At 44.9% G+C, this 72089-nt stretch overlaps 2 protein-coding genes and 2 long non-coding RNA genes across 4 annotated transcripts; 3 read left to right on the top strand and 1 right to left on the bottom strand.

Moving 5' to 3' along the window:
• Positions 1-26490: 26490 nt before the first annotated feature.
• LOC135375828 (uncharacterized) lies at positions 26491-37156 on the top strand. Its single transcript, XR_010417407.1, has 4 exons — positions 26491-26641; positions 35955-36027; positions 36785-36832; positions 36902-37156. It is a non-coding gene; the product is annotated as an uncharacterized LOC135375828 (long non-coding RNA).
• A 4398-nt stretch (positions 37157-41554) lies between these two features.
• On the top strand, positions 41555-47941 carry LOC135375853 (uncharacterized). Its single transcript, XM_064608497.1, has 8 exons — positions 41555-41691; positions 42890-43027; positions 43145-43238; positions 44029-44130; positions 45220-45357; positions 45785-45886; positions 47099-47236; positions 47697-47941. The coding sequence occupies exons 4-8, from the start codon at positions 44034-44036 to the stop codon at positions 47834-47836; spliced, it is 615 nt and encodes a 204-aa protein (XP_064464567.1). The 5' UTR covers positions 41555-41691; positions 42890-43027; positions 43145-43238; positions 44029-44033; the 3' UTR covers positions 47837-47941.
• Positions 47942-48572: 631 nt separating this feature from the next.
• On the top strand, positions 48573-59880 carry LOC135375835 (uncharacterized). The gene is made up of 5 exons (XM_064608479.1): positions 48573-48774; positions 50103-50204; positions 51258-51395; positions 53786-58540; positions 59873-59880. The coding sequence occupies exons 1-5, from the start codon at positions 48573-48575 to the stop codon at positions 59878-59880; spliced, it is 5205 nt and encodes a 1734-aa protein (XP_064464549.1).
• Positions 59881-68599: 8719 nt separating this feature from the next.
• LOC135375855 (uncharacterized) lies at positions 68600-69712 on the bottom strand. The gene is made up of 3 exons (XR_010417410.1): positions 69684-69712; positions 69117-69208; positions 68600-68687 (listed from the first exon to the last, which is right to left on the bottom strand). It is a non-coding gene; the product is annotated as an uncharacterized LOC135375855 (long non-coding RNA).
• Between the last annotated feature and the right edge of the window lie 2377 nt (positions 69713-72089).

Here is a 72089-nt window from a genome sequence, read left to right as displayed (position 1 = left end):
TACCGTTGATGAGCATGACCTTATGAATGTCTTTTGTTGCCGGAATACTTAGCGCAGTTGTTATTATCTTTCATACATTTTTTATTTGAATTCTGTGTGAGCGCCACGAAGCGACTGTGGCTATGACCGGCGTAAAGACGTGGAGAGAGGACAGCAGGAAGGAGTTGGGGACAGGAGGGTTAATGTGCGACCTGGGCCGACTTCTGGGGGAACTGTGGGGGCAATTCGTCTGGAAAGTCTTAGGAAAACCGAGGGAGAACCTCAGACAGCACAGCCGATGACAAGATTCGAACCCGTGTCACGCCCCAGTCTCGACGTAGCAAAGTGATAATCCTAACCACTATGCCACGGGAGGTGGCTTTGGTATTATTCCACTCTAACAGTAGACATCGGCTCTCCATAATCATCGTTTCGAACATGCTTCGTACTATACATGCACTTTGGAACGTCAAGTGAAGTATGCAATTACAAAGCATGGACATGGCCTTATATGCAATTTGAGACAAGACGCTTTCCGCCATACTTGTGACGTCACGTCTCATCTCTAACGATGGCAGATCATGAGGGTACCTTGTAAGTCACGTGGCACGTTGCAGGAGGGATATTGGTCTGACTTTGGAAAACAGTAATAAAGGGACGGTTAGAAATTACAGGGGGCCCACTCAGCAACCTGGACCCCTGACCCCTGCCCTGAGCCCCGTGCGTATTTTTCCCCGCGCGACACGTCCCTGCGCGTATTTTTCCCCGCACGGCGCGTGTGCGGAGGGTTGTCCGCGCGCTTATCGGCGGGGGAGGGCTGCGGGTGCGCTCGTCGTAGCGTATTTTTCAGCCTGGGCAGACTTCGTTGGCCGACTTCACATATTTTTCCGATACAACAGGTGAGCGGTTTACATGCAGAGACGTGCAAAGAAGGGTCATACACAAACAGTACAAGTCAAAATATATTTATTAATGCCAATTGTAATGCCAATCAAGTTGCCAATAGTGCTGGGAATTGTGATGCCAATCAGGTGAAGGAGAAAAACCCAGCCGAAAAACCTTCACCACCTGTAACAGGGGCGGTGCTCGGGTGGAGGGCTGCTGTGGTGGGCGGAGCGTGACAGGAGGGCTGCGTGCGCGCTTACCTTTCCACCTGGGCCGACTTCACAATTTTTTTTTTCGGTACAATAGGTGGGCGGTGCTCGAGTGGAGGGCTGCTGTTGTGGGCGGCGCGTGGCCGGACGGCTGCGTGCGCGTTTACCCTTCAGCCTGGGCCGCCGACTTTCCTCATTTTTCAGCCTGAGCCGTCTTGAATCGTATTTTTTTTTTCAGCTACAACATGTGTGCAGTAGGCTGTTTACATGCAAAGGATAGCCGTACACAAAAGTACAAATAAAAATGTATTTATCGAAATTATTAGTGTCAGGAATTATGTTATGACTCTGCGTGAATGGGAAAAACTTAACCAAAAATCTGATACAATAGCATTGAATAGGTATCACAAATGGAAGCTAAGTTTAATATTCCAATATGACACAAATTTAATTAATCAATTTTTATTGAAGTGAATAGCGCAGACATAAGGCAATAATTCGATTCAACACATAGCATTAATACAGAACAAATCATCCAACATGTAGGGAAATAATGGCTACACCATATCAAAACGATCACCACATTTAAGCAATCTTAATCAGTATGATTATAAACGAAAGTTCTGATAGTTGTATGTAATTACAGTCGACCCCCGTTTATCCGGACGGTGCCGTTCCCGGCGAAATCGTCCGGATACCGGGGCATCCGGATAAGTGAAACGAACGAATGGAAACGTCCTACAGAGCAAGGTTTAATTAAAACACAGAAATCTCGTCAATGACAGCTGTTACATAGTAGTGTAGGCAGTCGATTCCTGCAAACTTTTGCTAATTGCATAGAGTTCAGCCACGCTGTTGCGCTGCTCGAAGAATCTCAGTGCGGACGCAAGGTGTCAATGTCGGAGCCTTGTTTCTCACTGGCGTCATCGGCACCGGCTTGCTGCACATCATCGGAGGCAACAGCAGCAATCGCACCGTCATCAGTCATAGCTGCACACGCGTCATCATCCTTATCAACGTCAATGTAGTCAGAAACCGCAGCATCATGTACGGCAGTCGCAGTGAGCCTCTGCATCATGGATCGCAGCTCAGCTAGGGGAATGTCTTCATCGGCCAACGGGCCGTAAGCAGCAGGCCCTCGGGTTGGAATTTTCCCCTCTAGAACCGGACAGTTGCTTGAGATATTTCTAAATGACTCGACTGGTCAACGTGACCCAACGCCCACAAATAGAAAAGGGGGTCATCGTGCACAGTTGTCTCCCCTACGGAGGAATGTAGGTCCCTGACGTGTGACCGGCATAACCCCAACACAGCGAAAAGGGTGACGAAGCGGGGTCAGCGTCTCCTCTTACTCACTGTAGTCCGGATAACTGAAGCTGGATTACAAGAATTTTCCACTTCCGTTCCCTGGAATTCTTGTCCGAGTCCGGAAGCTGAAGTCCGGATAAACGAGAACAAAATACATGGAGGAAAATCCGTTCCCGTGCCTTTTGTCCGGATACCGCGGGATCCGGATAAATGAAGTCCGGATAAACGGGGGTCGACTGTAATTCTGAACAGCAGAGACCCTGGAAGACTATGGGACACGAATATAAGAGGAAATAAAATCTATACCATTACATTGATTAATCAAAACAACACAGTAATCTATCATTCAGAAAATCAGAAGAAGAAAAAGTCAAACTCATCAGAAAATAGACATATTAAAAAGGAACTTCACCACATAGCACGCTCCTAGCCAACAACCAGATCTGATGATATCTACCCTGATTTGTTGAAGACAGCTGCCAATAGATGTATGGAAGACCACGGAACACGAACGACAAGAACGACACGAACACAAGAGGAAATAAACTCTATACCACAACAAAGAAGATATTCCTAATGAAACAACAGAGTAACCTATCATTCAGAAAATCAGAAGAAAAAATCAAACTCATCAGAAAATAGACATGTTAAAAATGAACTTCACCACATAGCACGCTCCTAGCCAACAAACAGAACAAAGAACGACACGAACACAAGAGGAAATAAAATCTATACCACTACAAAGAAGATATTCCTAATCAAAACAACAGAGTAATCTATCATTTAGAAAATCAGAAGAAAAAATCAAACTCATCAGGAAATAGACATGTTAAAAATGAACTTCACCACATAGCACGCTTCTAGCCAACAAACAGAACAAAGAACGACATGAACACAAGAGGAAATAAAATCTATACCACTACAAAGAAGATATTCCTAATCAAAAGAACAGAGTAATCTATCATTCAGACAATCAGAAGAAAAAATCAAACTCATCAGAAAATAGACATGTTAAAAATGAACTTCACCACATAGCACGCTAATAGCCAACAAACAGAACACGAACGACAAGAACACAAGAGGAAATAAAATCTATACCACTACAAAGAAGATATTCTTAATCAATACGATTACAATCAAATTACAAATTATATTATAAAAAGTCTGAGACGTGAGAACCATCATTGCAATAGCGTGAATATCTGTCATAACATTTCGAGCGCAATAGGGAACCTCAGCTTCATATTCCAACATTACTCAACTTTTAATTTCTTATTAAGTAAACAACATAGACGTGAGGAAATAATGAGAAACAACACAATCAACAGCTACAATTAATAGAGAGCCAACCCTGCGCACCATCCAACACATAGAAAAATAATAGCTAATCAGTCTATCAAAAGGCGAAATAGCACAGACTTAACGCTGAAGAACAGAGGAACACGCGGCGACACGTAAACATCAACAAAGGAAAATAATCTATCATTGAACCATCATAAAATCGATCAATATACAATTTTCATTCTAACAAACACTACGAACCTTGATGGAGGTATCCAAGACATAGGAAATATGCACGGTTTTCACTATTTTCCTCAAAGCCGGGAGACTTTATGTCTCTATCTATGTGACCATAGAACCGCGCATGCTTTATCACTCAAAGGGTTATGGGCTATATTACTTCGTCCAGCAAACAGTGCGCTCTAGAGGTCAGATAAGAGAGTTCAAAGGCGATATATTTTGTTGTGCAGCGCAAATAGATGTCGATATCACTCGCGGGGGTCACTATCTTTTCGCATCCTTTCCCTGAAACGGAAATCTTTCGTCAAAGTGGTTGACAAGTCGGCTAAGTTTGTAGAGATGCGATATTGTTATTGAAGATGTAGAGAAAGTCCAAATTATTAATTGGTAGCAACGATACTCAATCAAAAACGAGAAACAAATTTAATTACATTAACTTTTTTGTAATATCTTGCAACAGAAATTTCTAATGAACCACACAGAAATATCAAATGTGAAATGCAACTCAGAGATATGAGGCATTCCCATCTTAGTGATACTTACTTATGTAAATCGAGTGAACAATTGAAACAAACGCAAGGCAATAATTATTTCAGGCAGTAAGTTCACAACTCATAGAATATCAGACGAGTGAATACTTGAAACAAAATCAAAACAATGATTCTCACGACAGGTGGAGATTATGGCATTCTAAACCAGATAATACAATTTTAATCAATAAAATAAACATAGATATGCTTTTAATGAAGTGTAGACGTGCACTTGAAAAACAGAAGAGACAATTGTTCTACATTGAAAGGTTGGACAGATTTTGTACTCGATACCAAAAGTCATGGGAAGATGTGATAAAAAACTGCTTCGAAAAGGAGGAGCCGCGAAACGATTTCATTATCGCTGCATTTCAATACGTCCTAGACATGGTCGTATTCGGAGATATGGTACAAACTACAGAACTGAAGGTGCAAGAATTTATATGTCGAATCTCCAATACTTATAAAAATATCTCCACATCAACGTCGGAAGGGCCACTGGGATTGATGGCGGAGTTTTTGAGATTTGCTAACGAAGAATTGAAATACACTAGACCAGCTGTAATTGTAATCATTGCAATGGGCATTGCGTACATCAAGAAAGCAGTCAGAGCAAATTATCATGTACAAGCGGTCTATATCGTACGGTTCATTACAGATTTGTTGAAATTACACATATCTGAGATGGAAAGTACATAAAATCTTATCACATGATATGTTCCACTACCATGGCAACGCAATTATTTTATTCTACCAGTCTCTGCAAAGATGTCGAATGAACAGAAGTTCAATATTGTCGTGCAAGGTCTGATGTATCATCATTTATTGAAACTCAACAAACATAGGGGGCGACCCTTTCTTCGAGTTTTAAGTCAATTTCGTTGGGAAAATATTCCTAACTTTTAATATCCACGACATAAAGAATTCGCATTATGTTAAATCCCCGGGCTAAATTCCCCGGGCTAAATTCGCGAACCGGTGCACCAATCGAATAACTTTCTTTTTTACAAGTATCTGTCCAATACTGCCTACAAGATGGGCACCGCGTGAATGAGCGGGAGGCGCTCATTATTTAAATAAAAATGAAAATTTGAAATATAAAATATGGAACGAAAATGATGAAAAAAAATTAAATCATTATTAAAAAAAATTCTAATGAGTTTCGTGAAAAAAGCTAACTTCTGCAGGGCGCCGTCGGCATTAAAATGGGTACTACCCCTTCTGGGACCTTCAGTGGACACCTTTTAGAGAAAAATCTGTAACCGAAGTGGGTCATTTGTTGCAGTAATTAATTGGTTTTGGTTTACATATTTTTGTCGCGGCTGGTCGCGGTGAAGCGCAAAAGGACGTAATTCATTGGTGTAATTCATTGGTGTAAGGACGTAATTCATTGGTGGACATGGAAGTGAAAGAGCGTCCTTTTGCGCTTCACCGCGACCAGCCGCGACAAAAATATGTAAACCGAAATCAATTAATTACTTCAACAAATGACCCGCTTCGGTGGCAGATTTTTCTCTAAAAGGTATCTACTGAAGGTCCCAGAAGGTACCCATTTTAATGCCGACGGCACCCTGCTTTAGAAGTTAACTTTTTTCACGAAAGTCATTTGAATTTTCATTTAAATAATGAGCACCTCCCGCTCATTCACGCGGTGCGCATCTTGTAGGCAGTATTGGACAGATACTTGTAAAAAAGAAAGTTATTCGATTGGTGCACCGGTTCGCGAATTATTTAGCCCGGGGATTTAACTGAGACACCCGTATACCTGTTGCGTATTCTCAAAGACCTGTTAAAAGTAACGGCACTATTCTTTCTCACCTCAGAACATTGTCCGATGTTCAAAAATTAAACTCTAATGTCAAGGGAAGTGGACGTCGATAAACTGTTCCAACAGAGAATGATCTTCTGTTCAAAATATACTGAGGTGCTTTCTTCAACATTCCCTTACCGTTTCGTTGGATTTTCTACGCTTAGAATCTCGTCATTGGTTGTTGATGCATTTTATTTCTAATTTCTAATCCATTGTCCCGCCGTCTGCAGGACATAAAGGTAACGAGGTTATTTCTCAAGAAGGCTGTGCGTTCGCCTCAACACAAGGCTCACAACGCATGGTTAACTCGTGTCAATTATTTCTTCATTAATAATAACGCGTAAATATTGTTACTTTCTCTCGAACGCATTCAATTGAAGTATTTCGATCACGTTTAGCGATCCTTCATTACATTTATTTTCGATTGAAGATTTGTTCGTTTTATGAGCCTGTAGTGCAACGCGCGGACTAGGCAAACGCATCCGGGAAGTCCTCGCCAACGGTGAATGTTATTGAAAGATTAACGACATCGATTTCCTTTCGAAGGGCTTCGGAAACAATTTGTGCCGCTGCATCCGTTTCCTACGAGACTCATTATTAGAGCCCTGATTCCTAGGCAAATGCCTTTGTGGTTCTAATAGTGCCTTCTCAATACTGGAGCACCAATTGGGTGCTGGGGAACCTCCTATACCGTTTTCATATAGTGCCTTTAAATGCCAGCGTTAGTGCCTATTTTCGCGTAGGTATGAGCAGAATAAGAGTAACAGATGTGGCATACGCAGCTTCCGTGTGTTCGTACTTATCAAGCACAATCTTCGCAGAAACTCAGCAGAAACAGTACAAAACAGGACAGCCCGATTCATATTCGGTAATTACAACCGCACGGCCAGCGTCACCGCTATATGAGTAGAGCCCGGATTACTGGGCAAATGCCTATTGTTTTCGTATGGTTCTAATTAAACATCCGAATAAACATCGAAAAATACCTATAACGTCAGTGGCGTTACACCGACGTGCAGGAGAAATTGACGTCGGTCGGCTCGCACGTCATTTTGAAGCCATCGATGACACTTCAAAGAAGCGCGTATCTCAAATGTATACTGGAACCTAAGCTGGGAACTGCACTGTGAGAGAGAAAAATGTATAGATAAGTTATAATAGTGAGCTCTTATACCTCTTTTATACCTTCTGTTTCAGATGTATACAGGGTGTTCAAAATTAAGCTTTCACGATTTAAAAAAAAATAAAACACGAGTGGTAGAAGGAAGCACCTTGTCTTGGAAAGTGTGCTGGCGAGGAACTGCGTAATTTTTTGTCCACAATTAATGCGGCACACTGTATGGGGTCTGACACACGTTCACAAGGTCTCCCGCGACAGCCTGAAAACTCCTAACGCCATAAAATCACATGATGACGGGCAGCTGTAGCACACACTCTTAGAAATGAACTTCACTGCATAGCACGCTCCTAACCGACTATCATCTCGAATGATATCGTTATCTGCCCTCATTTGTTGAAAATGGGGGGCGGACGCCTTTTTGTGACAATTATGAACAGCATAAGTGTCACAAAAAAGGCGTACGCCTCCCGTTTTCAACAAATCGTGGCAGATAACAATATCATTCGAGATGGTGGTTGGCTATTAGCGTGCTATGCGGTGAAGTTCATTTCTAAGAGTGCAGTTATAAGGCCACCGTGGCACAAAACGCAGTCGATGAAAGCAGCGAACGATAACCTGTCTTCCGCCATGACACCAGCCAAACTCGAGTTGAGGAGCGTTCTCAAGGTAGCACCGATGCTACCTCGAGACTTTCGAGGAATGCGCTGGGGAATTCCCCATTGTAGGAGCGTTTCGTGTCGAGGGTTAGATTTATGAAACGCAGAACCGGCCTCGAGGAGCAGCTCGAGTCGAGGCTCGTTCATGAATCCAGCTGTCAGTACATTGTGCTGCTTGGGACAGTGCTGTGTTCCTCTGTAATTCGTCCTTTTTCTTGTACCCTCGTGCTGGGGGGTTTTCATCGCTTTTAATATGAATCACCAACCCGCCAGGATTTTAACTTTATTTCGCGCATACAAACAACGCTCAAGGGACGACTTGCTTGGAGTATTAGTTCACCATCAACATATGGTGTCCCTGACCAGACGGTATCGCTGCTATTTTCCTTAAAGTTTATCGTGACATCCTTTCGCGTGTGCTTGTATTCATATTCAACCTTTCTCTTAAACGAAATACTTTTTCACGACCGCGGAAATCTTCCCGGATGATTCCTGTCCATAAATCGGGCAGCCACAACATTGTTACGTAATAATTATAGACCTGTAAGTATTTTATGCGCCTGCTCCAAAGTCTTTCAACACATTATTTCTATTAATCTATCCTCGTTCTTTAAGCGCAAAATTGCAGACAATCAGCATGGCTTTATGCCTGGGAGATCAACAGTCACCATTCTTGTATCATTCATGTCAGTCTCTTCCCCATTTTTATTAATGATCTTGTATCCTGTGTTAAACATTCCACCATGCTACAGTATGCTGATGACTTCAATATAATGAGAAGCATAACCTCGCCTTCTGATTGCTTACTGCTTCAGGAGGATGTTTACAGTGTTATTTCTTGGTGTACTTCTAATTTCCTCAAGATCAACACGTCAAAAACAATCAAAAGTTATCTCATCTCAAGAAGGCTGCGTGCTTGCCTCAACACAAGGTTCAGAATGCATGGTTAACTCGTCTCAATAAGAAACACTCCTGTCAATGATTTCTTCATTAATAATAACGCGTAAATATTGTTACTTTCTCTCGAACGCATTCAATTGAAGTATTTCGATCACGTTTAGCGATCCTTCATTACATTTATTTTCCACAGAAGATTTGTTCGCTTTATGAGCATGTAGTACAACGCGCGGACTAGGCAAGCGCATCCGGGAAGTCTTCGCTCACACGGTGAATGTTATTGAAAGATTAACGACATCGATTTCCTTTCGAAGGGTTTCGGAAACAATTTGTACAAAGTATCGTTTCCATCCGTTTCTTACATATCTCATTATTACTGTAGAAGGTTCAGGCTCATTACGACTGTACAAATCCGGAGATAGAAGTTCACCCTTGAGTTACAGGCCTATATCGTTGACCAGTGCGCCATGTAAAATTCTCGAACATGTAATATTTTCACACTTAATCAATCACATGGATTTTCACTCATTTTTTGGCCTCACCAGCATGGATTTCGTAAATTTTTTTTTCATGTGCTACGCAACTAGTTTCACTGACTCATGACCTTGCCCTTACCTTTGACGACAGCTCCCAGGTAGATTGTGTCTTTTTAGATTTCGCTAAAGCATTTGATAAGGTTTCTTTCTCATTCTCTGCTCCTGTACAAACTAAGCAAACTTAGCATCGATAAGAAAATCTTGGATTGGATTGGATTGGAAAAGAAGGAAAAATATGGAGAGGTTAGTCCCGACCCAGTCAGAACTGGCTACTCCAAAACGCGTTTGTTGGTAAACAAAAAGAAAGAAAAAGGTCAGCTACGAAAAATAGGACAAACAAACAAACAACCAAGCAGGATAAAGCATAAAGGAAGACGGGGGAAAGGAAAGGGGAGACGTTCGACGCCGAGAATCACTCACTGCACAATGTCAGATATAGTGCGAACACAATGTCACCGAAGTTTTCACAGAGTGTCCAGCAAGTCCGAAGCGATAAGAAAGTCCACAAGAGCGCGCAATGCCGGCACCTGGTGTTGGGCGGGCCAGCAGCCTAGAACCTTCACAACGGAGAAAGGGCGATTGTCGAGGCGGGCTAGTGCCGCCTCAAGGGAAAGACGAGGCTCTCTGTATCGAGGGCAGGCTTCTATAACATGCTGTGTGTCCTCCAATACCCCGCACTCGGAACAATTCGGTGTGGAAACCTTCCCAAGTTTAAAGAGGAGGCGGCCGGTATATGGCACATTGAGACGTAGCCGGTGAATGATGGAGGTAACGGCCCGGGGGAGCGCTGGGGGCATTAAAAACTGCAGGTCTGGATCCACTTTGTGCAGCAGTGAGTTAACTGGGACGCATCGACGCCAGTGTTCCCCGCTCAGACGTTTCACTACTGCGTTTATCGTGCTCTTTGCATCCCCTCTTGTGAAGTAGACGGGGTGCGTGCGAACGCCACGCGCTAGATGGGCACGCCTGGCAGCCGCATCCGCAGCCTCATTTCCGGGGACACCGCAATGGCCAGGGACCCACTGCAACTTAGTATGGATTGAACAGTTTCTTTCCTGCCGCGTTTAATTTGTATCTATCAATGATCATGATTCATCTTGCCTTCCGGTTACCTCTGGCGTGCCGCAGGGTTCTGTACTTGGTCCTTTATTGTTATTCCTAAACTATATTAAGGATCTACCTGGCGTTGTCAAATCGTCCCTCAGATTGTAAGCCGACGACTGTGTTGTGTATCGCGAAATCAAAACAACCGATGACACTGAACAGCTTCAGGTCGACTTAACAGCGATCTCACTATGGTGTCAGAAATGGCCAATGGAATTAAATATCGCAAAATGTAAACACACGAGAATAACCCGTAAACTGTCGCCAGCAGAGTCATACTGCATTGATAACGTGCCACTTGAGCAGGTATCTTCTTATAAGTATTTAGGTGTAATCCTGTCTACAAACCTCTTATGGAAACCACATGTTAGCTACATTATAAATAAGGCCAATCGTACGTTCGGATACCTTAAACGTAACTTCTCTCGTGTCCCTAGTAACCTTAAACTAAACTTGTACAAATCGCTGATTAGACCCCATCTTGAGTACGCATCAGCTGTATGGAGCCCTAGTAATCGTACCCTGATTAACGCATTAGAGCAAGTGCAGAACCGAGCCGCGCGATTCATTCTCTGCAACTATCATCGAACATCCAGCGTGACACTAATGAAGATCACGCGTGAAGATCATCAAGAGGAGAGACACGAATGAAGACCATCAAGAAGCGTGACACTAATGGAATCATTTATCATTACAGTCATTACAGTCCCGACGCGATTTTTTCTAGCGTTTCTCTGTTTCATAAAAGTAGTAATAGGGGGTGTCCTGTTAACTTGGGGTCCACTCAGCAACCTGGACCCCTGACCCCTGCCCTGAGCCCTGCGCGTATTTTTCCCCGCGCGGCGCGTGTGCGGAGGGTTGTCCGAGCGATTATAACATGCAGAGACATGATTTTTGCGCCTTGGCCGACGTTTTTCGCGTATTTTTTCCCACGACCGGTGGGCGGCGCTCGGGTGGAGGCTCTTACCGGTGGGCGGCGCGTGGCCGGAGGGCTGCGTGCGCGTTTACCCTCTCACATTTTTTAACCTGGGCCGCCGACTTTCGTCATTTTTTACATGCAAAGGATAGCCATACACAAAAGTACAAGTGAAAATATATTTATTAAAGTAATTAGTGTCAGAAATTATGTTATGACTCTGCGTGAATGGGAAAAACTTAGCCAAAAATCTGAAGTAGAAGGAACACAATACACGTATCAATACTTATCATCATACTGTCATACTATCATACTTAGGTATGATACAATAGCATTTAATATGTATCAGAGATCAAACACAATATTTTTTATTAACTGTAATCATACACACAAGTTTTCTATGAATCAGAATGCAGTAGCACAATATTCTTAATCAATATGATTACAATCAAAATTACAAGTTTTATTATAAAAAGTCTGAGACGTGAGAACGTGATAGATGTAAGCAATTTCCAGCACAATATGGAAGCTAAGTTTAATATTCCAATATGACACAAATTTAATTAATCAATTTCTATTGAAGTGAATAGCGCAGACATATGCAATAATTCGAATCAACACATATCATTAATATAGAACCAATCATCCAACATGTAGGGAAATAATAGCTACACCTTATCAAAACGAGAAACAGTCACAACATTTAATCAAAGAAGATATTCTTAATCAATATGATTGTAAACAAAATTACAAGTTGTATTATAAAAAGTCAAATATTCCTATACGTGAGAACCATCAGTGCAATAGCGGGAAGTTCTGATAGTTGTATGCAATTAAATGTGAACAGCACAGACCCTGGAAGACTATGGGACACGAACACAAGAGGAAATAAAATCTATAGCACTACAAAGAAGATATTCCTAATCAAAACAACAGAATAATCTATCATTCAGAAAATCAGAAGAAAAAATCAAACTCATCAGAAAGTAGACGTGTTAAAAATGAACTTCACCTCATAGCACGCTCCTAGCCAACAACCAGATCTAATGATATCTGCCCTGATTTGTTGAAGACAGGTGCCGATAGATGTATGGAAGACCGCGGAACACGAACGACAATAAAAAATAAAATATATACCACTACAAAGAAGATATTCTTAAAGGGACCGAAAAGTGAATATAAACCTATCGAAACCTTATGTTCAGCGAAAAGATTGAACCTTAAAAACTCCAAATATCAAAGAACTCCGCTGAAATCGCTGTAGTTTTTCTGTAATCGAATTTTCCATAATTGCATGTCCAGGTACCTAGTAGGAAACCGAGCACTCTGTCAACAATTGCATGAGCCCGCGCCATCTGTCGAGGACGCATGTAATACGCGCACTTCCGGGCGCTAATCCGGCGAAAACGAAAATGGCAGTGGGCATTTGTGACCGCTTTCTACGTCGAGAATGTCGAGCCTCTTGAACATGAGTGCGCTGGAATTCCGCATTCGAGAACTGTCGCTCACACAGAACTGTTGTTCGTGCGTTAGCGTGCTGGAAAGTGTGTTCTTCGCAGCAGAAGATTCCTCGTCCAGAGATTAATCGGAGTCACGTTCGTCCTCAGCAGTAGCTCACCGTGCCGTGAACATGGACTGCTTTGTGAAATTTCCATGTATCAGGGAGAAGCACTTGTGTAAGCCGAAACAAGCGCTGTTTTTTCGTCGTGCAGGTGTTCATGTGTGAAATGCAAACCGACGGATACTACGGATGGATACTACGGTTTTTGCTGCCGAGAGGTAGAGAATGCGTGTGAAAAGCAGACAGACGATTGCATCAGAACTAACGAATATTTCGAAATACTGTGCCTTGACACCGAAGTACTGCAAGTGTCTTTTACATACATCCGAGAAACCGAAGAGCATGGCAACGTACACGGCAGCGCCGTGTGGTCTTTACGCGCTACTTGAACGGCAAACTGGACGGAAAACCCTTATTTCTGCAGGAAATTCCGTTATACCACCTGTCGGCCATTCACAAGGATATGGGGTGCTCCGAGAAAATACAATAGAAAATACTCCACTGGATCTCGATCTGCGATGAAAGATGAAAGTCACTGCGTCATGCATGCTATTAGGGATGCTTTCCCATCAGTGCGCTGACCTGTAGAAATGTTGTCAGCATATTTTCATTTCTTGTTTGCTGCAAGTTTTTCTCATTGCTTTTTCTTTGCTGTCACAGCATATTATAATTACTAGTTTGTTTCTGGAGGGTTAAGTAACCTGTGGGCATAGATGTATTTGTAGGTTATACTCATGTCTCACTTGTATATGTGAGGAGTAAGTAAGACAATTTTCATCAGTGTCATTCAGCTGAACTGTGTTCATAGTTTTTTAGTATACTTTTAGTATACTTAGTGACCACGTTTCCAAATGTCAACTAATAATTGAACCAAGATTGGGATTTAACACTTAATTTACTCTGTTTTGCTAAACGGAGTACTTGTAACTTATTCATTATCACGTCGCCAACTAACATTTGTAAAGAAGGACTTGAGGGCTGACTTCAACTATTATTAACCCTTGATCTGGGTTCAAAGTTAACCATGCACCATTGGTGTGCATAGTACTCCAAAATGGCTAAATAATTTATTGCATAAGTTCTCTGTTACTGTAATTGAGATGTACTTTTGTAAAGTACTTTTGACAGCCCTGCAAATTGAAACTGGCTCCAGTGTACACTACAAATGCATCGTAACATTGAATTGAAATATAATATAAGAGCAGAAGCAACATTTTGTCACAATTCAAACTATATCTTTCTTTTTTATTGTCCAGGGATTTAGGAAATAGAGTAGGACTTCCTGCCCTCTGATGTTTTGACGTACTTGATAGAGTTGTAAAACCTGCAACAAAATAAACAAGAGAAGTATAAACAGTTTCGTCTTTCCCTTTTGAATTTAACAAGCTAGTTATATTTTACCATTTGTTCACTTTTGTATTCTCTGTTGGTGAAAAGATTACAGGAAAAATGATGCTGCAGATCAAACAATGACCTGTCATCTTGATGAAGATCAGAACATTTCTTCAGGCATGCTAAGTGAGACAAAAGAAATGTACAATGAAGGTTGTACAAAAACAGCAAATCTCCGTCGACTAAAACTTTATATATGTGAATGTTACTACATCGTGTAGTTTTCATCCAAAAGTAGGACTAGGCAAGGTTGTTTGGAAGGTTGTTGGGATGTTGATGTGCTATACCGTTAGAGCACATCAATATAGATGAGGGGCAAACACAGTAGACAGCGTAATGGCTGCAAACTCAAGTGAAGATTTATTCATCAGAACAAGAAACCGAAAGCATGAGTAGAGAAAGGCACTGCCCATGCAGTGTATGGTGAACCATATTAATCTCTGAGAAGGTAGGATCGGAAGAGCAATGAAGAGAAATGACAGTTGCGTCCGAGATAGGGGGACTCTGCAAATTTAGAACCAATATGATATGGTAACCTTGCATTGCTCACTGCAGCTCTGACACACATTGAACAATTCCAGTACTTGTGGCTTCAAAGACAATGAACGTTTGCTGTTGCACTGGGTATTCAAGTGTAGAGGATGCATCTCTAGAAAATTAATTAGCGTTCCTTAGTCATAAAGTCATAACTCTCTCTCAACAGGAAGTATTCTCGTACCCTTCAAACAAGCTAGTAGTTCTCATCGGTTTCTTCTCCTCTTGTTGACGTCATACTAATGTTCTGCACCTGTCCAAAGACTCAAAAAATGTCACAAAGTCTGCAACACGTAACAAATCTAGTGCTTCCATCTGTGGACTTTGCATACTTGCTTTCAGCTATTTCTGTCATGTCAACTTGAGTGCCTGGATCACACATACGAAGCAGTTTTGCGCCACTTCAACACTGGAAGGCCCCTAAAATTAAATTTGTTGATGTTGACAATGTTGAGTACGGGACAAGTAGGATAAGATAAGTTAAATGGAATACGTCATCGCTATATTATAATTTATACATGTGTGACGCCTGTACATACCTAAGACGTTGTGTTGAACTCGTCAACTCGGTGAAGAAAAATCACTGGGTACTGAGCATCTTTGTGCTTCGGACGTCTTCGCAATTCGCCTTCTACGGCATCTTCGTAGTCATCGGCAGCAAAATGAGCTCAGCACATACCACACGACTGCTACATCTAATAACCGAGTGTTTTGAACCACATTCGTTTTCGCGCACTCTCCTGTTGAATCTTGTGGTAGAAACGCCTGCCGCCGATGGTGAACGAACATGATTTTTGCATCCCCGAACACCAAAACTACACCAGGCATATGTAGGTCTCTCGAATAATTGACACAACAACCACGAACATGTCATTCACTTCTCTTCGCGCGACCAACACGACCGCCCACGACGTAAACAATAAACGCGATAACACAGACGGCCTTGCAGATGGCGCGGTGGATCGCAGCTCGTAGCGACGAAGTAGCTGAATGCTTTATTAACGTAAAATCTATGGAAGTGAGCGTCATTTTTAAAATAGTGTTTAGCTGTAAGATAATGTGCGTCAGCTTTGTTCTCTACAAAATTAACTCTCATGTGGTAAGGGTTGACCAATCCCTGGGAGCCCTGGACCTGAAACCCAAGTTGCTCTTTTTCCCTGTTCGCTGGCAGCACCGTCCATGTTCCGGCAATCTTCAAAATATTTATACGTAAAAAATATGCCGAATTGAGAAGTAATGCTTTCCGTGTCTTATCAAACAACGATGTTGTGCACGACAGCGGGCAAAAATATGGGGGTTATTTTTCACTTTTCGGTCCCTTTACCATTCTACACAGTGACGAAAAATTGAAAGAACTATTTCCTTCTGCCCTCATTGTCACATTCCGCAGGTCAAGGAATATCCGGAATATCCTTACTTCTTCGCGTTTGCGCCGTACTACAACACCTGGTTCGGGTCCCTGCAATGGCACACACTGCCAAATTTGTAATCTTATTTCTACCTGCACCTCGGTCTCCAGTACCATAAACAACTACACCTTAAATTAAATTAAACAATCTTTGCACTGTAAGTCCTTTAACATTTGTTATCTAATAACACGTATGAAATGCAATGTTCAGTACATTGGTGAAACCTCCAATACCATGCGTCAGAGGTTTTACGGTCATAAATCCGACATTGTCAATAATCGCCCCACTCCCGTTGCTATACATTTTAATCTTCCCGGGCACGCCATGGATACACACCTGTCTATTGCAATTCTGGAATCTGGCTACACCACCGATGGCAAACGCAAACATCGCGAGTCCTTCTTCATTTCTAAGTTTTCTTCTTTAAAACCACGGGGACTAAACGTTGATGGCGGTCCTCTGCAGTTGTTCAACCCATCATCCAGCTAAGCTACTTCATTCACCTTCCGTTCTTAACATTCTAAGCTCCATTTTCCCTTCAGCCCATAAGGTTACTCGGACCTTCCCACGCAGTTCAACAAAAGCTGTGTTCTCCACGTACGCGGCTAGACATCCACCTGTGCTCCCGTTTTTTCACCACCAAATCTTTTGAACCCGAATTCTCCGAATGTCTCATTTACCCGTACACTTTCTCTTTCCTGATTCTTATGTGACGGTTGTTCACGTGATGCATTGTATTACTGTCTGGTTGTTTTCTGTTTACTTGGTTCTGGAAACCTGTTTTATTGTATCTGTTCTCTTTGGCTATATATACTTGTGTCGCACCTAGTTGTGTAACCTGAAGAAGTGCAGTCTCTTACACGAAAGTTCTTGTTCAAATAAATCTTAGTTGCTCCTAACCGTTTTTCATGTTACGTGTGTGATTCCCTCTTCACCGGCTCCTTGACAGTGTTTCTCTCAATTTTTTTCTCCCTTTTCGACGTATATATATATATAATGCAGGGAAAAAAGCCATTAAAGGAACAAATAAATGATACTAGACGTGTTTGTAATTCAATTTTACAGATTAACATGGCTTCTATGGCTGCACGCAGAGAAACAGATACTCATGGAACGATGCGGCAGCACCAGAGGACATGTGTTTCGCCGTGTTTGCGGCTCGTCGGCCCTGGGTAGCTGCGCATCGTTCCGAATTGGCAAACCAGGGGTCACTCAGCGAGCGATATACACCTGGGAGGGTGACTGAGCACTCCTCAATGCCACAGTGCAAGCCAGTGAATTATAATGCAGGAAAAAAAGCCATTAAAGGAACAAATAAATGATAATAGACGTGTTTGTAATTAAATTTTACAGATTAACATGGCTTCTATGGCTGCACGCAGAGAAACAGATACTCATGGAACGATGCGGCAGCACCAGAGGACACGTGTTTCGCCGTGTTTGCGGCTCGTCGGCCCTGGGTAGCTGCGCATCGTCCCGAATTGGCAAACCAGGGGTCACTCAGCGAGCGATATACACCTGGGAGGGTGACTGAGCACTCCTCAATGCCACAGTGCAAGCCAGTGAATCATAATGCAGGGAAAAAAGCCATTAAAGGAACAAATAAATGATACTAGACGTGTTTGTAATTCAATTTTACAGATTAACATGGCTTCTATGGCTGCACGCAGAGAAACAGATACTCATGGAACGATGCGGCAGCACCAGAGGACATGTGTTTCGCCGTGTTTGCGGCTCGTCGGCCCTGGGTAGCTGCGCATCGTTCCGAATTGGCAAACCAGGGGTCACTCAGCGAGCGATATACACCTGGGAGGGTGACTGAGCACTCCTCAATGCCACAGTGCAAGCCAGTGAATTATAATGCAGGAAAAAAAGCCATTAAAGGAACAAATAAATGATAATAGACGTGTTTGTAATTAAATTTTACAGATTAACATGGCTTCTATGGCTGCACGCAGAGAAACAGATACTCATGGAACGATGCGGCAGCACCAGAGGACACGTGTTTCGCCGTGTTTGCGGCTCGTCGGCCCTGGGTAGCTGCGCATCGTCCCGAATTGGCAAACCAGGGGTCACTCAGCGAGCGATATACACCTGGGAGGGTGACTGAGCACTCCTCAATGCCACAGTGCAAGCCAGTGAATCATAATGCAGGGAAAAAAGCCATTAAAGGAACAAATAAATGATAATAGACGTGTTTGTAATTCAATTTTACAGATTAACATGGCTTCTATGGCTGCACGCAGAGAAACAGATACTCATGGAACGATGCGGCAGCACCAGAGGACACGGTTTTCGCCGTGTTCGCGGCTCGTCGGCCCTGGGTAGCTGCGCATCGTCCCGAATTGGCAAACCAGGGGTCACTCAGCGAGCGATATACACCTGGGAGGGTGACTGAGCACTCCTCAATGCCACAGTGCAAGCCAGTGAATTATAATGCAGGGAAAAAAGCCATTAAAGGAACAAATAAATGATAATAGACGTGTTTGTAATTCAATTTTACAGATTAACATGGCTTCTATGGCTGCACGCAGAGAAACAGATACTCATGGAACGATGCGGCAGCACCAGAGGACACGTGTTTCGCCGTGTTTGCGGCTCGTCGGCCGTGGGTAGCTGCGCATCGTCCCGAATTGGCAAACCAGGGGTCACTCAGCGAGCGATATACACCTGGGAGGGTGACTGAGCACTCCTCAATGCCACAGTGCAAGCCAGTGAATTATAATGCAGGGAAAAAAGCCATTAAAGGAACAAATAAATGATAATAGACGTGTTTGTAATTCAATTTTACAGATTAACATGGCTTCTATGGCTGCACGCAGAGAAACAGATACTCATGGAACGATGCGGCAGCACCAGAGGACACGTGTTTCGCCGTGTTTGCGGCTCGTCGGCCCTGGGTAGCTGCGCATCGTCCCGAATTGGCAAACCAGGGGTCACTCAGCGAGCGATATACACCTGGGAGGGTGACTGAGCACTCCTCAATGCCACAGTGCAAGCCAGTGAATTATAATGCAGGGAAAAAAGCTATTAAAGGAACAAATAAATGATACTAGACGTGTTTGTAATTCAATTTTACAGATTAACATGGCTTCTATAGCTGCACGCAGAAAAACAGAGGACACGTGTGGACAGTGGACACAACCAGAGGACACGTGTTTCGCCGTGTCGGCGAAACACGTGTCCTCTGGTGCTGCCGCATCGTTCCATGAGTATCTGTTTTTCTGCGTGCAGCCATAGAAGCCATGTTAATCTGTAAAATTGAATTACAAACACGTCTAGTATCATTTATTTTACAGATTAACATGGCTTCTATGGCTGCACGCAGAAGAACAGAGGACACGTGTGGACAGTGGACACAACCAGAGGACACGTGTTTCGCCGTGTCGGCGAAACACGTTGTCCTCTGGTGCTGCCGCATCGTTCCATGAGTATCTGTTTTTCTGCGTGCAGCCATAGAAGCCATGTTAATCTGTAAAATTGAATTACAAACACGTCTAGTATCATTTATTTTACAGATTAACATGGCTTCTATGGCTGCACGCAGAAGAACAGAGGACACGTGTGGACAGTGGACACAACCAGAGGACACGTGTTTCGCCGTGTCGGCGAAACACGTTGTCCTCTGGTGCTGCCGCATCGTTCCATGAGTATCTGTTTTTCTGCGTGCAGCCATAGAAGCCATGTTAATCTGTAAAATTGAATTACAAACACGTCTAGTATCATTTATTTTACAGATTAACATGGCTTCTATGGCTGCACGCAGAAAAACAGAGGACACGTGTGGACAGTGGACACAACCAGAGGACACGTGTTTCGCCGTGTCGGCGAAACACGTTGTCCTCTGGTGCTGCCGCATCGTTCCATGAGTATCTGTTTTTCTGCGTGCAGCCATAGAAGCCATGTTAATCTGTAAAATTTAATTACAAACACGTCTAGTATCATTTATTTTACAGATTAACATGGCTTCTATGGCTGCGCGCAGAAAAACAGAGGACACGTGTGGACAGTGGACACAACCAGAGGACACGTGTTTCGCCGTGTCGGCGAAACACGTTGTCCTCTGGTGCTGCCGCATCGTTCCATGAGTATCTGTTTTTCTGCGTGCAGCCATAGAAGCCATGTTAATCTGTAAAATTTAATTACAAACACGTCTAGTATCATTTATTTTACAGATTAACATGGCTTCTATGGCTGCACGCAGAAAAACAGAGGACACGTGTGGACAGTGGACACAACCAGAGGACACGTGTTTCGCCGTGTCGGCGAAACACGTTGTCCTCTGGTGCTGCCGCATCGTTCCATGAGTATCTGTTTTTCTGCGTGCAGCCATAGAAGCCATGTTAATCTGTAAAATTGAATTACAAACACGTCTAGTATCATTTATTTTACAGATTAACATGGCTTCTATGGCTGCACGCAGAAAAACAGAGGACACGTGTGGACAGTGGACACAACCAGAGGACACGTGTTTCGCCGTGTCGGCGAAACACGTTGTCCTCTGGTGCTGCCGCATCGTTCCATGAGTATCTGTTTTTCTGCGTGCAGCCATAGAAGCCATGTTAATCTGTAAAATTTAATTACAAACACGTCTAGTATCATTTATTTTACAGATTAACATGGCTTCTATGGCTGCGCGCAGAAAAACAGAGGACACGTGTGGACAGTGGACACAACCAGAGGACACGTGTTTCGCCGTGTCGGCGAAACACGTTGTCCTCTGGTGCTGCCGCATCGTTCCATGAGTATCTGTTTTTCTGCGTGCAGCCATAGAAGCCATGTTAATCTGTAAAATTGAATTACAAACACGTCTAGTATCATTTATTTTACAGATTAACATGGCTTCTATGGCTGCACGCAGATAAACAGAGGACACGTGTGGACAGTGGACACAACCAGAGGACACGTGTTTCGCCGTGTCGGCGAAACACGTGTCCTCTGGTGCTGCCGCATCGTTCCATGAGTATCTGTTTTTCTGCGTGCAGCCATAGAAGCCATGTTAATCTGTAAAATTGAATTACAAACACGTCTAGTATCATTTATTTTACAGATTAACATGGCTTCTATGGCTGCACGCAGAAAAACAGAGGACACGTGTGGACAGTGGACACAACCAGAGGACACGTGTTTCGCCGTGTCGGCGAAACACGTTGTCCTCTGTTGCTGCCGCATCGTTCCATGAGTATCTCTTTTTCTGCGTGCAGCCATAGAAGCCATGTTAATCTGTGAAATTGAATTACAAACACGTCTAGTATCATTTATTTTACAGATTAACATGGCTTCTATGGCTGCACGCAGAAAAACAGAGGACACGTGTGGACAGTGGACACAACCAGAGGACACGTGTTTCGCCGTGTCGGCGAAACACGTTGTCCTCTGTTGCTGCCGCATCGTTCCATGAGTATCTGTTTTTCTGCGCGCAGCCATAGAAGCCAAGTTAATCTGTAAAATTGAATTACAAACACGTCTAGTATCATTTATTTTACAGATTAACATGGCTTCTATGGCTGCACGCAGAAAAACAGATACTCATGGAACGATGCGGCAGCAACAGAGGACACGTGTTTCGCCGTGTCGGCGAAACACGTTGTCCTCTGTTGCTGCCGCATCGTTCCATGAGTATCTGTTTTTCTGCGTGCAGCCATAGAAGCCATGTTAATCTGTAAAATTGAATTACAAACACGTCTAGTATCATTTATTTTACAGATTAACATGGCTTCTATGGCTGCACGCAGAAAAACAGAGGACACGTGTGGACAGTGGACACAACCAGAGGACACGTGTTTCGCCGTGTCGGCGAAACACGTTGTCCTCTGTTGCTGCCGCATCGTTCCATGAGTATCTGTTTTTCTGCGTGCAGCCATAGAAGCCATGTTAATCTGTAAAATTGAATTACAAACACGTCTAGTATCATTTATTTTACAGATTAACATGGCTTCTATGGCTGCACGCAGAAAAACAGAGGACACGTGTGGACAGTGGACACAACCAGAGGACACGTGTTTCGCCGTGTCGGCGAAACACGTTGTCCTTTGTTGCTGCCGCATCGTTCCATGAGTATCTGTTTTTCTGCGTGCAGCCATAGAAGCCATGTTAATCTGTAAAATTGAATTACAAACACGTCTAGTATCATTTATTTTACAGATTAACATGGCTTCTATGGCTGCACGCAGAAAAACAGAGGACACGTGTGGACAGTGGACACAACCAGAGGACACGTGTTTCGCCGTGTCGGCGAAACACGTTGTCCTCTGTTGCTGCCGCATCGTTCCATGAGTATCTGTTTTTCTGCGTGCAGCCATAGAAGCCATGTTAATCTGTAAAATTGAATTACAAACACGTCTAGTATCATTTATTTTACAGATTAACATGGCTTCTATGGCTGCACGCAGAAAAACAGAGGACACGTGTGGACAGTGGACACAACCAGAGGACACGTGTTTCGCCGTGTCGGCGAAACACGTTGTCCTCTGTTGCTGCCGCATCGTTCCATGAGTATCTGTTTTTCTGCGTGCAGCCATAGAAGCCATGTTAATCTGTAAAATTGAATTACAAACACGTCTAGTATCATTTATTTTACAGATTAACATGGCTTCTATGGCTGCACGCAGAAAAACAGAGGACACGTGTGGACAGTGGACACAACCAGAGGACACGTGTTTCGCCGTGTCGGCGAAACACGTTGTCCTCTGTTGCTGCCGCATCGTTCCATGAGTATCTGTTTTTCTGCGTGCAGCCATAGAAGCCATGTTAATCTGTAAAATTTAATTACAAACACGTCTAGTATCATTTATTTTACAGATTAACATGGCTTCTATGGCTGCACGCAGAAAAACAGAGGACACGTGTGGACAGTGGACACAACCAGAGGACACGCGTTTCGCCGTGTCGGCGAAACACGTTGTCCTCTGTTGCTGCCGCATCGTTCCATGAGTATCTGTTTTTCTGCGTGCAGCCATAGAAGCCATGTTAATCTGTAAAATTGAATTACAAACACGTCTAGTATCATTTATTTTACAGATTAACATGGCTTCTATGGCTGCACGCAGAAAAACAGAGGACACGTGTGGAGAGTGGACACAACCAGAGGACACGTGTTTCGCCGTGTCGGCGAAACACGTTGTCCTCTGTTGCTGCCGCATCGTTCCATGAGTATCTGTTTTTCTGCGTGCAGCCATAGAAGCCATGTTAATCTGTAAAATTGAATTACAAACACGTCTAGTATCATTTATTTGTTCCTTTAATGGCTTTTTTCCCTGCATTATAATTCACTGGCTTGCACTGTGGCATTGAGGAGTGCTCAGTCACCCTCCCAGGTGTATATCGCTCACTGAGTGACCCCTGGTTTGCCAATTCGGGACGATGCGCAGCTACCCAGGGCCGACGAGCCGCAAACACGGCGAAACACGTGTCCTCTGGTGCTGCCGCATCGTTCCATGAGTATATATATATATATATATATATTATTTATACATTGGATAAAAGATTCAACACGGCTTAAAGCAGGAGAGGAACCACCGACGAAAGAACGCCCTGCCCTCGCTGCTGAGACAGATAGCGCTTCAAACGTTGCGGATTCTTTTGAATCTTTTTGTAGATGAGCCGACGTAAGAAACGTTTGTGCTTCTTCAAACTCGCGAACATGTCTGGAGCCAGAGCCACCTTTCCGTTCAATACATTGAGACAAATTTCGGAGAGGTGTTTCATGTCGGACGAGGAAGAGCGTCTCAAGACGTCGCGACGGCTTGGAGGGGGTAGAGTGGAGAGCACTTTAAGTTAGGTAACGGCGAAGATTCATTTCGGAGCGTAGATATATTGACGTTCTCCCGGAAAGATATTGCTACGCAACCTGTGATCCTCGTGCGTGCAGTTGTGAAGCTCCACGAGTAAATAAGCATCGCTTGTTTATATGCGTCCAGAAAATACTCCAATCTTTTTCTGCCAAATAGCTGTTGGCCGAAATGTTCCATCTGGTGCACGCTGCGCACGGTGCGCCACAGGACGACGTAACTGGTGTTGTAGGATAGAGTTCTGAAATGGATACTGTCGAAAAAGATGTTTTGAACGAGTAAGATTGACTTGTTGGCGTGATGAGAACCCCGAATGATGTGAAAAGATCGATAACCTCCTTCAAGGACTCGGAATCGGTCATGTGATCGTCGACGACGATGAGCGTAGCGCGCGACGTGTCCCACTCTCGCGGCCTCTCCGCCGCTAAGATGCGGTCGAATGTCTTCATTTTGTCCTGTCACATTTTCTGACGTGCTTGCAACCATTCCAGGCGGTGAACTTGAAAGGCTTCCTCCACGACGACGCCAATAAATTTCCAAAGTTCTTCATTTTTTGTCTTTCCTCGTCGTCGAGAAACGCAGGAGCATAAACCACATATGGCGTTTTCCACGTATTGATCAGAATGGTGGTGCGAGCACAGTGCATGCTGTCTTTATACAGCGTTTTCAAATAAACACGCGCAAAGAAACGAGAGCGAAACCGAAATGGAGAAGCAACCCGTTGCCGCTAGGAGCGCGCACGCGCATTGGAAGGAAAAAGCGAAAGCGAAACCGCCCGCGAGTAGATGACCCCTCGATGCCGGCAGGCAGAGGGCGCTAGGGCGCAGAGGGCGCTAGGAGAGTGCGCGCATGCGGAGCGGATGCAGAGAGACGCTTCAGCAAGGGCCCGAAACTCGCCGGTCCCTTTGCGGGATAAAGTGAGGCGCTTCATGCGTTTCGCGTCATCGGACGTCAGAAAACGTGATAAATTGAACGTCATGGAGACATCCGGTGGCTAGTGACTACTGATTGGTTCCCATGAGGATGAACTCGTTTTCTGAGCAATGATTGACCGTTTTCAAATTTGTTCGCGAGCGCTTAAACAGGCGACAGCGCGTCGGCTGTGCCGGCTGGAACCGGCGTCCACGGAGTCGCCGGCATCCGGTGCGGATGGCCCGTGTTGTGCAGCAGTTGGGTTGGACTTTGAGTTCCGATTTTTCTTGCTGAAAAACGCAAGCTGTATCATGTAAATGTCCTCGAACAGTCACAGCTACCAGGGAAGACGCCGGCGCAACATTTCTGCTTTGCTTCTTGGTGTAGAAACTATTCGACCGTCCGAACGCCTCGTACCCGATACCTGGTCAACGACTGCCGACAGGTAAGTCGTTTGTCATTGCTTGATGCCTTACAAGACCACATTCGCTTTGTGTATTGCGAATAAGTTGCTTAACAGTTACCGTAATTCGGGACCGGAATGCGCTGTGACCGAGATAGAGTAGCTTTGCAGATAGGATGGTAGACTAGACTTCTTTTCGTGAAGCAATATCATCTAAATGTTACGATTAAATACCCGCTCACGTCGTACTGTATAACGGTATGACCGTACTGTAAGTGTGATTCTCGGTGATTTCGGTCGTTTCGTCCGACGTTGACTTAGCAGGTGTTCTGTCCGTAGTTCCAAAGCAAAGTTTGTCAGGCTATTCGGCCTGAATATATAATTGTGAAGTAGCGCAATAAAAGGTATTTTTTCTACTAAGGTCGCTCATCACAACCCATGGCTGCGAGCTTCTCCCAACCATACCACCGTTCTTATTTTTCGCCGTTTAATAGCATCTTTATTCTTTCTATTTGCATCGCAACTTTCACATGCATAGCTGTATATCTGATACTAATTTTCATCTTGCAGGCAGCTCAAGTCTTCAGTAGCAGTCCTTGCAAGAGGCAGTCCGACATTATCAGGCGTCTTCAAGCAAATTCCGGAGCAATATTAATGTCATGTTGTTTTCGTTGCCGCAGCCATGCTGTGTACGTCTTGCTTGCATAACCGGACGTTGCGCAATAAAATACCCCATGTGACAAAAATAACCGAGGCTCCGTCGTATTCCACTGACTCCCACAGCATTCCGACAAACGCGAAAAAAAAACAGTGAATGGAAGAAAAAAAAGGAACAAGAAAAGGGAGGGGGGGAGACGGGAACAGAGCAGAGAGGAGGAAAGTAATGAGAGAGAAACGGATGACACGTCATTTACGTCATCCGCGCGCGACATAATAGAAAAAATAGGGTGGCTAGTCCTCAGTCATTGGCCCAGCTCCAGAGGTCACGTGAGTTTTCAGCTACAATAGATTTCTACAGCTTCGCGCCCCTGGGCCCCTGGCTTCAGTCACTTGCGCGCTGGCTCTCGTGGAGTTAGGACGAGCGGTCGGTAGATCCGCCGTCCCCGCGTTGCTTCAGTTGAGCCTTGGCTGTCGTCGGGATCGGACGTACCATCGTCACAGGGAAAACGGTGAGTGATTTACCATGCTCGATGTTTGCGTGTTGTTTTACCGTGCACGTGTTAAGCCTTTTCTCGCATGTTTGCCGTAACGGATAGGCCTTATTCCCTGTACGCGCATGTTTAGACTTGTTTAGCAGTGACCCGTACCATACCAAGCTTTTTCTCTGTGTCGACGCATGTTTAGCGTTGCGAGCCTAGTATTTTGTGGTTGTCGTCTTGTGTTAGCCGCGTAGTGTTATGCGGTGACGCTGTGGTTAGGCCTAACTGGTCGCCTGAAGCCTTTTCCCCAAGCGCTGTTTCCCCAAGGGTTCTGTTTTTTTTTCATGCTGTCGGATGTTTAGCAGTAGCGGTTACGCCTTTTCCCCGCGCTCTGGCATGCCTAGACTTGTTGCGCAGTATTGCAATTTTACCTGCCACTACCCAGTCAACACCGACTGTTGGTGGAACGTAGAATCTACGGTGTCTAATGTTGAACAATGTAGAATGATAACGCTGAACCAATGCTGTTTCATGTACTGCTTGCGACATACTTGTTTGATATCTCCAGCCCCCGTAAAAGCGGGTTACCTAATCAGGTTGCTGTGCTACCGTCGCCTTCGCCTCACTTCCGTTCCCCTGGTGGCGGCGGTGCGGCGCAGCGCCACCAGACGGGAGAGATGGCGATCCGATAACCGCGCGTCGTCTGCTAGCTCCAGATGCGTCGACGCGGCAGCGCTTTCCTCGGAATACGGAGTATAATGGGAATTGTAAACTGTTTCCTTTTGTTCCTGTTTACTGTTTTTGAAACATAAGTACGCCGGGATTAGGCCGCATTTGAGCAGATCCTGGGGTCGTCAGGACTTAAGGTGTCACAGCAATGCAAGGGACCACGGCTGCTCCGTGAAGCTGGCACAAGCGAGGGATTACCTCATTTTATTTACTGGTGTTATGTGAAGCAACATCCTCGCTTGCTGGCCAGGATTTAAAAAATAAATAATTAATTTATACTAAATGAGGCAAAGAAACGCTGTGGAACACGGGACCTCAGTAACGCGTTGGTGCCCCTCCACTCTCATTCACTGCGTTCATTCGCCTGGGCAGGGAAGCGTAGATGGCGGAAGAACACCTTAGGAACAATCGAGAAAGTGTTGATAATCTTATCAACACACTCTCGATTGTTCTGACCATTCATTGGTCCACGCATCCACACTCCGCATTCCCAGGAAAGCGCTGCCCCGTCAACGCATTTGGAGCTAGCAGACGACGCGCGGCTATCGGATCGCTATCTCTCCTGTCTGGTGGCGCTGCGCTGCACCGCCGCCACCAGGGGAACGGAAGTGAGGCGAAGGCGACGGTAGCACAGCAACTTGGTTGGGTAACCCGCTCTTACGGGGGCTGGAGATATCAAACAAGTATGTCGCAAGCAGTACCTGGTCAATGGTTGATTGTGAACGTAATGAAAAACGTTGATTTTTCATGAGAGAATCAACTGTAGCTATACGCAGCAGATAGTTGCGTTGGTTCTACATTGTACCTTCAACATATTGTCATCCTTTACGGAAATGGAAACCCGTTGTTTCTATAGCGCGCACCCAATTGTTTCACTGTATTTTATTTTTACGTTCAATTGTGCCGTTCGCATGTAGAGTAAGGCCCGTATGACATGGTATTTAAATCACTCATGCTGCCATTACTAATACTATTTATTTTATACCCTCATAGCATTGCACTTTTTTACCCATATTGTAAACGACTCATCAAGAATCGCGCGTATGCAATAACAAAGACAAAAAAAAAACATTTTACCTTTTCCACGCCATTATAATGATCGGTCCCGGAGATTGAGGGGTATAACAAAAATCAATTTCCCAACAAGCACGAGCCGAGCGCAACTACGTCTGCCTCATCGCCATCGACATTCTCCAACCGCCGTTTCAAATAGTCGGGGCTGACGAGTGTCGAGGCGCGCCGTCGTGGGAGTTCGGTAGGATGGAGATTCATCTTGTGGCAGGGAAACGTCTTATGATATACTCCCCAACACGTGAAATACATAGCAGGCTCTCCTGACTTAAAGGGACCGAAAAGTGAAAAATAACCCCCATATTTTTGCCCACTATCGTGCACAACATCGTTGTTTGATAACGCACAGAAAGCATTACTTCACAATTTGGCATATTTTTTTTACGTACAAATATTTTGAAGATTGCCGGAACATGTACGGGGCTGCCAACAAACGGCGAAAAAGAGCAACTTGGGTTTCGGGTCCAGGGCTCCCAGGGATTGGTCAACCCTTACCACCTGAGAGTTAACTTTGTAGAGAACAAAGTTGACGCACATTATCTTACAGCTAAATGCCATTTTAAAAATGACGCTCACTTCCATAGTTTCTACATTGATAAAGCATTAATAAAGCATTCAGCTACTTCGCCGCTACGAGCTACGATCCGCCGCGCAATCTGCAAAGCCGTCTGTGTGTTATCGCGTTTATTGTCTACGTCGTGGGTGGCCATGCTGGTCGCGCGAAGCAGAAAATGGAAGTGAATGACATGTCTGTGGCTGCTGTGTCACGTATTAGAGAGATCTACATACGCCTGTTGTAGTTTTGGTGCTCGGGGATGCAAAAATCATCTTCGTTCACCTTCGACGACGGGCGTGTTGTAGCACAAGATTCCTCAGGGCAATCCGCGAAAACGAATGTGGTTCGAAGCACTCGGCTACAGCGGTCGTGTCGAGTGTGCTGAGCTCATTTTGCTGCCGATGACTACGATGATGCCGTAGAAGGCGAATTGCGAAGACGTCCGAAGCAAACTGCCGTTCAGTAACCAGCGATTTTGCTTCACCGAGGTGACGAGTTCAACCCAACGTCTTAGGTATGTACAGGTGTCACACATGTATAAATTATAATATAGCGACGACGTATTCTATTTAACTTATGTTGTCCTACTTGTCCCGTGGTGAACATTGTCAACATCAACAAATTTAATTTTAGGGGCCTTCCAGTGTTGAAGTGGCGCAAGACTGCTTTGTGTGTGTGTGATCCAGACACTCAAGTTGACATGGCAGAAATAGCTGAAAACAAGTACGCAAAGTCCACAGATGGGAGCACTAGATCTTTTATATGTCGCAGACTTTGTGATATTTTTGGAGTCTCTGGACAGGTGCAGAACATTAGTATGACGTCAACAGTAGAAGAAACCGATGAGAACTACTAGATTCTTTGAAGGGTAGAGGAATACTTCCCGTTGGGGTAGGCTAAGGAACGCTAATTAATTTTCTAGAGGTGCATCCTCTACACTTGAATTCCCAGTGAAACAGCAGAAGTTAATTGTCTTTGAAGCCCCACTACTGGAATTTTTCAAAGTGTGTCACAGCTGCAGTGAGCCATGCAAGGTTACCACATTATATTGGTCCTAAATTTGCAGAGTCCCTCTATCTCGGACACAACTGTCATTTCTCTTGATTGCTCTCCCCATCATGCTGCCTTCTGAGAGATTAATGTGGTTCTCCATGCATTGCATTGGCACTGCCTTCTTCTACTCACGCTTTCAGTTTCTTGTTGTGTTGAATAAACCTTCAATTGAGAGTTTGCAGCCATCACGCTTGTCTACTGTGTTTGCCCGTCATCTATATTGAGGTGCGATATATCGGTATAGCACATTAGCATGCCAACAAACTACGTGCAACCTTCATTGTACATTTCTTTTGTCTCACTTAGCACACGTGAAGAAAAGTTCTCATCTTCATCAAGATGACAGGTCATTGTTTGATCTGCAGGTTCCTGTAATCTTTTCATCAACACAGAATACAAAAGTGCACAAATGGTAAAATACAGGGTGTTCAAAATTAAGCTTTCATGAGCGCTACGCAAACACAGTGGTGACAGGAAACCGGATGATAACTTTACGCTACTTGTGTAAGAAACAGGTGCTGCTAATTATGTAGCACCTGTTTCTTACTCAAGGAACAGAAAAAGTGGCACCAGTTTTCTTTTGTTCGCCTATTTATAAAGTGCTAGTGAAAGCTTAATTTTGAACACCCTGCATAACTTTCTTGTTAAAAGGGAAAGACAAAACTGTTTATACTGTTTATTTTGTTTCAGGTTTTACAACTCTGTCAAGCATGTCAAAACATCAGAGGGCAAGAAGTCCTGCTCTCTTTTCGAAATCCCCGAAAAAAAAGGCTATAGTTTGAGATGTGACAAAATGTTGCTTGTGCTCTTACATTATATTTCAATTAAATGTTACGATGCGTTTGTCGTGTACACTGAAGCCAGTTTCAATTTGCAGGGCTGTCAAAATTACTTTAGAAAAAGTACATCTCAATTACAGTAATAGATAACTTACACAATAAATTATTTAGCCATTTGCAGTATTATTGCCCACACCAATGCTGCATGGTTAGCGTTGAACCCAGATTAAGGGTTGCAGTACTTGAAGTCAGCCCTGAAGTCCTTCTTTACGAATGTTAGTTGGTGATATGATAATGAATCAGTTACAAGTACTTCTTTTAGTAAAACACAGTTAATTAAGTGTTAAATCCCAATCTTGGTTCAAATATTAATTGGCATTTGGAAATCTGGTCAATAAGAAGTATATTAAAGGGTTATGAACACAGTTCAGCTGAGTGACACTGATGAAAATTATCTTATTTACTCCTCATATATACAAGACATGAGTATAATGCCCCCAGGTTACTTAACCCTCCAGGAACAAGCTAATAATCGTAATATGATGTGGCTGCAAAGAAAAAGCAATCAGAAGAACTTGCAGCAAGCAAGAAATGAAAATTTGCTGACATCAGTATGAAAGATGCTCACTATGTCTCATGTTCAATATATACATTTCTACAAGTCCGCACACTGATGGGGAAATCGTCCCTAATAGCATGCACGACGCAGGCAGGAAGAATACTTTCTATTGTAGTTTCTCAGAGCACCCCATATCCTCCTTTTAAATAGCCGACAGGTGATATGACGGAATTTCCTGTAGAAATAAGGGTTTGCCGTTCAAGTAGCGCGTAAAGACCACACGGCGCTTCCGCGTATGTTGCCATGCTCTTCAGTTTCTCGGATGTATGTAAAAGACACTTGCAGTACTTCGGTGTCCAGGCACAGTATTTCGAAATATTCGTTAGCATTCTCTACCTCTCGGCAGCAAAAACCATCCATCCGTGGTATCCATCGGTTTGCATTTCCCACATGAACACCAGCACGACGAAAAAACAGCGCTTGTTTCGGCTTACACAAGTGTTTCTCCATGATACATATAAATTCCACTAACCAATCCGTGTTTCTAGGCACGGTGAGCTACTGGTGAGGACGAATGCAACTCCGGTAAATCTCTCGACGAGGAATCTTCTGCTGCGAAGAACACACTTTCCAGCACGCTATCGCACGAAGAAGTTGTGTGAGCGAATTGGAATTCCAGCGCACTCATGTGCAAGGACTTAGACATTCTCGACATAGAAAGTGGTCAAAAATGCTAAGGCCATTTTCGTTTTCGCCGGATTAGCGACCGGAAGAGCGCGTATTACGTGCGTCCTCGACAGACGGCGCGGGGTGATGCAATTGTTCAGAGCCGTTTATAGGGAGAATTTGGCCATTAGGAGGAGCCTAACTTGAATCGCGTCATGCAAAGTCACGGCTCTCTCGCCGTGCTCTATTGTTGTCAGCCATATTGATGCTGATCGTTGTTTACGGTGCAAGGAGGGAAGACCCGTGCGTACATTGTCCTTCGAAAGCCCTCCGTCCTTGAACTCTTTCAGTTTGGCAACAAAACCCGCCTTATCAGAGGCGGCTGTGGGTCATAAGCCGGTTATTCCTGTAGATTGCATTCATTGCGACAACAAAGCTGGACAGCATCAATATGGCGCGCATCAGATGGCTGATAAGCGGATTCTGCTTGGATTCAGTCTTTTTGGGCGGCGCAACGACGACTCTGACATCAAAACAGGCTCCACCCACGAGGCGGCAAAAGATCAGAGAATGTCCAAACTCTGCCTATAAATGGCTCTGCAATTGTTGACAGACTGCTCCGTTTCCTACTAGGTCCCTGGACATGCAACCATGGAAACTTCGATTACAGAAAAACTTCAGCGATTTCAGCGGAGTTCTTTGATATTTGAACTTTTGAACGTTTAAGCTTCTCGCTGAACAGAAAGTTTCGATGGGCTTATATTCGCTTTTCGGTCCCTTTAACCTTGGTCAATCTCGAGGGGTGCATATTCTACATGAACTAATCGCTCCGCAACCCATCAAATACGTAAAAGGCTCCCCTAACGTAACCTTGGTCGGTCTCGAAAGGTGCATATTCTACATAAACTGATACACTCCCCAACAATTGAAATACAAAGCAGGCTCTCCTGACTTAACCTTGGTCAGTCCCGAGGGGTGCATATTCTACATGAACATACCGGTCCGACACCCATCAAATACGTAAAAGGCTCCCCTGTGGGGAGCCTTTTGCAAAAGTGCTGCAAAAGTTTAAATATTTTTATTAGTGGCCAATGTATAAATAAAGCAGCTGGAAAACAAGAAGCAAGTAAAACGGTGACCTTATGTTCGCCTTCAAAGTTACGAGCGTAAGCGTTTGTTCGGTGAGCTTTTGTCTGTGTCCACGGAGATACACCGTATGAGCGGTGCAGTCCCTTGAGAAAGTTGCCTTATTTCAGGGAAGGAATCTGACCAAAACGCATTGTGTCACCAAAATAGTTGTTCTTAGGCCAAACTCCAAAGCGCGTTGTCCTCTCCTCTAGCATTACATGATAACTCATTGCAGTTATGCTCCTATATTTGACCCGAACGTGAAAACCGTAAACTCCGAATTTAAAATTATCCCAGCATTTTGTTCCACGTTGATATGTTATCTCTCGTTGCACCACAAGGGCGACCTTTAATTTTACTGCCTACACTCTTAGAAAAAAAGGTGAAGCAGCTACACCTGTTAAAAGGTAATAGTTGTCACTATATGTTGTGCCTAAAAGGTTGCGAAGTTCTACCTGCTACCTCACTCTCAAAACAACTTCAACGCATAGCACGTTTTCCCGCTTCTGATTCAGTCAGCCACGGGGGCGTACGCCTTTCTGTAGCAATTTGGATAAATGATGATTTCATTTACCACCACTTTTTACACCCTTTATTAGACGCCATGTTGACGTCGGTGTCAACTATAGAAGTTACCCCCTTTTCACACCCTTTTTTCTTTCTTCTCCCTGATTTGAATGGGGAATGCATCGGAAAGTAAAACAACAGGAAACGAGAAACCGCAGTTATGAGGTTACCGCATAGTTGTGCACGGCGTCGCTTCGTATTTTACACTTTGTTATCCTTGTTTCTTTCTACTTCTTCTTCTTCTCCTTGGAATACGTAGTAAGCAACACGCGTCTTTTTTTTCTTCTGTCTGATATAACATGCTGTGTTTCAACCTTTTTTTTTTTGTTCTAATAAATACATCCCCTTGTACTGCTCGCGACACCGTTGTCTGAAATCTCCAGCCCTTTGGCGGAGCGGTCCCCTATCAGCGGTATCGCGCTCGAAGGAACTATACCAATGCCGACTCCGAGGGGAGGCCGCGCTCAGTCGCCACCTGTCGGTAGAGGTAACCCTCGGATACCTGGGTGTCGTCTGCTAGCAAGAGAGTGAGAGAGAGGTATAGCGGCCTCCCCTGGGAGACTGTATTGGTATAGTTCCTTCGTGTGCGACACCGCCGATAGGGCACCGCTCAGCCACAGGCGGGAGATTTCAGACAACCGTGTCGCGAGCAGTACGTGTTAACTGCGTATTCAGCGAATCAATGCACCACGCAACAATTTCCACGCGCTGTATAATCTGAATCCCTGTCTCGTTCATGGCCATAACCTTGTCATCTTATTTACGGTTGATGTCGAATTTTGTTTTATTTTTGATATCCCACGTGCACATATGGCCGTGAACGCGTGCTTGCAAAGGAAATGCCATGTACAAGGTACTTACTGGAAAGTCAATTCTCGTCGAGGACTTTTCAGAAGTCTCATTGATACAGAGATTTATGAAGGACAATGGAATCACGTACACCTGTATGGAATGTCCTATAAAAGTCAGGCAGTTCCGATAGTGTACACACGTCTGAAATATCCTTTCTATACAGGTAAGCACTTCTTTGAGAGATAACCGCTCTTTATTACTTCCTGTACTGTACTAGCATGGTTCTCTGTTTGCAGTGCTTTGCGTTGGCTATTATGTGGTGTAATGCAATTGAATACATCTAATCACTTCATAACCACGGCTCCTTTGGCAGTTCTAACTATACCACGTTTGTGATATGATAAGACGTCGGTCTGTTCCTCCCTCAAAATATCTCGACTCAAAGATGACTGAAAAACGAGGGCGTTGGAAAAAAGACTCCTGTAACCGTGTATTCACACGAGCGACATCCTCACGGAATATTCTAGTGGAAGAAAAAGCGAAAACACTGCTCACAGAGCCGAATTTCCGTCCCGTGTTGAGCATTCACACGGTGCGGAATATATCGGGAGTGGCGTAGTGCGCGTTTAGCAGACGACACCGTCAGCGTATTTAGCAGACAACACCATCAGCGTGTTTAGCAGACGACACCATCAGCGTGTTTAGCAGACGACACCATCAGCGTGTTTAGCAGACAACACCATCAGCGTGTTTAGCAGACGACACCATCAGCGTGTTTAGCAGACAACACCATCAGCGTGTTTAGCAGACGACACCATCAGCGTATTTAGCAGACAACACCATCAGCGTGTTTAGCAGACGACACCATCAGCGTGTTTAGCAGACAACACCATCAGCGTGTTTAGCAGACGACACCATCAGCGTGTTTAGCAGACAACACCATCAGCGTGTTTAGCAGACGACACCATCAGCGTGTTTAGCAGACGACACCATCAGCGTGTTTGCCTGTCGTCTGCTACGGAATATCTTGTGACTGCGTAGCAGGATATTCCCCACGGTTAGCAGTGTACGTGAAGACACGACGTTGAGCACTCGCGCTCACGCGGCAGCAGAAAGCTACGACAGTTTTTGCATCTTCCGCTTCTGGGGGAATGTCGCTCGTGTGAATACACGGTAATAGTATCCATTTATCGTCAGAAAAGCGTATTTTCAGCGTCAACGTCAAGGTTTTAGAAGCCTAACCTTAAATGCTAAACTCGCAACTCATTTTTCACACGAGACAGTTCATGTTCTGAGGCTGGAACACATGTCTAGAAGGACAAACACAAACGTGTTCATAATTTCTTTAATCATTTTTCACTTTCACACGGAGGAAGCGAGGTTTCTACCGAAACTATTTCTGAGGACTTCAAACAAACGAGCTCTTTTATTCACTTTCTCCAGGAAAGTTTCAACTATCTCTTCGTGGACACAATGACGCCTCTACGTTTCGCTGTTGTCTTCGTCCTCCTCTTTGGTAATACTAATATAGGATCTAATATAGGATGTTGTGAAAGTTTGATCAAACCAAAAGTTCCACTTCGAGAGCTGCGGTAGTTTGCAACCGACAATTATTCTACCGTGTCTACTATGTGGGGATGTCCTAGGATAGTACAAGAACCAGTAATTTATCCAGACCCTCTGCACCCCCCTAAAACTCCCCAAATGTTCTGTGACGCCCCCTACATTTTCGACGTGTGTAGCCCCTACAGAGGGTGCCCTTAGGATTCTGGTTTAGATACATCACAGTGATGATATGTTATGATAACGTAACTATAATAATGACGCACCCCCCATTTTTTCCAACACCCTTCCACGCTTAGAATTCTGGGTAAACCACTGAAAAGAACACACGGTGTTGGAAACATTAGCGGGTCCGAACTACGGTTTTTGTCCCCGTCTTTTACCCCTAGCGGATCGCTCCAGGATAATTCAGCTTTAGTTAGGTTGAAAAGTATGGCGAACTGACTGAAAAACACCGATATACACCCCCCCTATCCTTTCCTTTTTCCTTGAACATGTCCTTCGCCCTAAGACAGCAGAAAGTTTTCTACACGAAGGCTTTCCTCGTCATTCGGTAACACGTTTAGAGAGACGATGTAGTCACGTGAACAGGTGCTCAGGACCCGTAGTAAGCTGTCGAAAGCGCGTGACGTAACAGCTCACCTGGTGCGATCCAAGTTGTGAGGAACTTGAGAGTACAAGAAACTAAAAAATTTCCCTTTCTATTTAAGGTGTATTTGTCGCCAGTGAAGCTGCACCTGAAGGACACGAGCTTGAACGTAAGGACCTTTGGAATTATTAACGATGTTACCGTATAGCCATCATTGTGAGGACGTTTCCCTTTGCAGGTCGTGACGATGACTTCGGTGTCTGCGCTTGTGTTCAGGGTAAAACATGCCCTAATAACGCCCTTTGCACAAAGTACAGCGGGTGTAACACATGCTTCCTTCTCGGTGGATGAACAACATGGCTGACCGGCAACCGTTAACTACGAAATGATCAACTGCACGTATATGAAATAAGAGACCCTGGTATTCTCTTTCACCAACATGATCATGGGTGGCGGGAACTTTTGAGGGCAATAAATTGTACTAAGCAGCAGATATTGCGTTCGTTTATTTCTCTTTCGATTTTCTGTACTACTGCATTTTCATCGGATCCCGAGCGCCTGCAGAACTGCACGCCGTGCAGCGATAACAACACATGCAGTCTGAAACCCCAAATTAACTGCGTAACACTCTCACCATCAACCATTTTTCCGAACGATTCATTTATCGGTTCACAGAAGAGTGGATACTTTTTCTAGGAATTATCGTATACATCCAGATTGTCACGGAAAAGCGCGCGCAAATCTCGAAGAAGAACAAATCTACTGGAAAGAGGACAATATCATATTCTGAACAACGATGATCCCGAGCGTACTAAGGGCCAGTTTTCACTTGGCGACGCGGCGCATCCGTCGAGACTGACAATGTTAGGTAAGGAGTGTCTTTTATCTATTTCACAAATTGGGGTGTACGCCAGTTCATGTAGAATATGCACCCGTGAAGGCTGACAAAGGTTATAGGTGAAGAGAGCCTTCACCTGACCTAACCTTGGTCAGTCTCTACGTGTTCATATCTATACATAAACTGACCCACTCGCCAAAGTGTAAAAAATTCATAAAAGGCAGTCCTTACCTGACCTTGGCCAGTCACGACGGGTGCATGTTCTACATGAACCGACCCAGCCCCAGAGTGTGAAATACGTAAAAGGGTGTACATGCCTAAACTTGGTCAGTCTCAACGGGTGCATATCCCACGTGAAGTGACCCACTCTACAACGCATGAAAAATATAGAAGGCTCTCCTAACCTACCCTTGGTCAGTCTAGACGGGTGCATATTCTACGTGAACGTGAACTAACCATCTCCACGACGTCTGATATACACAAAAGGCTCTGAAAGGCTCTACACGAACTGACCCACTATCACACGTGTAACTAACGACCCAGCACACCATTGATCAAGATTCCTACAACTTGGGACAAAAGTTTACGCAACACCGGGGTGCACATTTCTCCAATGGAACAACAACCTGGCAGCAAGCATGAGTAGGCACACATACTGAGAGATGGAAGGAATAGCCGGCCACCCGTTTCTTATTCGATCTCTTCGTCATAGCCCACATGGGGACGCTCCTATGAAGAAATGGGCAGGCGCCGTGTTCCATAAACTTTTACCACAAAGCTGTTCAACAACAGAGGATATGAAATGAATCTGCGGCACAGTGCCAGGTCCCAAACGAACGATTCAATGTGACTCGAACACACGCAGGAGACTAAAATAACTGATCGTGTACTTACGAACAAAACGTGTTCCCGTGACAGAGCTGCTTTCTGTTCGGCGAGAGCCGCAGCGGGGACAGAAACACATTACCATACGTCGTTTCTACGAAGGTGCTCACATTTCCACAATAAATGGCTTTCGAAAAGCGAAATCACACGAAGAGCAGCGCGAGAAACAAAGTCTCGCAAAACCGAACTTTAGAGAGGATCACGTGGTGGACAGGACGTAATGGCGATTTTGACCCGAGCGACCGCTAGAGGGCGGCTATGCCAGTCTGGAAGGAAGAGCCGCTCCTTGCATTTCCTTCTTCGATGGATACTGCCCCAGCGTTAAAGAGATGTAGACGCCTAAAACTCAACTGGAACTCGATCGAGTCCTGATCGGCGATGATGGAATAGAAGCGTCAGATGTGCTGGAGAGCTCGTGGGTCCAGAAGTAAAGATCCACCAGGACAATGACATGAACAACATCCTAAAGAAGCATTTGGTCCCTCGGATCAATTTCCATTTTCGGTAACGAACCATACGTGTTTCAACGACACTCGGCGCTAGCTCACGAAGCAACGATGGTGCATGGCTGGAGCAGAGGAAGTCTCAGTGATTTCATCTCGGCACAGGAGTGATCCACGTACAGTCCACGTCTCAATCGCTCTATCTGCGGAGCATAATAAGCAAGGACATGTGGTACTCCTGACTTCAGACTCCTCCAAGTCTCATTTGACGAAGGCGTGGGACAAAATGGATGACTACTACCTGCGAGACACTGCCAACTCCTTCCTGCGTCGTCATCTGCGAGTGCATCCCTAACAGAGGCGATACAGTTGAACGGGTTTACATTTATTTCGAGTAAATGTGTTACTTTGAGCTGAAAATATTAGAAAATACGAATTATACAACTGAGGAGTCATTATTGAGGACAATCCGGATACAGCTTCACCACGCGACACACGCAAGGCCAATCACTGCACAGATCTGAGGATAATCCAATAACGTCAAGTAAGAGGGGAGTAGTTGTGGTGTCCAGTTACTCCCTCGCATAAAAAGCGTTCCCCCGAGACTGAGGACACCAGCGATAGAACGTCGGACAGCCCCATCGGCGGCTGTATCATTGCACCGTTTCTCAAGAAACCCCTTCTCCTCGCAAGGCGGGACTAGTTGTAACTGCCGTAACGAACGTTTCTCAACTGTACCTGAAGCGTCAGTCACGAGAACATTTATTCATTAATTAAGCCAGCGCTGTCTCATGTAACAAACATCACAACCACATTTAATCTCTCATACAACACACAACTGCCTCACAGTGATCGCTCCATAGTACCGAACGATTCATAGACGCTGTGTGTGTCGCATAGTCTCTTCCTCCGTTTCTGATATTTGCCTTTCGCCGTATTTCGAGTGGTTTCGACGGCAGATATACCACGTCGTTGTTGTCCAAACCAAAACCATGCACCCACATGGTCCCGCGGTCATCCTCGTCGTTCACAGTTGGCTCAGAGAATTGGATAGCTATGACGTAAGCCCTTTTCAAAGCCAATCATCCAGCAGTCACGCCCTGCTATTTTTGTCCGATAACTCCGCCCCAGTTGTACTGAATACAGTTAGAGGTCGATGTATCTACTCGATAGTAAAGCATCGTGAGAACGTTGTCCTGCAGAGTACTCGCTATTCACGGAAATCATCATGGCCCCTTTAAGTTCGTTAATTTGCTCATCACTTTCCCGCTTACCTGGTAGTGACCTGGTACTACAGTGTCTTGTGGTTCCTAGGAGTGGTGGTCACGCCGACACCACTGATTCAAACTGCTACCGTAAGGCACGCGTTCCTAGATGGTGGTGGTGGTGGTAAAAGGGCTTGCCGTTGTCTCCCTCACATGGTCGCGTTCCTTCCTAGGTATGATCCTAGGCAGAATATTTCACAGAATTGTGTCACCGGCACCAGTTAACTTCATAACGCGGTCCGCCCTCGGGTGGGCCGTGTCTTGGAATGCGCGGCCCGTAAAACGGTCGTCGGGGCAACATCGCTTGCGGTGTTGTTTCCGGGAAGATTTTTTCTAAAGAACTTCATGCGTCGTCTTCATCGCCTTCAGCTAGTGGAGCACCCGTGACGAACATTTTTATCATAAACGCATCCGCCACACCAGCAAAGTTGAACGACTGGCGCTGAGGTTATGTAACGGTCGCCAAACTCAGATCTCGCGTTTGCGGTGATCGCCGCGGTAACAGTTACAAGCTTGAAGCTTTGTGACTCATCTAATCAGTCAACAATACAAGCTTGAAGCGAAACTCTCCTAGAAACTCCTCCTAGAAACTCCTCCTCCTCCTTGAAACTCTCCTAGAGAGTGTTGTTATCTAGCTTGTAGGACTGTAACGTAAAGTTAGTGTCTGTCCAAAGGGGACTACCTCCATAGGTAGCTCTCCTGCTTGATGACAATACACAAGCTTGAAGCGTGATGTGGGTAAGCTTACGCTTGTCCCATCCTACAGTTGGCAATACGAGTTCCTCGCCGCCGTATGTCTGCCACCTACAGTCATTCGGGTCGCCATAACTCGCAACACGTTCCGTTTCCTGGGTCAGGAGGTCACAGCTGTATCTCACGCGTGATCGGGGCGGTTTAGCCGTGCCGGCTATCACGGAGCGCTCTCTAGCACTGCAGATCCGGGCTCTCTTTCAGGCGCTTCACAATCCTGATCATCCAGCATGACCACGCCCCCCTCCCTTGACTCCGCCCCCTCTCCCGGCCCTGTTCTCGTCATAGATTTGTTGAAAACGGGAGGAGGAGCCTAGTTTGTGCCGGCCTCTCTTGTGGTTTTAAACAAATCAGGGTCGAGAACGTTGTCATTCGGGATTATGGTTGGCTAGGAGCGTGCTATGTGGTGAAGTTCATTTCTAAGAGTGTAGGGTACTTGCTCCAAAGCAACCATACGCGATGACGTCATCTCTGCTCTTGCAACCAATGCACAAAGTATGAATGTGAGTTCAATACATGCCATACAACATTTACTTAAATGTTATCATATGTAGTAAACTATGTCATACTTCTATACTATACTACCTTACCAGTTAACCGACTATTTATAATCTACGTGCCTCTTGCACTTAGTGGTGTAACTCTATTCCTTCAGTCTCACTCTAAACCCGCATTCCCACACCAGGAGGTGACACTTACTCGCACGACAAACAAAGGCGCGGTGAAAGATAACGCCTTATCTGCCTTCCACATAAGCAGGTTTCCCATATGCGTCGCTTCAGACTCCGCCAGGTGATCGATGGATCTCCATCTCTTCAACTGAACATCACTGGAAGTCTAAAGTGAGGTGAGGTCCCCAATACGTATATTTTTCTCTATTATTTATGCTGCGTTGTAGGGATTCACTGTGTGGTTGCGATTATTTTTACTGTTCTCACTGTGTTGGTAAATTGTTTTTTATTAACTGTATAGCGTATTTTTAGAAGCGGGATTTTCTTGCGTCTGTCTTTGCTTATCCTGCTACTCCTCTGCGACTCATTATCTATTAATCTGTATCGTCACAGTAAATAACGTACGCTGCATCCGGAAAGGTGGTTCGTTAAATTCCCCAAGCATCACCGAAGCGCGCCCTTGCTTCTCCTTCGATTAATATAAAGCGTCACTCTCACCGATGGTCGCTCAGAATTCCCACCTATTTGTGCCGTCTGCCTTTTTTTTTTTTTTTCCTTTCTCGGTGGTTGTGCTGCGGTTAATTGGAACGCTCGTCATTAATGCTACCATCCCTAAATAACTGCGTACTTCGCCCATCATTATCACCTTGTCGTCTCAACACGATTTGTTGCATCCGCAGTGGGAAACAATCTCACTGCGCCATCCCTTCTCCTGTCTGGTGGTGTCTTTCTGAACAATTGCTGGCGACTTTTGCTCATAGTTTGTTATATAAAGTGTAAGTTTAATGATGTCCTCGCTAGGAAAGGTCACCTTGGGTGGTCCGCAGGCAGAAAAACAACTGATAAGACGATAAGAACCCATGAAGGCATCACGTGAAGTACCCTCTCGAGCCTAGGAAAGAGATAATTATCTCTTTCCTAGTCACCGTGATGTGACTAGCTCACATAGGGCACATAGACGTTGTAATATATAATCTTTTCCCCTTCTAGCTTAATTGACACATATTATAATACACATTTTTATATTTGTGCAGTTTTGAAACCTATAGCTCCCCTTGATGGTCCTCTATTCGACAGAAAAAAAATTTTTGTTATGTTAAACCGGTAGGGCCCTGCTGTAGGTGAAACTAACCCTGAATGACATTACTGACATGCCATTTAAAAGTCAGACTACGGACACTTTATGAATACGTTGTGGAGGCGATCTTCAACACAACGCAGTGACGAGCATGGATTTATGAACGCCAATCGTTGTTAGAAAGCATGCAGCAAGCCCTGTATGGAATGTGAGACAACACAGTTTACACCACACTTGTGACCACACCATGCAAGATCACCATGAGAATGTCTCGTAAGTCACATCGCACATTGCAGGTGGGCCATGGGTTCGGCGTGGGAACATCGACGACGATCGTAACTGAAGTGTTCGGCGGAGCCAGGGCACGATGAGCGCAGGGTACAAAGACTGACACGTGATCTATCTGGTGCTTGAAAGAAGTACTGAAGAAAAAGGTTTGTAAGACTCGAATACTATTATACGCTCCATTGTGTGGTATTGCATTCAGCCAGATAACATAGTTGACGGGGACTATAGCCCGCATTGATTTACGTTTTCTTTTTTTACCGTAGCAAGTACTCGTTCAACCACCCGTCAACACGTGCCATCACAGCGAGGGCTCCCAGGGAGGTCACATTCTTGCACACGGTTGTAACGCCCAATAAGGTAAGTCCCGTCAGAGTATCCCACTTACCAGAAACGATCGATTCGCAAACAAACGCATTTGCTGGAATGTGTTCCGTATAATTTCAGGCTAGATAAACATTTTGAACGTAGAACAGATTCCTTAAAGGGACTTTCTAGACTCCACATGTGAAGTAAATAGGCCTCATCAGATGATAGTCATTCGTGTAGTAGTTTTCTTTATTTTTTATGAACCCAAGCGGAAAATATTTTACTCGTTGCATATGTTACTCGCAAATCGTTTATTTCAAGTTTCTTCGGTTATGTGACTGGTTGTTCGACATAATATTCTGAGTGTGAACAGATGTTGGAATATGTTTATTCGCGTCATCTTCTGCAAGCAACCGTTTCGATCCCTGCCATCTGGGAAGTGAGAGCTTCGGCCACGCTGATTGGTTTTCGCAAACTCGTGACCTTACCGGAAGTAGACGCGAACACTTCTTCGAAGGTGTCTTCAGTGATGTCACGGCTGGTTTAGTTGCGGTATTCTCGGTGCAAATTTTCCACGCGCAATTACCTTTAATTTCATTTGGTTATTATTTTTTTACAACTTGATGGAAAGAGAGATACATAACAAACGTAAATATACAGTGTAACACACTAGTGGGTAAATAACGCAGTATAGGCAGTATAAAGACTCGTTTGCTTCTATAGATTAACTGCAGACGGCTTCATCATTTGCAACGCTCATTTTACCTCAGATAGGCGACCTTTTGAATCACTATGTTTCCCGTGTGTGAACCACACTCTGAAAAACCCTCCTGCTTTACAGAGACGATGACGACCGTTGGGATACATAAATCAGCGCTGGAGCTCCACAAACTCCTTGAACGAGCAGTCCTTACGTCCTACTACGACAAATTCATCGAGATAGGTGAGCCAAAACGGAACTTCATATCACCGGGCATGTCATCCAGGGACGTGACACTTTCGCCGTCAACCACGCAGCGCCAACAGGTCGGGAGTGACCGCTGCCGAGGTCATGGGTTCGAAACTCTGTACCATGCGAGCAGGAGTCGCTCACGTCCTCCTCTGAGACTGTAGCCAAATACGCTGTCCCGTGCGATGGGGTTTAGCGAAGGTTGAGTAACAATCAGTATAGGACGAATGATAAGGTACTTCTTGACCAGAGTTCCCTTTCGAGGCAAACCCCGAAGTTATTAGAACGCCTATTTCCTTTCTACGACCGCGAAGAGGCAAAGGTCCCAGTACAAAACATCGCGTGCCAAGGTTGTCTACACTGAGGGATGTGTTTATATTGACGTAATTCGTTTGCAGAAATATGTTTCAAAGACAACTTTCACATTGGAATCGAACACCGGCTTAAATGGGTTGTCGGGTCCGGAAGCGCGTGCATAAGATCGATGGTGTAATTTTCTTCACCGCTTGATAGCTTCCTTGGTGAAGTTTCCCTCCCGAAAACAGCTTACATGTTAAATAAACGGGATTTAAAAACTCGCACACCCTCAGAAGTACCGAAAAAAATATCCCCAGATATAAATAGCATTGATCCCTTTAACATTTGGGGAAATATATTTTTCGTACGATTTTTTTTTTCATGTTAAGTGAAACACCCTACAACAGAAGCCTCAAGTCCTGAGAACAAGTACTTTATATTACTAAGAGCAGCTACTTTCCAGTACTCTTTGCATATTCTCAAGTACAACGATGGTTGCCTCATGATCTAAAAACTAGGAATCAGAGGAAAATCTGTTGGAATATATATACACAATTACCTCAATACTATGCACTTTGGAGTACGGATCCACATGTCAGTGCATTGGCAAAACACAAGGCAACTGTTCCGTCCACAAAAAAAGAAAACACCGGTCCAGATAAATAAATCTTTGATATCGAAGATGAAGGCTGCAAACAATGACACTGGTATCTCTACAACGCATGGAGTCACGTGTCTTGATAAGGAATCTGTCCACCCTAACCTCACTTACGGATTTGCCCTTAGGCGGGGACAATGTGCAGCAGCTTCGTGACTCCAGCGGACACGATTTCCAGGAGTTGATCAACATGGTAGATATGGCCAGAAAGCCACCTCACGTCAAGAGGTTCAAGAAAGCCCTGGCAGAGTGGAAACCAGACACAGGTAAATCGAAAACCAAATTTGGAGAAAGGGCTGGATCTTCATGTACCGCGTGTTGGCACGCGTGTGCGGTACATAATGGCCGTACAGAAAGCCGGCGTTTCGTTGAACTTGGCCTCAAAGTCCGGCCTTACAAGCAGATCAGTTAACGGGCTATTTTCTGCAATCTCAGTAAGTCTTTCTAATGATTCTAATTGCGTGCACGAATCTCCTACATGGAAGCAACGATCGCGTAGGCCTTTGTGGGAACGTCCGGCTCTCCGTATCTGCATAACTTGGCAGAAGTGGAGGATAGTTAGGTAGAATTGCAAGCGGCTGCATTCCTCTCTAAAGAGCTTCCTCAACCGACAGTTACGTTTCCGCCTCATTAGCCCTTCAGTCGTTTCCGACAATGAAAAAGTGCGTCTGAATCTAAGAATAAAAACGACAGTTGCAGCAACGTCCACTCCAGCGGATGGAGCAGAAGGGGAGCTTCACAACCTACTTGGAGGAGCGGATCTTCTCTCCTACCACGACAAGTTCATGGAGATAGGTGAGTCAGAATAGGCCGTGTCGATGCATACGCGGAATACTAACGGAAGCTAGTCGTGCGTGTACATGTGCGGACAAGGGACGGTGGCCGCATGATTCAGAGCGTACCCGCGACCAATTAAGCCTGTTTGGAGAAGAGAAAGATACGGATTGTATTTAAGGAAAAGCAAATCCGCTTAGCATGCAATACGTATTTTGACTCCCACCTTGTTTACAAGCATTGGGGAGGAAAGAGAGGAGGAGCCCTACTGCTCAGAGAGGTGAAGCAGAGACTTGGGAGCCACTCCAGGTGGCCCCGGTGGTCCTGGTAGCGACACACTTGGGTAGTTTCGGTATCGCTTGAGTGTGCTCGAAACCGGGCGGGGGTCTGGGGTAGGTCCAGGGGTCCAAACCTCCAATTCTAGACTTGAACATAGGGTTCAAGGGACGTCACCACCGCGGAACCCTCGGTGTCTCTCCGTCCAGAAAACGTTGTACGCTGGTCTCATTTTATAGCGCGGTCACCACCGCGTATCGCGGTTGACGCAACTCTTCGGGATATTCCTACACTCCAAGGAAAAAAGGAGTAAAACTGGGAGTAATTGCAGCTTCTACTCCCCTGGACTGCAATTACTCCCCATTTTAGTCCCTATGGCACGAGATTTAGTCCCGACATTTACTCCCCAGGACTGCAAATTGTCATTGAACTTCGCGAATGTTCTCCTGAATGCAAGAGTCTATGTAGATATGTGCCCTTGTTAAATTGGATGGCATATAAGGCTGTATAACTCAGCCACCACAGCAATTTTCCAGGCACACAGAGTAAGAAACAGTTAGAGCGTTTTTCTTCGCAAATTGTGCCCTATGTATATGGCGCAAGATTGTGTATAACTCGATATGTCACGGTTTGGCGGCTTGCTTCGAAGCAATTTTATGCATGCGCACGAATTATGTACCTGGGACTCTTACAACAGCGCGTGAAACACAGTCTCCATTCTGTGACATTAATTTACTCCCAAAAGGAACAACTTTTTGTGGCAATGCATTTAGTCCCCAAAAGAAGTAAAAGTGCTCCTTTTTTTCCTTATAATGTAGGGTTCGCTCACCTTTCAACGTCTGCTGTACCACCTGTGTCCGCACATAATCTCCATCAGTGTGTTTTAGTGGTACTTCTATAATGCATGGAGTCACGTGTCTTGGAACCGTAACCTAACCCTTTTGGAATTGTCTCTAGGCGGTGACAATGTTCAGCAGCTTTTTGACTCGACGGCGGGCGATTTCCAGGAAGTGATTGGCCTTGTTGATATGGCCACAAAGCCATTTCACATCAAGAGACTGAAGAAAGCACTGGGCCAGTGGACAGGACCGTCAGGTAAATGAAGAACCAAACGGGTAGAAAGGACTCAATCTTCGTGTATCCCGTATAAGCTTTCGGTACCGGTGTATAATGGCACCCTGAATGCCGGGAAGGCTTTCTTCGTTGGTTCACAAATGCGATATTACGAGCCAAGCAGATGACGACCTATTTTCTGCCATGTTCGCATGGAAGAACATTACAAATTGAAGCAGATGATCACATAGGCCATTTGGGGGTACCGGACTTCCTCATGCATGATTGCATAGAAATGTAGAATTGAGAGGTAGAGGTACCGACAACGTACCCACAACTGACTCGATTCTCACACGCGCTGTCGCCACATCAATCACTCTGTAGTTTTATCTCTGAGCATCGTTAAATGAAGATAGTGATAGGAGTTTCACGTTATCTTACAATTAATTATGATTTTCTGTGGATGTCGATCGATGGCTTAACAGTCGACATTGCTTTACAGTCGCGGTAGCGTCCAGTGCGGCTGACGAATCAGAAGGGGAAGTTCACGAATTACTTCGAGGAGCGGATCTTCTCTCCTACCACGACAAGTTCATCGAGCAAGGTGAGTTAAAAAGTGTGTCTGTGTGTACCGAATACTAGCGGGATCCAGGCAGGTTGTTGCATTTGCAAAGGCGTGTGTATCTGTGGGGCCGGTGGTGGTGAAAGGCGAAATATGAGAGAAAGGGGAGTGTTAAGATAGAGAGAGTTAAGATGTCATCTAACGCTGTCTCGAAAGGTAGTTTTCTTCCTGCGCTGAAGAAGCGCTAAATTTCAGCTCGTTGGTCCGTATGAGTGCGCCACAAAAATTCCACGCTTCGCTAATTGGCAGAGGGCGGGGCATGGCGGATGAACGCCAAAATGGGGCCTCAGGATGTTTTTCATATATTTTTACCATAGCCGTGTGAATGCAATTGGCCATCAAAAGGGCTTTATATACAGTTAGAATTATTATTACAAATAAATCTCGTTTGACAGATTGATAATTTCGGCATGCTGAGCTAAGACAGAAGATGTTAGAATGATGGGCCAGTTGTGTTGAAATTTTAAAATCGCCAATGGAAGGGAACACGAAAAGAAATGTTTAGTCCTGTTGTTTCGTGCTCCCTTGTATGCTGTTTCTTGCAATTCTTAGAAGTCATTTAAGAATTCTTATTTTAGAATGGGTTTAAATGTTTGCTGCATCCCCTGGAGAGAAAGAACGACAAAGACTGAAAAGAGGGTCTTTGTGATTGCAGAGGTTATCGAACCCTATAGTATAGGTCATCATAAAACTATTTAATGCGAGACAAAGACAAAAATTCGTATTCCAGGTCGGGTAGGGCCTTCTGTGTTAGGGATGTGTCTAATGTGTCCGAGGACACGTTACGGATGTTTAACCTCGGTATTGGATTTGTTCTCAGGCGCAGACAGTGTGCAGCAGCTTTGTGACTCAACCGACGAAGAGTTCCAGACACTCGCCGAGCACGTAGGCATGGCCAGAAAGCCCCTTCACGTGAAAAGATTGAAGAACGCACTCAAACAGTGGTCATGCCATGCAGGTAATTAGAGAAATCCCGGGTTCTGGTAAAACGACTCACTTATCGTGTACATGCTCCTGGCACTCCATGGTAGTATTCGTACGCGATCCATATTGGCCAAGGGGAATTCGGTTGTACGTGCGTTATTCGTTGATTCCCAGGTCATACGCTGAGTATATACATAGTAGCAAGGTGTTATGTGGCATTCGAAATCAGTTGTATGTTGCTTTTAGTTTCCTTTACTTCAATCTCTGCGATGCCTCTAATTATTCCACGAACAAACCACAATCCACAAAAGATGTTACGGACCCTTCGGAGCACTTACAGGTTCAGGTTAGTAAAGGCATGTGCCTGAGCAAGGATTCTCAACTCGGGAGGGGAATTTGGGATTGAAATGGGGGAAGGACGCCACGCAGCATTCACTTCCGGTCGTCACGTCCGTAGTGTATCATTCGCAGGACATCTCCATCGCCAGGGACGCACCAAGTGTAGGGCATGGCAGTTTCTAGACGCACGTGTCTCATCAGTGCTAGCGGTAGGGTCGCTCGCGAGGAGCAATACAGACTCAAGAAACTCGGGAGAAGCAATAAGATACCTCGGAACTTATGCGCGTATTGCTTTGGAGTTATTATGAGCAGGGGATAGCGCCTTGATGGACGGTAAAACAGGTTCATACGTGAGCGAAAAGGTGTTGAGACCCGATGGCCGTAGTGAGGTGTCAAAGAAGATTCAGTCCTACGTCTCAAACCTCCAACTACATTAGTAATTGTGTCCTTTTGTGACGGAGTGCTTCTCTGGAGCTTGCAAAAGAAATTCAGTGAAGGTAATAAAGTAAGTAAGACGGTGGCCGCACATGTTTCCTCGTCCATTTCTCACATCAGAGGAGGAAAAAAATCCTCAGCCCCTCCTATGATTTTATTATGTTGTCAATGAACAGCGCGATGGCCGTAGGTTGCTATAGGTCTGGTTCCCTTAAGGACGTGGACGTCAGCCGCGAGAGATATGCACGATGGCTCACAAACCCTCTTGACTGACGTGCCTCCGTCATTTCAGAGCCAGCTGCGTTTCGAGATTCGCACAAACGATGTAATACGCGTCTCTTACCCTTTGTTGTGAAACTCGGTATACAGGTCCTCATCGTATCGGAGAACCTTCTCTTAAATATGTACCACGTAACGGGGCCAAGTGTTACATCCTCTTCTACCCATATTATTCCTCTTCCTGGTGCAGTATAGCTTACGTATTCCTTTATGCTAGCAAGTCGATTTTATCTTATCTTAAATGAAAATTTAAGATCTCATTGCCCGGACGTATGTGTCTGTATCGCCTACACCGATCTTCCTTTGCAGCCGTAATGACGTCCATTCCTTCAAGCGAGTCGGAGCGTGAAATTCACGAACTGCTTCAGCGAGCGGATCTCCTCGCCTACTACGACAAGTTCATCGAGAAAGGTGAGCCAGATTGCGACTTCGTGTCACCAAATATAGCGAGCTCACAGGTACTTCGGTTGTTTTTTTAACGATTAAGATAAATATTTTTCGGCATGCTCGCTGAACGATTTTTCTGAAGTCAGCCTCGGTGGATCAGTGGTATACTGCTGCCAAGTGCCTCGGATTTGAAATGGCGCGAATAATAATAAAATTAAATAGATATATCAAAAGGACAATTTCTCTCGCTTGTAGAGCAGCGCCTTGCGTGGTCTATAGTGCATTTAGTAGATCGTCTTCATGAGACTTCGAATGTTGAAAGATGAAAGTCACTGAAAAGGTTAGTCAGCTGTAGGACTCGAACCCACATCTTCTGGATTACCGGTCCAGGGCTCTACCAATAGACGAGTTCAGAAAATCCCAGATCTCTTAGCGCACGCATTGCATCCTGGGCGCTTACTGAGCGAGGGAACGAAGAATAATCCTTGAGATTTCGCTTTCGCTGACCTTGACACGTCGTGGACAATGGACTGGTAGGGGAGAAATCGAGCCACCCGTTTCTTTCGTATTAGTAAACTCCCACAGTTCAAAGCGACGCTAAGCACTCTGGGATTTTCTGAACTCGTCTATTGAGCTAAGCTAACACGCTTTCTCAGCGACTTCCAAGGGTGCGTCGTCTGAGGGGACAAACCAGTCACTCTCTCTCACTCGTCCTCCTTTCACTCATTCGGTAATCCAGAAGATGTGGGTTCGAGTCCTACAGCTGGCTAACCTTTTCAGTGACTTTCATCTTTCATCGTTAATTTCTTAGGTAATTTGAGGCTTTGTATGTATTTGTTGTTTGACACTGATGATTTGTCTCCTTTCAGAGTCCTATAAGTGCATGCGTAGGCAGTGCCACCTCCGTTACGTAATGCCCTTAAGCCGGCCTCTAACTAATGACCAATAAATAAATAAATCAAAACGACAATTTCTCTCGCTTGTAGAGCAGCGCTTCGTGTGGTCTACAGCGCATTTAGTAAATCGTCTTCATGAGACTTGGAACGTGTTGAACTTAAGTGTTGAACTTGACCCTAGGCTTAGACAATGTGCAGCAGCTTTCTGACTCGACGGAAGAAGAGTTCCAGGAGTTCATGGATCTTGTTGGCATGGCCGAATTCCCTTTTCACGTGATGAGGTTGAAGGACGAACTGGAACAGTGCACAGGGCATCCAGGTGAGCTACGCACCATTGAACTGAGACGCAGCACTCGGTCCTAGTGTACTCCACCTTGGCATTCCTGCGCGGAACATAATGAGGAACATAATGACTCGGAGAACGTCGATACATTTTTCTTCCTTGATTCAGAATTTACACGCTTACCAACTATTTTTTTGAATCTCCGCAATGCACCTACTGTCGTACTGACTAACGACGCAGACTGAACGAACGAATAACCCTATGGACCCGATGATGGACACACCTATATCCTAATACGCAGTTTAGTTGTTTTTTTTTTTCTCAATTTACACGCTTGGTAGTATGTTGTGTGCACAATGCAAACTAAGAACGTCTATCGAGGTCTCGCGACCCGTTTAGATACGTAGATCAGCAATCCACTGCTGTCTTTACACTTATGTACCACCATAATACCTATCGTATATTTTTTTCTTTCTGTGTTTTTTTTTTTTCATTTAAATGGGCCCTGAAGAGGTTCGTGCTCTCTGTCTCATAGGATACTGGACGCAGTTGTATTCCGTATTGAATGGTTATTATTTTATTACACGCACAATGCAATGTAGGGAGTGTAAGATGTGCGCGCTATGTCGCTTAATATGAAGAAAGGATATATCGTGATGACGAAGTGTCCGACCTGCCTGCTTGGAGACCGCCTGTCTCTGTTCTACTCGTTAGCTCCACTCACAGACAATACTATACTGCAATTAGAGAATGCTGCTTCGAATGCGACCTTTGATGTCTTTTCGTTAGCTGGTATTTACCAGATCTTACTCTGCTTATTACGCCGAAATATCTCTATCATCCTTAATAGATGGTTATCGATGTGTCTGTAAAAAATACAGGGTGTTCAAAATTAAGCTTTCATTATCACTCTATAAATAGGCGAGCAAACGGAAACTGGTGCTATTTTCTCTGTTCCTTGAGTAAGAAACAGGTGCTACATAATTAGCAGCACCTGGGGTCGGATTCACAAACGCGATCGTAAGTTACGCTAAGATGCGCTAAGATGCGCTAAGACGTCGTATCCTGCGACGCGCGTATGACGGCGTCGTAATCGCGATTCACAAAGCTATCGTAGTGGAGAGGGCACCCCCTTTGACGAGGAAGAGAAAGTTGCTCGCTTCCTGTCACGTGCGCCTCGGAGAGAAACAGCCAAAGGGTGCGAGACTATGTTTTCGCTATGGTAACGATGACGAAAATTTGTAATCGCACCAATAAGAGTCGTCCCATTAGAAGAAGGCGAAGTTTTTCGTCCCAAATGTTTTGTTACTGCACGTGCTCTCGGTCTTTCGGTAGCCAAGCCATATTGGATGCCATGCAATCACAGGCGAAACGCGTTCGATGACACAGCAAATATATTTCCAGTATGTTCGTCTCAGGGAGGGGGTGGGTGAGGGTGTTTTGTAAGCGGTGTGTGGCACCCAGTTTTGCTGCTTTTATGGCTTCTTTTGCCTTTCTTGCAGACAATTTGGAGGGGTGTTGAGGGTGTCTTACACTTCGTCGTAACTTTCCCGCACGACGGAGCACCGACGGAGATACGACAGATTCCGTCGCATGAGCTCTTTGTGAATCCGACCCCTGTTTCTTACACAAGTAGCGTAAAGTTATTCTTTAAAGTTATCCGGTTTCCTGTCAACGCTGTGTTTGCGTAGCGCTCGTGATAGCTTAATTTTGAACACCCTGTATATATATATATACATATATATAGACAGCGTGCCCCAGCTAAATGCGAACATATTTTTTTATATATGTATATTAAAGAAAAACGTAAAGAAAGAAACATTAAAGCATGCAACTTCACAACCGTCTGATATGCCAACCACTTTCGCATGCGATGGCGCCTTTCCCGTTCTCCTATGTGTCTGCTTCATTCTCGTCGTAACAAAACCAATGCTTCGCGACGGCCGCTGTGACGACCACAAAAATGGTACCCATTGACGTGGCTTAGTTCAGTTCGGAACGCTGTTTTGTACGCAAGCACAGTAGTATAGTTTATTAAAAGCGCAATAGTCAACCCCAAAATAAGTGACTCGTTAAGGACCAACTACAAATTCACGTTAAGTATGTATTGATTACCTTAGCATCGTGTCGTTCTATTTCTGGATATATCATCAGTGCACACTGAGATCCCAGTGTTTGTGTTATACTGGGAGCATGCTGAGGGCGACATTTTTCCCCTGGTGGCGTGCGGGAGTATCTGGGCGACAGAGTTTGTCGCGAGAGGCGTTTTAGCTTGCAAAAAACCCTCCATGGGCGTCAGCCTTCAGACAACGTGATGATACAATAAAAGCGAGTGCCGCGATCCTGACGAAATGCCACACTTGATCAGTCTCTTCTACTTCGATGAATATGTGTTTAGGTTACTAATTTCTTTATGAAAATTACAGGAACTGATCCGGTAGCTCAATTTCATCTCCACATGGAAAGGTCGCAACAGTGGAAAGACGTCAGGAAGGAAATGCACGAAGCTATTGCGGCCAAAGATGAGGCTGGTGTTCGAAAGTGCCTGGATGCCGCGCCTGTATTGAAACTGTGGTTGGACCCTGTGAAAGATAAGTCAGCTCTTTACAAAGCAGTCGAAGAGAAAGCTTTGCGTATTCATGGTCTCTTAATCTCGCGCGAATGCGCCCTCAAAGACGACGAAGACTCATCGTGTTACGAAGGTCTCACACCTGTTGAACGAGCTGAAATTCGTCGGCAACAATATTACACCACCAAATACGAGGACTCTTACATCGACTATCTGAAAAGCAAATCCCGGAGCGCCAGCGGATGTGATGACTTCGGTGTACGATTGGAGAAGACGTTTAAGCAGCTCTCCAGTGATGAAGTAAACAAGAGTATCCTGAAAGTTGTTGCAACAGCACCACACCTAGATATAGTGTTCGACTCTGTGGCTAAAAACGTTAAGAGGATTACTGGATCCGGCGGGTGTTCCACACGCGGTCTGACCTATCGTGAAGAAGAAAGGGTTTACGTCTGCGGCAGCACAGAGAAGCGAGAAGTTTGGGGAACTCTCATTCATGAGTTGTCCCACATGGCACTGACCTTAGTTTACACAAATGAGGGAAAGCCATATAACCGCGGCGATGAGGAGAAGGAACGTCATTACCAACAAATTCTGAACGACGTTAAAGGAAGGAAAAATAATGTGCATTTCCTTATCCAGAAAGCCTTCGACAATAATGAGGAAGAAGAGCTAATTGTACGGATTCCTCACATACTGACCGAATGTGACGAAGGAAATAGGATTCTGGAGCTTCAAGCACCGAAACTACTAAAGTTTTTCAAGGACGCTGTCATGCCAGACATGCAGAGATATATTCTGAATGGAATCCCGTCCATAGATTCAACGAAAATCGAAAATGAGAACACAAGACTTCGAAAAGCTTTCCACATTGGCCAATTCAAAGTCAATTTCGAGAAGCCGCTGGACCTGTGTGACCTGCAAAATATGCCTCTTCTCGTCCTTGCGGGTCCAGAATTGAGTCTCCTCGAAATAATGGTTTACAACACTGTGCAATCCACGGGGCAGCCATACTTGTTTTTCGAAGCAAACCAAATGGACGATACGCTAAAGCATGTGTTAGTGAACTACAAATGTCGATTTGTGCTTGTAACGGTTTATCCAAACAAAAACGTCCAAGATGTTATTGCACTTCTGAGTGAAGTATCCCGTGTGACTGGAACAAACGTCATCTTCCTTGTGGAAGACAGCGGCAAATCTTCCTTGTTGGAGCAAGTGCAAGGAGACGCATTCTTTGCCGCTGGACGTGTAGTGCATAATATCCTTGAAGCCAGTTTGGAGCATGTTTCGAATAGCTGCAAAAAAGAAGTTTTCGAAAAATCTCGCGTAGAACTTCAGGGAACTTATGTTTCTTTTTTTCCCGAAGCAATGAATATGGACACCTTCTCATGTTGTGTAGACACTTCGGTTTTCCTAAACCTCTGTGAGCATAAAAACATTAACCTGGGACCTCCGCTTCATGAACTCGAAGAATGTGTTCAGAACTGTTATGTGGAGCGAGTGTTTACAAGGGCCGTGAAAATTGACCTCAAAAAGTGCAGAATGGACGACGAGAATGAGGCTTTCGCACTTTTGGGGTGTCCGCATGATTGTGCTGCAAAACTTGTACCTGATGGCTACGAGGCAAAACATCAGAAAAATTTAATGCAGTTTGAAAAATTTGTGGTCCTTCAGGAGCCATGCGACTATGAAGCTCTCCTGAAAAATGATAATTACCGAGGGAAGGTAGTGCATCTGCTGCAGATCACCGAATCCGGTAACGAAGTGCTGTGGACTAAATCAAATGGCCGTCTCAGTCACCTTCCAACGACGGGAAGTGACGATTATACCACGGAGGCGTTGCTGAAGGTGCCCGAGAAGGTCGTCGTCGTCTCTGGTGCTCCTGGTATGGGAAAGAGTGTGCTGGCAAAGCGCTTGTGCACCGAAGTAAAAGATGAAGACGAGAAGCGGTGGGTGCTCTACGTCGACCTTCCTCAGAGAATGGCATTAGTTAAAACAGCGTCTCCTAGTTTGGAATATGTAGCGGATCTGTGCCAAGTACAAAGAAGTGGTCTGGAGTTCGCTCTGTTCGAGGAAAGCTTGAAGAATGGGAACCCTTTCAAGGTCGTTGTCATGTTGGATGGCTTCGATGAAGTCACCAAGGAATGCCGCAAGTGTCTGTTGGAACTTATATTGTTTCTAGCTAACCGAAAAGTTTACAAGGTGTACCTTTTTACTCGCACTGTGTTTAAACGCCATGCACAAGATGCCTTGCACACGGTGTCATACGATCTCGTTCCCTTTTCTGTACAGAACCAGAATGATTTTCTCACAAAATGTAGGGTCCAAACAGAAACTTCAGCGACCAGGAATGACGCATTTGCGGCAAAATTCCAGCAACTGTACGCGACATTGAAAGAGAAAAACAAGACAATCCTGGAAACTCCACTCCTACTTCGCATGATGGCTCAGATGGAGAGCGGGGAAATTACGGAGTCGCACGATTACTCTTCGCTGCTTAATATTGCTGACATTTGTGGCGGCAGTATATACACTGTACACATCTACAAGATGTTTGTCGAGTACAAGCATCTTGTGCACCGAAAAGAAAAGTTGAAGGAAGACATCGTCCTACGTGCCACGCGAGGGGAGCACGAAGCAGCGCAGTCTTCATTCTACACACACCATCGTCTCCTCGCTATGAAGTGTATATTTCCTCAGGATATATTGCAAACCTTATTGAATGAAGACGAATTAGTGCAGTTAGATCCAGAAGGAAGTATCATGAAGGGCGTTGTGGACAATTCTCTCAAAGAAGGTTTTGTGAATAGAATTAATGAAGGAATTCCCGAGTTCGTTCATAAGACTTTCGCCGAATTTTTCGCAGCTCACTATCTCCTCGAGAAGGCAAAGATAAGGACGAAATCGAGCTATAGGGAAAAGGTAGTAGAACTATGTGGTAAAGAAGACTACGAGGGTGTAATGCTGTTGTTCGATGGACTGGCGTCAGAGCCCTGTCCACTTCACTCTGCTGTGATAAACAACGACGTTTCTTATTTTGAGCAACGTGTTATTCAAAAAGAAGGCATGCTCGTTGTCGATGAGCTAAAAAGGACGCCGTGGCACGTAGCAGCCCTGCATTCTGATAAAGCAACACTGAAGAGGCTTCCAATGGATGATGCACTAATCCAGAATGATTTGTTTAATATGTCACCGTTGGGGTACATGGAGCTTTTTTCCCCATGGATGGATGTTTTGTTGACTGGGACTTCGACTGTGAGAGACAGACTCGACGTATTATGCGCTCGATGCAGTGAGGAAGCAGTGAGACGTTCTACCGAAAATCTGCGCAGGTTTCAAACCTTGGAGCAAACGAGAGATTTTCTTGAACGAGCAATATTCACGGCTGTGAGACACGACCTACGATACGTTTTAGACGTGTGTCTGAGCTATGTGTCCCCGAGAGAGAGTACAGTAGATCTGCACAGAGACATCATGGACCAATTAGAATCACGCAAGGAACGAAGCTCGAGATGTTCTGCAGAGTCTTCGGTAATTAGAAACCTTGATAGTTTTACAGACAGCAGCAATAGAACTGTCCTTTTTTACGCAAAGTCCGAGACTGTTTGTAAAATGCTCCTTCCTTACTGCGATATGGGAATTCTTGATCAGGATGGAAACACAATGTTGCACATTAGCGCGAAAGAAGGAAATCTGGAGACAATACAGTTTTACCTCGCACATTTACCCGTTAGCAGTAGCAATGGACGCTTTCAAACTCCTTTGCACTTGAGTGAAGATGCAGAGATTGTGAGGCTACTTCTTCCTCTTTATCCCTCAGTGAATGTTCTCGATTGTAGTGAACGAACTCCGATGGATATATGTGCAAAGAGAGATGATTTGGAGGCCATGAAGTTGTTACTCCTTCGCACTCGGACATATGACGAACATCACATCAGGCTGAACACAACGCTTCATGTGGCTTCTGCCTCTCTTTCCCTTAAAGCTGTGACGTTTCTTCTACCTCACACAAATGCGCACATGCTTAACTACGCAGGAGAAACGTGCTTAGACGTTGCTTGGACAAGTTGGAAATATCTGTCGAGTTCGGATTCCAACGTTATGAGGTGTCTCATCCCACACTCACCTGAAACGTTCGGCTCATCACTGTTGTACGTCTCGGGGAGAGGTGGTCGAAGGGAATTGATGGAAACTCTATGGCCTTATTTGCGACACAGTGACCCTAGGCATGCACAGAGGATCAGCAGAAGCTATGTGTATGTGTGGATGAAAAGGGGTTTCCAACAAGAAATTTCGTGTCTGAAACTTCTCTTCCTCCATTTAGATGACATCGCTGGTGATCCTTGTAGCCGTAAACTGCTACATGATGTGGCCAAGGACAAGCTACGTGAGATAAAAGAAGAAAATTTCATTAATTACATGAAGCTGTTACTGCCGCATTTAAATCTCAGTGAGCAGGATTATGTAGAACGTGGAGTAAAAAATGAGGACATCGTTACCTTATATCGGGAATGGTCGCACATGAATAACACCGATGATCCCCACATTCACGATGTCAACGCAGAAATGGTTTGCGACGATGGCAGTATGAAGTTGCTCATAGAAGCAGAGGAAGGTAATGTGGAAGCTGTTAAGATTCACCTCTCCCCTTCATCCGTGTGCTTTACAGATGAAAACGAGAACACTGCATTGCACTTGAGCGCGTCGAATGGACACACAAATGTGGTGAAGCTTGTCATTCCTTTTTATACATCAGTGGACGTGATCAATGTGGATCGAACGACGCCCATGCATCTGTGTGCCTTTGGAGGACACCTGGACGTTGTAAAGTTGTTATTACTCCGCTCTAGAATGAGTTCCCGTGACGAGTATGGAAGGACACCTCTTCACTGGGCCTGTGAAAGTGGTGCCGTTGATATCGTGAACTTCCTTCTTCCCTACTCGTTCCCTAATATGCGCGACATATTCGGTTGCACATGCTGCGCTCTTTCCGCTAAAAGTAGCAACATGAATGTTCTGAGATGCCTCATCCCTCACTCTCTTATGAACTGTCCTAATTCGATAGGCCAATCACCAACGCGAATTTGTGCAGAAGATTATATGAGAGAAGAGCTGGTGACATTATTGCCATATTCTTGTGATTATGACGTTGCGAGTTTATTGACGCCTCCCTTGTGGTCATTTGATGTAGAAGATACGCCTTGTCTGAAACTGATGGTTCTCCACTCAAATGTCACGGCAGTGCATGCGTGTTTCCGTGAAACACCCAACCGCATTCGAAGGATTTATGTACAGTAATCCAAACCTGCGTCCAAAGGAGACTGAGAGATCAGTATTCCTGAATTATATTTCTCTCTTGCTTCCGCACGCAAGTATTTCTGCTAAGGAGGATGAAGGCAAGAAACTGTTACAAAAAGCCCTCCAAATTAGTCAAGATCCCAGATTGATTAGCGTGCTTCAGGAATGGCTCGCATGAGTGACATTCATTCATGGTGCTGACAATTGTTGGTACCGTTGCACCGAGTGGCACCGAGCTTTCAGTGGGCATGAGCTCTGCAGATGATAACGCAGTTTTCATAGAGCTTTCAACAGCAGTATACTGAGTACTTACCTTCATCCGATAAAGCACAAATATTAGCCAGAGTCAAAAATGAAACGAAAAATCGCTTTTGTGATGGCCGTGGCTAACGAGTTTTTTCTTCTTCTCGTTCCTTATGTTACAAAGTGCCGTTCAGTAGTAGGTTCATAAGGTGATTTGAAAAAATTGTGTTTATATCTAATGTGCTAGTGATATGGTTAGCTACGTTATACATAACACACTATTAGAATACATGCTGCATGTGATTATATTTATATGGTGCATCTCACCGTTAGTGGATATTACTCTAAGACAGCGATTGAGCACCAGGTTCTTAAAACAATGTTGGTCAGTGTTATATCCTTTTAGGTTGGTAATGGATTGTCATCGTTGCTCGAAAGATGTGTCAAGTTTAATCCATCTAGCAGGGTGGTACGCTTCAACCCTGGAGATATATGGGGTCCTATGTTTACCGCCCTTGGTGTCAAATGTATATACCCAAATGTCAAATGTATATGAAATAAAGTGTTTTTCGCACATTGGAGAAGTCTTAATTCAAATTAGTTTGGAACTCTCACACATTTCACTGCAGAGTTCTGTAAAGTAACTATTGTCGAGCGAAACACATGTGCGAGACAGTCATACATTTATTACGATCGAATAAATGTACGGGTTGCAAATTGCTTTGGCAGTTATGATTACAGATTACAGTTTAGTTACAGATTATGGAACATATTACTTTACTTTAACGTAATAAAGCTTTGTGTAAAGGAACTCCGACTGATCCAAAAGTACCAGAAATTGGATTTGTGTTCGTGTGATTAAAATGATTACATGCAGCTGTCCTTGGAAGTAATGTGTCTAGTTAGATGTCATCAAGAGATGCAGAAGGGAAGAAATTCCAGTAAAGAAATATGAAGCGAAGTGTCCCAGAAGGAGAGCCGTCCATATTTCGAACAGAAACTCTTCTTCTTCTGGGCAGTTCTTCTGTTCTTATTCTTCATGAGCGAGATGGAGAATTAGGCTCACACACACCGTAGGACATGTCCTAGGGCCTCGTAGTAGACAAGGACACGTGTTTCGAGGGGACACAAGTTATAGTTATGGTCAGCTTCTGCAAGGTTGGGATGTGCGCTTAGTTTTTATGACAGGTACTTTTGCGGACTGAAACTACCCGAGCAGCGCACAATATTGGTCCAACATTGGCAATGTCCCGGCTTCATTGGGCCTATGCAGGGCCAATCAAGGCAATGAAGAGCCAATAAGAGCCAATAAGTGGTGTTATCTTGGCTCATCAGCAAATTCACACAAATGAACAAATAACGCACGACATGTTAGAAAATGACCAGCATGTCATTGTTATTGAGGTTTGAAGCAATGTCGCCCATAAGATTACTTTCTGGAATTGCTTAGTTAACAATGACGCTTCGCTGGCTTACATTGGTCTATAGTCAAAAGAAATTGTCGATGTAGCCAGCTTTCAACCACTGGTTGTAATTTAATTTTCCAAAGACACGTTATGCAAACAGAAAAACCAGAATACTATTGCTAAAATTTAACTTGCGTTCCTGCGAAGTATTCTGGCAACAACTATTTCTTACTTTTTTTGGTCGATATGTTCTCAGTGATGGGTAGTTCTGTAGGACTACTCGAATCCCAGACCGAGCGAGATCCTACTATCTCACCTCCGCGTGCCACCCATGGCAGTGTTTCAGTATCTACAGAGATAAATATAAGAAAAAAGCCGAAAGAAAACAAAAATGCATTGTGCCGTGATGCCTTCCCGTTGTCGTGCTGCCATTCAAACCAATTAAAACTAGACCGGAGTGGCAGTTACTATAGCTAAAGGGCATTCGTATTCTTCATTGGCTCACCACGGGCTTGGCTTGCAACATTGGACCAATATTGGCAGTTTCATTGGCGTATTACCAGACCCTTGTTGCACGGCCTATATACTGGACCAACGTGACTTATATTGGCTGCCAATCTTGGACCGATACGTGACCAATTATGGTGTGCTGTTTGCAGAGTTATCTTTACAGTTACCAAATTAAGTCTTCGAAGGCATCTTGTGCTTGCACCACATCACTGTTAGGATATATTGTCGAAAAGGAATGAACTTGAATTCGCGTTTTGAGATGATTCCCAAAATCGGTAGGGATGCTGATTGCGATGTGGTTGTACACCACGTTACTCCGTTAAGCGCTCGGTCCCGAAGACTGAGAGGCTTATGCACTCGCCGGTCTACACTCGGCGGTTACTGACGGACAAATCAACACTCTAGCCAACCCACGATTCCCTCGACAATACTTAGTTCGACCCAGGGCGATCAGCACTCGTTAGAGCACGATGGTGTAATCGTCAAAGGAGTGACTCAGGGTACAACGATAACAATCCAACACAACGCTTTACTCAATCTTACAAAATTAAAAAGAAACAACCGATGAATGCTTCAACACAGATATTAATTATAACTAAATAATACAAGGTGCAATGCTCATTAAGAAGACATTATCTACGTGGAAATGGCCTTAACACAATTTCAACAGGGTGACAGAGAATTTCAAAGTCTTAGCTGTTTTGCACAGAAGGTCCGAATGTCCCTTGTCAGAAAGGTGCTGTGATGAGTCGGGTCGCGCGGCGGGGGTCCTTTTCGGTCTATGGTCTCTGCGGTTTCTTGCACGACGCACCCAAACAAAGGAACTCGCCGACGTCTCCCCTCGAGGACTGACGCTGCCGCACAAGCTTGTTTCCAAACCACGACTGACGTTTCTTGGTCTCGCTCCAGGTCTGGTTCACCATTCGTTTTGCTTGTTATGTTCTTTTTCTCAAGTCCCGGGAAGGAGGAATTCCAGACTTTCAGACGCACACACACTCGGTGGTGTCACTTGACACCACACGGCCAGGGGTTCGCTGCCCTTCCCAATGTTCGGTCCCCAGACATAAACACTAACTGCTTTTCGCAGGAAAAAGGCCATTTCGACGTCTAGACAAAGTACATGATGTAAAAAAACAAATGCAGCTCTCGGCTACCGTACTTTTGGCTACATAGTCCATGCTCGAAAAAGTTCCCGAAATGCGCCGGAATCACGGATTTGTGACACTGCCCCCTTTTCAAGAATGTTGACGGGTTAACATTTCAAACCTTACAATAGACGAGATTCCGACGGTATAATAACCCAAACGTTCGACTGAACAACTTGGAACATCAAAAACTCAACAGATGAACATATGAGCACAAATCGAGCAACAAAATGGAGTAACATTTCGATCGGCTGTGTATGCAGCGCACGCTTTATTTATTCCACCCATATGCCCGTGCATATACAATTGGCATGAAGTATAATAAAAACGTTACATGGGTACGTAAACAGATTACAGTTAAGAAGCCATGCATAACTCATGCATATCGACATCATGAATAGTGCCCTCATCAGGTTCTACTTAAGTAGTCGGCACCGACATTATCTTTGCCCTTGATGCCCTCGACTTTGAAATCATACTCTTGCACAGCTAGTGCCCAACGGAGCACTCGACTATTCATGTACTTGGCGCTGTCAAGGTATCTAAGCGGCTGATGATCAGTTTGAATAACGAACTGGGTCCCATACAGAAATATGTGTCTGATTGGCCAGACAATAGCTCTTTCTCAATGGTTGAGTACGCCCGCTCTCGGTCTAATAACTTTCTACTGGCATACCCTACTGGGTCGGAACCCCGTTGAAGTAGAACCGCGCCTGTGTTAGAGGCGTCTGTTCGAAGGATGAACTGCTTCGTGAAATCGGGCAACTGCGAAATGGGTGCCTCAGCAAGATGCGTACAGAACGACCGTTCCTGCTCCCCATTTTACGTGGGTTTTCTCTCGTTTCTTTGTCAGGTCTGACAGTGGCGCAGCAATCGACGAATAGTTAGGGATGAATTGTCGGACCTGCGTCTTCGTCTTCGGCCTCGGTGCATTCTCGATTTTTTCCAATGTAGCTGAGATGTGGCTTTGTTTCCCGTGACCAATCTTGTGGCCCAAGAATGACAACTCAGTGAACCCAATTTCGCACTTTGTTGGTCGTACCGTTAGCCCTGCTTCTCTAATCTTCCTGAAAATTTCGTTCAGGGTCTGAACGTGTTCTTCCCACGTATCAGTCGCGATGAGTACGTCATCGTAGTAATGTTGCACATTGGGGATTCCCTGCAGCACTTCTCGCATGAGTTTTGCAAATACCGCTGGTGCTGTCTTCAAACCGAACGGCATGTACCTGAACTGATACAGGCCACTTGGTGTCGAAAATGCGGTTTTTGGTTTTGACTCCTCATTGAGGGGTATCTGCCAATATCCCTTGGCAAGGTCGAGTTTAGTGAAATATACGCGAGAGCCAACCTCTGCAATTAGGCAATCCGACCTGGGAATGGGCTCTTCGTCTGCAACGAGGATGTCGTTGAGTCTTCGGAAATCAATGCACACCCTGTTTGATCCGTCGGATTTCTTTACGATCAAAACTGGAGAATGGTAGGGAGAGTTGGACTTTTCAATAATTCCCAGCTGAAGCATTCCCTCCAACTCCCTCTCAACCTCACCTCGTACAGCGAACGGAAGGGGATATTGCTTGACGTGCACCGGACAGTCTGTTGCCGTCTGTAAGTTGCATTCCACCAAATTAGTGGAGCCGGGCAAGTCGGAAAATATTTCTTGATACGTCGTCGTTAGGTTTCGCACGTCACTTCTCTGCTGTGTGCTTAGCTCCTCACCGACGATTATATCTCGGCAATCTTCTCTCGTTGCTCCTAACGTAGTAGGAACCTCCACGTCGACGTCCACGTGGTCTTCGCACTCATCCCTCGCAGCCACTGATGCCAACATCGCGTTTACTTGTGTCGCTGGTTCTCTTTATTCATACTTCTTCAGAATGTTCACATGAAACAGCTTCTTTTTGTGTCCGAGGTCGATAACACAGTCAGCTTCTCCCTTCTTTTCAATTATTTTGAAGGGTCCTTTCCATTGCATCATTAATTTATTTCCTTCCGGCGGAAGTAACAGTAGGGCTTCGTCTCCAACCTGGAGCTGTCGGTCTCTGCTTCTCGTGTCATAATACTTCTTGTATCGCTGCGACGCGTTCTCCAGCTCCTCGTGGGCGATTTGACAAGTCTCTTCGAGCTTATTACGCAGATCCAATACATGCTGATACGTCGTCTTCACCTCTTCATCAATCTGTGCTCCGCCCCACAGCTGTTTCAAAATCGCCAACGGCCGCTTCATCTTTCGGCCGTACAAAAGCTCAAATGGGGAAAATCCCAGGCTTGCCTGTGGCACCTCCCTATATGCAAATAAAAGGGGTGACAAATAGCGATCCCAGTCCCGTGGGCGCTCATGGCACATTCGCTTCAGCATCTTCTTCAATGTTCCATTGAACTTCTCTACGAGTCCGTTGGCCATCGGGTGGTATGGTGTTGTGGTGAGCTGGCGAACTGATAGCAGCCGACTGATCTCCCTCATCAGGTCGGAAGTGAAGTTAGACCCCCTGTCGCTGAGTATTTCATCTGGCAATCCAACCCGGGAAAATATGTTCAGTAGAGCTTCAGCTACTCTTTCTGTTTCGATGCTTGGCAAAGCAACGGCTTCCGGAAATCTGGTAGCATAGTCGACGAGAGTAAGTATGTAACGATTGCCCCCTTCCGACGGTGGTTTTATCGGTCCGACGATATCGATGGCCACTCTTTTCAATGGAGTGTCGATGATAGGCATTTTCCCTAGTGGCAAAGGTCGCGTCCTGCCCTTGTCACTGGTTCTCTGGCAAATGTCGCACGTTCGGACAAACCTTTTCACGTCTGACTGCAGTCCTGGCCAGTAAAATTCTGTCATAATTCTCTCGGCCGTGCGTTTTGCCCCTTGATGTCCGGCCATTATTCCATTGTGTGCCAAGTCCAAGACCGTAAGCCTGAATTTTTGAGGTACCATTAGCTGAATTGTTGTCTCCCCACTAAACGATTTATACTTCCGATGAAGCAAATCGTTTTCCTCAAAAAATAGGTAGCTGCCCTGACGCCGGTTCTTGCTTTGGAATTGTTTTCTGATGGTAGCAAAAAACTTTTGCAAAGTCGGGTCGGCCTTTTGCTCTTTACCGAAATCTTCGGTCACTATGCCCTCGCTTAGGAGTGGACTTCTCAACTGCCGGAAATCTTGCCTCTGCTTTCTGGACTGTTGTCGCGTAGTTACCGCAAGAATCTTAGGAGGGATTTCTTGCTGGCCACCTCCCACGCTGTGTGTATTCCCTTCTAGTTCGGGAACGTCTTGTTCCTTTGAACCAGTGTCTTCTGCATTGTTAGGTTCGGTTTCCCAGTGTTCTTCCTCAACGCGTCGCATTCCGGGCACATTCCCAAGTATAACGTCAAATAAAGGATCCTCCATGCATCCTGCCTCAAGCTTCCCCGTGCAGTACGGTGACTGAATGTGAACGGTGGCAACAGGTAACATTCTGACCTTGCGATCAAGTAGGAACACAGTCATCGTCCTTCCCGTCAGCTGCTCGGGCGTAATCAGAGCTTTGTTAACGATGGCCGTGTTACACCCTGTATCTCGGAGAATTTTGACGCGTTTGCCGTCTATAATGCCTTCCACAACCGGCAAGTTATTCTCCTCTGGTGGACGTTTGTCCTTTGACACAACGTGTACCACGGGCACCTTCTCCCCGCTCTTGAGTTCAACATATGCTCCCTGAACGCATGTGGACACCGAATTTTCAGTTCCATCCTTCTTTGCAGTATTTGTACTCCTGCACTCCGAGCTCTTGTACCCACGACGTCCACACCTGTAGCCAATTATGTCTGAGGCTCCTCTAGGTACATTTGTACGACAATTAGAGGCCTTGTGGCCGAGCCCATTGCAGATCAGGCATCGCTGCCGTTGTGCGCCTTTCCCATCGGCTCCGGTTTTTCCCGACACGGGAGCAACTTGCTTCTACGGAACTCCCCTTTCGCTAGTTTTCTTCCCTAGGGTTGTACGCCCCTGCGCGTTCATGAACTGGTCCGCTAACTCGGATAAGTCTTTTCTGCTTCCTCTCTTTGATGAACAGCTTCGGGTCGCATCTCTCTAAAAACCTTTCGCGGATCATCAGTTCTTTGACATCTTCGTATTCTTTCTTTGTTCCTGCTAGCTGCAACCATCTTTCCCAGTAGTTATCTAGCCTAGCGAGGTACTGACCCGCCGTTTCCCCATCTACGGGTGGTGCGGCTTGGAACTTGCCACGAAAACCGTCAAACGGAATCTACTCAGCAAGGCCTCTTTCAGCTTCGCGTAGTCGTTGCAATCGCTTGCTGGTAACCTCCCAAACACGCTCAAAGCTTCTCCGCTAAGGCACATACTCAATGCCGCTGCCCATTGCTCCTTAGGCCACTTCTGACCATCGGCTATTCGTTCAAAACGCATCAAATATGCATCTAAGTCATCTTTCTCTTCGTCATACGCTGACATCAACTTATGGGGACTAATTCCCTGAAACTGAGACGATGGCGGAACCGTCTGTCCTTCGTCCGACCCACTCACTTGGGGGGAACCTTTTTCGGAAATCCGCCAGCTTCATTTCCAAAATTTCTCTCTCTCTTTCGTGCGCCTCCTTTTCTCTTTCGTGTGCTTCTATAGCCTTGGCTTCGGCCTCCCTCATGCGCTCTCGTTCTAGAGCCCACTCCTCGCGATCTCTAGTCCTCTCCTGATTTATCCATTCCTGAAGATCACGCCCTTGCAATCCAAGCTTCTCGCCTATCTCAACTAATTTGCCGATCTCCATGACCATACCTGATAACAGCACTTCTGACAACAACCTCAATCATTCAATATCCAGAGACCACACCTCCAACAGAGTACACCATGCATCGCCACCTAAGTCCTGTCGCGGACGCCATTTTTGTTAGAATATATTGTCGATTGGGAATGAACTTGAATTCGCGTTTTGAGATGATTCCCAAAATCGGTAGGGATGCTGATTGCGATGTGGTTGTACACCACGTTACTCCGTTAAGCGCTCGGTCCCGAAGACTGAGAGGCTTATGCACTCGCCGGTCTACACTCGGCGGTTACTGACGGACAAATCAACACTCTAGCCAACCCACGATTCCCTCGACAATACTTAGTTCGACCCAGGGCGATCAGCATTCGTTAGAGCACGATAGTGTAATCGTCAAAGGAGTGACTCAGGGTACAACGATAACAATCCAACACAACGTTTTACTCAATCTTGCAAAATTAAAAAGAAACAACCGATGAATGCTTCAACACAGATATTAATTATAACTAAATAATACAAGGTGCAATGCTCATTAAGAAGACATTATCTACGTGGAAATGGCCTTAACACAATTTCAACAGGGTGACAGAGAATTTCAAAGTCTTAGCTGTTTTGCACAGAAGGTCCGAATGTCCCTTGTCAGAAAGGTGCTGTGATGAGTCGGGTCGCGCGGCGGGGGTCCTTTTCGGTCTGGATTGTATCTCATTACGGCCGAAGTCTCATTACGGCCGATGTCTCAATACGGCCGAAAGTCTGAATACGGCCGATAATCCTTTAATCCCCAAGTGTCTCATTACGGCCAAAGATGTCTCATAACGGCCAAATGTGTATTGTAAAATGCATTGATATGCAATGTCGCAGCCAGGTATGGATATAAGCCAGGCAGGGTATAAGCCATGCACTGTGCCCTTAGGGCCCTTATCATATTTATATACACATATTGCGAGACAAACGGTATGTTATCATACCACAGCACAATATTCAGCAGGGTATAAGCCATGCACTGTGCCCTTAGGGCCCTTATCATATTTATATACACATATTGCGAGACAAACGGTATGTTGTCATACCACAGCACAATATTCAGCAGGGTATAAGCCATGCACTGTGCCCTTAGGGCCCTTATCATATTTATATACACATATTGCGAGACAAACGGTATGTTATCATACCACAGCACAATGCAACATATTGTGTAATGTGTACTCCCACAAGGTAGTGTTGATGTTGCTGTGAAGCAGGCTACTATGTGGAGTTAGCTACTTGTAGAGAGCTAGATGAATATTGGCTTTGTTATAACGCTTTTGGAGCCATCCTACAGTCACTGGCCAAGACGGAACACCTATCTCAGTCGATGTCAGTTTATTTCCATTCGCCTTACAATGGTACAATTCTTGCTTCTGGAATGAGTAAACCTGCAAGAAGCGAAGAGCAACCATGAATAGGCTAGAATATTAAAAAAAAAAAAAACACCAACAAGCATTTGTCTCTACATGGCTGGTTTTAATGTGCACAAGCTGCACATGTGTTGATACGTGTCTGTTATTTCATACAAGGTTAACATAAATGTTCATCTAGACAAAAGAATGACAAGCCTTAAAAATGTTACTTCCAGGTAAACACAGAGCATGACCATGATATGAATATAGGTTCAGTAGTTCATTCCCTTAATGGAAACATGTGAATATCAAATAGTGATACATTACAATTCATGAAATGATGCATGCATAACTTTCCATTTCTGGTTTCTTTTTTTATAAAAGTAGTGAACGAATTAACATTCGTGCACTACTACAAAATTTCTCACTTCAGAACAGAACCTTATGATGATCTTAACCGCTCACCTCTTCGGCCAGGACTCCCTGGGCAGCAACATCCTATTAGCCATGTTGTTGTTTTTCTTTTTCGGAATCCTCCGTGCAGCCACATACCATGCCTGGAATGGAAAACCAGCTATAAATAACAATGTATTTGAATGACTTCCTCTTGAAGTATTTATTCTAATCAGATATGCTTTTGTGCCTAGTATGGTGCGCGAAGGCACATAAGTACAACATTTGCAGACGTTCGACGTAAGCAGTTCAAGGAGATCAATTCTAGTACGCCGACTTGCGCTTTTATTGTTGAAGAAATACGACGACAAATTTTAACAAATTAAATATGGCTCACAATGATACGAGTAAATGCTGCTGTACGGTGATGCATTGTCGGTATCTTATCGTCTTCGAATAAATTTGTTGTTCCTAAACGCGCAACCAACTAGAAACGACGCAAACCTACGAACAGATACCGAGTTACATCTATTACAGGCACTTCGGCTGTTTTGATTCATTTAAATTACTCGTATGAGAATCCAACTATGTGTGGACAGCACACTACTAAGCCAGACAATCTACGGAATCATTACTCACCAGAATTCCTGCTGGACTTGGTCTTGCTCAACACTGCGCGATATACGTTGGGGCTGTGGCGATTCATTCAACTCGATTTTTACCGGAACAACACGCGCTGCTCGAAAGACAACGACGGAAAATAGAGAGCCGCTATAAAGTCCGCTAATTTGCACATTACAGCACTACAAATCGATATATGAACACGTCGTAAACAGCAACCACTCGCTCACACATAATGATGATGATGATGATGTTGTTGGCTCTGCCCTTTGTATCGGGCGGACAACGCTTAGTTAAGCGCGTCCTAGCCGAAGATAATAACTAGTCACGGAGTTGTCGGCTTCTGTCCCACCAAAGTTCCAGTCTCCTCTTCGTCGTATTCGTCTCATTTTTTTCCATTCCACAAGAAACGAGGTACCCAACGTTGCTAGACACCACCCGAACCGAACTCCAAAGTGAGAGTAGCAAAACAACAAGATATCAAAACACGAAAGGAAGAGTATTGATCCCCCTCCTTCTATAGCATGCAAAACGTGATTTGCGCTGAGATGAACATATATGTTCATGACGCGAGTAATTTTCACTTTTCACTGATCCAAAGGAGGTCACGTGGGATTGCTTGACGCTTGCGAAATTAACAGCAATGAAAATGGCGAAACGAAACTTGTGAATCGTGCATTTGCTCTTCATGGTAGCTGCCAGAAAATCGAATCAAACTTATGGGACACTGGATTACAGGTATGTTGGCATCTTTTTCATTCCTGCATATCATTTCACATTACACTATACGTGAATACATGGTGTCATGTCATGGGTGTCATGTCTCACGATGCTGGGGAAGTAGTTGCATGGGGAAGTGTGCATGGTTCTAGACTTTTAATTTTCGATCGCGTAATCGAAATATCGGCACCTCCCGCATTGTGGCTTGCATGTGACCGACCAAGTGCTGTTCCCTTACTAGCGCTTCCTACAAACGACAAAACGAAACATGTGGGAATGTATATTTGTGATTACTAATATATAACAAGAAAATGTATCGTTTTCAGGTTGCTGCCACTACTCCATGTGCCCGCAATTGTCTTGCGTGTATGATTACACTAACGACGTCGCCGACCAATGCGGAAGTGTTTTGCGTACACGCGTTTCAGCATGAAGCCTGCAGGTAACATCTGATGCTTACCCTTCGGATATTCTGAATTTACATATTGTAGCTTAGAGGAATTCCGAATGCCCAGAGTGACACACACTTATAACATTGTGACATCAGTGCAGTGGCATAAGCTCTAATGTAGTGCCCCACGAAAATGAACGAGGGGCAGCGGTTTATCCAGAATCCCAAGCATGAGAGGGGTGTTGGAAAAAATTGTGGGGGGAGGTCATCATTATAGTTACGTCATTACAGCTTAACATATCATTACAGACGTATCTGAAGCTGAAATCGCAAGGGCACCCCCTGTAGGGGGTGCACAGGCAAAAAAGTTAGGGGGGTCTGAATAAAGCACTGACGAGGGGGACTACAACACCCCATGTCAAGCCTCATAAAACACCTCCTGAAATATTTTCCTGGCTATGCAGCTGCATCATTATGACGTAATTGTCATTGTTGTCCATAATTCTTGAATATGTTTTGAATATATGGAAAAAAGTCTGCTTGACAGCATATGTCTTATGGTCATCATCAAACAAGAGCATATGTCATTTTGTTCAGTGCCTTATGTACTTTTCAGGTGGACGTAAATTGTAGAAGGCAGCTAGTGGGGGCAGGGGCGGATCCAGGGAAGATCCTCGGGGGGGCGGCACTAAAAAAAAGAGAGGAGACGGGGGTGGGGTCGCCATGTAAGACGGCGAGCTGCTGCGCTTTCATTTCACACCAGAACTTTATTTATGATCTACAAGGCGCACGCGGGATTGGCGGGAAAACGGCGCGTGCGGCAGGAAAATCTGCCGGAATAGGGGGTCGAGGTATGTCTCGCCCCCCCCCCCCCTGGATCCGCCCCTGACTGGGGGAGAAGATCATTGGTCATAGGTCATGTGGCTCCTGGAGCTCCCAGTGGGCTCCCTTGTGGGGTACCTTTTCAGAACACACACACACACACACAGTTTGCTCACAGAACCAACGAGTAGGATGTTGCTTGAAGAATGAGAGAAAATGGCGTAACACATACAAATATCGTGTGATACATATGACAATCAAAACATATTTCACGAGGGATGCATGAAACACTGTCGCAATATTGTGTGCATGAACCATTGTGTGTGACACAAGCCGTGGGGGCACACCGCCTCGGACACATTTTGGGAAGCATGAAATATATACAGAGCTAATATGGTGGATACTTCTTTTTTCTTTTTGGCCGTTATGAGACATATTCGGCCGTAATGAGATTACCTTCGGCCATATTGAGACTTTGGCCGTAACGAGTT

Source organism: Ornithodoros turicata, unplaced genomic scaffold, assembly GCF_037126465.1.
Source record: "Ornithodoros turicata isolate Travis unplaced genomic scaffold, ASM3712646v1 ctg00000947.1, whole genome shotgun sequence".
Classification (NCBI taxonomy): domain Eukaryota; kingdom Metazoa; phylum Arthropoda; class Arachnida; order Ixodida; family Argasidae; genus Ornithodoros; species Ornithodoros turicata.
Note: the sequence above shows the minus strand (reverse complement) of the source record. Positions and strands in the feature narration are given on the sequence as shown.

Bases quoted from the DNA above. Each gene is read 5' to 3' on its own strand.
- LOC135375853 (XM_064608497.1), top strand. From the start codon at position 44,034: ATGACGACCGTTGGGATACATAAATCAGCGCTGGAGCTCCACAAACTC. The intron at 44,131-45,219 runs GTGAGCCAAAAC...ATTTGCCCTTAG, and splicing joins CGACAAATTCATCGAGATAG to GCGGGGACAATGTGCAGCAG. The intron at 45,887-47,098 runs GTGAGTCAGAAT...AATTGTCTCTAG, and splicing joins CGACAAGTTCATGGAGATAG to GCGGTGACAATGTTCAGCAG.
- LOC135375835 (XM_064608479.1), top strand. From the start codon at position 48,573: ATGTGTCTAATGTGTCCGAGGACACGTTACGGATGTTTAACCTCGGTA. The intron at 50,205-51,257 runs GTGAGCCAGATT...ACTTGACCCTAG, and splicing joins CGACAAGTTCATCGAGAAAG to GCTTAGACAATGTGCAGCAG. The intron at 51,396-53,785 runs GTGAGCTACGCA...TGAAAATTACAG, and splicing joins ACAGTGCACAGGGCATCCAG to GAACTGATCCGGTAGCTCAA.